The sequence below is a fragment of the Triticum urartu genome, chromosome 4A (assembly GCF_056163025.1).
Source record: "Triticum urartu cultivar PI428250 chromosome 4A, HENAU_Tu73, whole genome shotgun sequence".
Classification (NCBI taxonomy): domain Eukaryota; kingdom Viridiplantae; phylum Streptophyta; class Magnoliopsida; order Poales; family Poaceae; genus Triticum; species Triticum urartu.
In genome coordinates, this window is record NC_141876.1 from 522133497 (window position 1) to 522205585 (window position 72089).

A 72089-nucleotide genomic window follows, 5' to 3' on the forward strand; every position below is an offset into this window, starting at 1 on the left:
AAAGTTGCCGTGTGTGTTTGAAATCTGACCGTTGGAACACGTGTCAGTTCCTTAGTGACCCAGGGTCATTCCGGACAAATCAGGTCGGGTTGCCTAGTGGCTATAAATAGCCCACCCCCTACAACCATAAATGGTTGGCTGCTCTGAATTAAAGTACGGCTTTTGTCGTTTGAGAGCAACCCACCTCGAAGCCTTTGAGAGAGAATTCCTTGAGAGGATAAAGCCCTAACCACCCAAAGCCAAAGAGTGTTAGGCATCACTTAAGTCTTCTTGTCTGTGTGATCTGAAGACTTATTACACTTGAGGACTTTGAATCCTCCAGCCGGTTAGGCGTCGCGTTCTGAGCATCCAAGAGTCATTGTGGATCGCCGGTGAACGAAGTCTGTGAAGGTTTGGAAGTCTACCTTGAAGACTTACCAGAGTAATTGGGCGAGGACTGGGTGTCCTTAGCTCAAGGGGAATAAGGTGAAGACGAGGTCTTCTGAGTTGAATCTCAGCCTCCCTAACCAGACGTACAGTTGTCACAGCAACTGGAACTGGTCCATTGTCTTCAACGAGTCACTGGTTTCGTCCTTCCCTTCCCTTATTTACTGTTGGTTCTTCTAAAGTCATTGTACGATAGCATCACCATTTGACTTCACTAAGTGATTACATGTACTGATTGGCTTCTTAACATCTTCCTACCTGATCCTTACTGCCTGGCTGCTATTTGTCATTGTGCTTTCACTTCATTGAATACATGACTATGGTTTGCCTAGTGTAGTCTACCTTCCGCTGCATGATAATAGCTTTATTTCTATCGTTTGTCTTCGAAACTCACGTGTTTTGAAGATTTTCATAAAAATCGCCTATTCACCCCCCCCCTCTAGTCAATCACTAGCACTTTCACTTCTTCTCGAAAATTATTACAAAGTCCGAATGCATATTTGCTCAAGTTGAATACTATGGAGTTTGTTGCCATCAATCACCTTGGTGGTGCATCAACTTACACAGATTTATACATGAATGTTTAGTTTGATAATAAAAAGACCCGGTTCATCTTGAATAGATAAACCGGTCCTTAGGGGCTACACAGGGAAAGTTGAAGTCTCTTCTACAAAGTCCCGGTTATTATTAGTATTATAAACCGGCCCTTGGGGACTACTGGCACTAGTAGCCTAAACTGGTTTTAAGAGAAGAGTAACTATGCAGAAATAAGCAGTGTTTACCTCATATCGCTCCTTCATCATGTTCAATAACCCGGCTTCATAATCACGGCTGGTGTATAGCCGGTTTAAAACCCAAAATGGATATCTTGGGCACTGAGATGGGCATAACTCTCTAGATCCACCTTACACTTGCCCTTATCTATAGAAGTAAATTCTTCCTTGGCACTATGTCTTCAATTTTGGTGGTGAGGGTCGCGATTACCGCGGTCAAATCAGCGATTGCCTTGGTGTGCTCCTACATCATCGTGGCCTTGCCTTTCCGCGTCTGGATGATTTATGGGAATTTCCCAGACAGATTGGGGAGGGTGGAGAAATTTTTTTGGGTGGATCGTACGGGCTTTGATACCAATTGTTATGCTCCCAATCGAATCTTGGCAACACACAGAGGAATTAAGGATACAAGTCTCGATCGATCTAGGGTTCTAGGAAGGAGGAAAGGGGGATCGAGGGAGAAGAGTGCCACCGCCATCCTATTACTTTCTCCACCCTCACGCAGGAGGCCTCGAGACCTACTTAACTCTACCCCACGTTTCCCAAGTGTGGGCTGGGAACTTGCTGTTGGGCTTCACTTCGCGTCACGGCCGTTCCGGGCCATCGGGTGGTGCAGTAGCCTGGCCCGTAGTAGTTGCTGCAGGTGGGGCCAGGGTGGCAGGGACCGTAACATGCTACTGCTGCACAGCCTAGGGGATTGGAAGAAGACCATGGGAGGAGGAAAAGGGCCGCAGGAGCTCACCGAGCTCGCGCATGAGGTCGCCGAGGACGGAGGTGGCCGGGACGGAGTGGTGGTAGAGGAAGAAGTCTCCTTCCCGAATAAGAAGACAAAGGCGAGTTCGTGGACGTTGTGCAAGAAGGACTTGTGCAAGCGCTGCTGGCGGTGGAGGTCTCCAGGAGGCCGCCGAACTTGGGGACGAGTAGAGGAGGTCCGGCGGTGTCGTGCAGTGGCGAATCGGGTCGTGGACGACGACAGATAGTGGCAGGAACCGTAGAGGCATGCGGCCGTCTTCAGCGGCCTCCGTCAACATACTCATGCGGATCGGGCGAGCTGGGACAGGGGAGGCTACTGGACGTGCCTGTGTGCTTGGAGGAAGGAGATGACCCTGCAACGATGGTGGTGCCCTCACGGTGGTTCCATACTCCTCTGTTTCTTGAGGAAGGAGTAACAGGGGGAAAAGGGGAGGTTGTGGCAGAGTTCAAGGGAGGAGGAGAAGCTAGGGTTGCAGGGGCGGCCTTGGGGTGGTTTTGATGAGGAGGGGAAGGCGGGAAGCTGTACGGCAGCAATCGGTGCAGTGCCATGGTGATCAGACGGTTGCTCGCATGGGGAGACTGAGGTGGATGACAATCCATAGCGTCCCAGCTGGGCTGGGCCTAAACCGACCGAGAGGTAAGTGGTCAGGTGGGCTGGATCATGGCTTGGCTGAGGCGCTGGGCTCTCTCTCTCTCCCTCCACATTACTTTTCTCTTTCTTATTTCTTTAGACGGAAAAACAAAGAGAAAAACACAGAGAGTCTGGCAAAGAAGTATGATGTTATAAAATATATCTGAGATCCTGGATTTATGCATGAGTAGAATAAATTGACTTGGCAATTTTTAGAGGTAGAAAAATAATGCAAGTTTGAATTAAGTTCAAACTTGAGCCATTTTTGAACCCAACCAATACAAATCCAAATGAGATCAGATTTGGCAGAGAGGTTGAAGGCGTGGTGTAGGATTTATAGGGAAAAGGTGAACATTATTTGAGGTAGGAAAAATTTCACTTGGCATGAAAGCCAAAATTTGAAAGAAAAGCGATATGGTTTGGACGTGGAGAAAGGTCTTGATGAAATGATGAAGATGCAAACAACCATAGGAGGGGAAAAGGCCACATGCCAAAAAAGAAAGAAAGAATAAGGAATGAGGTGATGATGCATGGGTCAAATGCATAGGCAAGCAACAATATCTAACATGGTGCAAGCATAACAAGATGAGTACCACAAGGCATATGATGAGCATGGAGAATGCATAAAGACAAGAGGTACGATGCAACAAAATGAAATGGCACAATGCAGTGTAATAAAAGATGAACATGATGCAATAAACAAAATATGGCAACAGCACTCATCATGATAATGGCATAAGCACATCGGAATGAAATATGCAAAACAATTATGATAATGCAACAAACAAAATAAACACACAACAACAACTAAAATAAAGGAAGGCTTCTAGAGCGTCGGTCTTGGGGCGTCACACGACGATACCTCTAGCGACGTGGCGAGCTTGGGGAGTAGCCCGACGAGACCCTCCTCTGGACTAGCCAGCGGTTCCTCGTACCCTTCCCCTTAAATGGTCTGCACTGCCATGCGGGACCTTAGCTCGAGGGAGATGAAGGCATCGCGTCCCGCGGTGGCCACCTTCTCAACCGCGGCGAGGAACTTCTCCCTGGCCTCCAGCCGGGCCTTCTCCACGGAGACAAGCTTGGCATGGGATGCCTGGGCCGTCTCCGTCTCCTCCTTCAGCTTCCACAAGTGGCTCCGCTCCGCGGCCTATTTTTGGGCTGCCTACTCCAGCTCAGCGTCACGGTCGGAGAGCGCAGTCTCCCAGGCCTTGAGCTCCTCCTCCTGCTCCTTGAGCCGACGGGTGCGGGCGGCCTGCTCGTCACGGAGGGCCTTCAGCTCGACCTCCACCGTGCGACAGCGCTCCTTGGTAGATGTTGCGTCGATCAGCTATGTCGTGAGCTGCTGTGGCCTCGCCGGCCTCCCTCCCGCCCTCTGCGACGGCAGCCTCGGCCTAGCCCCAAGCTGCCATGACGGACGAGTCAGCCTGGAGCCACCCCGAGATTAGCCCAGACACCCTGTCACCATGCGTCGGTCAGCGCCCTAAAGATCAGTCCGGATCCGAGCCAGCGCGATGAAGGCCTCCTCCAAAGCGTCGGGCATAGCAGAGGAGCCATGGTCCGCCAGCGTGATGACTTGGGGAGGAGGTGGCACCGGCCCCTAGACCGGCGCCGCTACAGCAGCAAGGGCGGCAGGGGGCTCCGGAGCCCTCGAGTCCCCCGCGGTTGCGTCAGGGACCGGCGCCCCTGGAGTTTGTTGAGCATCAGAAGAAGCCTCCTCCTAAGGCCCCGCTCCCGAGCTTCGAGGGGCTCGTTCCATCACAGGCGAGCGCGAGGCGGCCTCTTCCGCCAGCGCCGGGGTCGCCACGGCCATGGTAGGTCACGTGGCCTCGGAGGCACTGGCCTCCTCATTGGTCCTCTTCACCACCGGCTTCAGCCTGGCCACCACGAGGAGAACATCGTGAGCATGACATCAAGGATGGGAAGCAAAAACAAGGTAAAGTACTTGCTCATCATCAGTAATGTATGCCCTCTTCTAGGCCAGGAGCTCGGCGCCCCTGGCTTCCTGAGCACGGGCTTCGCCGCGCCCTCAGGATCGGTCGGGTGCATGAAGGCTGGCTCTGGAATGGTAGCGACGGGTGCCATGGTGGGGGCGTCGCCCCGAGGAAGCGACACCGGTTCGCCCTTCTTTGGGGTCCCTCACCTCAGCCTCCACAGAGGGGTTCCCCTGAACCTCGTGATGACCCCGGTGGAGCGCGAGGAACCCTCAGCCAGATATTCTTTGGCGTCGTCATCATCGGAGAGACCGCGGAGGACATCGCTCTGTAGTGGAGGAGAGGTCTCCCCCACCTCCTCCATGGTCGCCTTCGAGTCCTCCTCCCCCTCCTCCCTGGAGCTCTCGCCGCAGGACACCGTCACCGGGGAGTTGGGGAGCTTGGGCGGCTGATACGTCTCCAACGTATCTATAATTTTTGATTGCTCCATGCTATATTATCTACTGTTTTGGACATTACTGGGCTTTATTATCCACTTTTATATTATTTTTGGCACTAACCTATTAACCGGAAGCCCAGCCCAGAATTGTTGTTTTTTGCCTGTTTTAGGGTTTCGGAGAAAAGGAATATCAAACGGAGTCCAAACGGAATGAAACCATCGAGAACGTGATTTTCTCAACAAATAAGACCAGAGAGACTTGGACCCTATGTCAAGAAAAGAAACAGGAGGCCACGAGGTAGGGGGTGCACCTGCCTACCCTAGGCGCGCCCTCCACCCTCGTGGCCCCCCTGTTGCTCCACCAACGTACTCCTTCCTCCTATATATATCCACGTACCCCCAAACGATCAGATACGGAGCCAAAACCCTAATTCCACCGCTGTAACTTTCTGTATCCACGAGATCCCATCTTGGGGCCTGTTTTGGAGCTCCGCCGGAGGGGTCATCGATCACGCAGGGCTTCTACATCAACACCATAGCCTCTCCGATGAAGTGTGAGTAGTTTATATCAGACCTACGGGTCCATGGTTAGTAGCGAGATGGCTTCTTCTCTCTTTTTGGATCTCAATACAATGTTCTCCCTCTCTCTTGTGTATAACTATTCGATGAAATCTTCTTTTTGCGGTGTGTTTGTTGAGACCGATGAATTGTGGGTTTATGATCAAGTCTATCTATGAATAATATTTGAATCTTCTCTGAATTCTTTTATGTATGATTGGCTATCTTTGCAAGTCTCTTTGAATTATCAGTTTGATTTGGCCTACTAGATTGATCATTCTTGCAATGGGAGAAGTGCTTAGCTTTAGGTTCAATCTTGCGGTGTCCTTTCCCGGTGAAAGCAAGGGCAGCAAGGCACGTATTGTATTGGTGCCATCGAGGATAACAATATGGGGTTTTCTTCATATTGCATGAGTCTATCCCTCTACATCCTGTCATCTTGCTTAAGGCGTTACTCTGTTTTTAACTTAATACTCTAGATGCATGCTGGATAGTGGTCGATGAGTGGAGTAATAGTAGTAGATGCAGGCAGGAGTCGGACTACTTGTCTCGAACGTGATGCCTATATACATGATCATACCTAGATATTCTCATAACTATGCTCAATTCTGTCAATTGCTCAACAGTAATTTGTTCACCCACCGTAGAATACTTATGCTCTCGAGAGAAGCCACTAGTGAAACATATGGCCCCCGGGTCTATCTTTATCATATTGATCTCCTACTACTTAGTTATTTACTTTGCATTTATTTTACTTTGCATCTTTACCATAAAATACCAAAAATATTAGCTTATCATATCTATCAGATCTCACTCTCGTAAGTGGCCTTATAGGGATTGACAACCCTATTTCCGTTGGTTGCGAGGATTTATTTGTTTTGTGCAGGTGCGAGGGACTCGCGCGTAGCCTCCTACTAGATTGATACCTTGGTTCTCAAAAACTGAGGGAAATACTTACACTACTTTGCTGCAACATGGCTTCCTCTTTGGAGAAAACCAACACAGTGCTCAAGAGGTAGCAAGAAGGATTTCTGGCGCCGTTGCCAGGGAGGTCTACGCAAAAGTCAACATACCAAGTACCCATCATATACCCTTATCTCCTGCATTACATTATTTGCCATTTGCCTCTCGTTTTCCTCTCCCCCCACTTCACCATTGCGGTTTTATTCGCCCTCTCTCTCTCTATCCTCCCTCTCTATTTGCCTCTTTTTGCCCGCTTGCTTTCTGTTTGCTTGTGTGTTAGTTTGCTTGCTTGTCACGATGGCTCAAGATAATACTAAATTGTGTGACTTTACCAATACCAACAATAATGATTTTATTAGCACTCCGATTGCTCCTCTTACCGATGCTGAATCTTGTGAAATTAATACTGCTTTGCTGAATCTTGTCATGAAAGATCCATTTTCCGGCCTTCCTAGTGAAGATGCCGCTACCCATCTAAATAGCTTCGTTGATTTGTGTGACATGCAAAATAAGAAAGATGTGGATAATGATATTGTTAAATTGAAGATATTTCCTTTTTCTCTTAGAGATCGTGCTAAAGCTTGGTTTTCGTCTTTGCCTAAAAATAGTATTGATTCATGGAACAAGTGCAAAGATGATTTTATCTCTAAGTATTTTCCTCCCGCTAAGATCATCTCTCTTAGAAATGATATTATGAATTTTAAGCAACTTGATCATGAACATGTTGCACAAGCTTGGGAGAGAATGAAATTAATGATACGTAATTGCCCTACTCATGGTTTAAATTTGTTGATGATTATACAAAAAATTTATGCCGGATTGAATTTTGCTTCTAGAAACCTTTTAGATTCGGCCGCGGGAGGCACTTTTATGGAAATCACTTTAGGAGAAGCTACTAAACTCCTAGATAATATTATGGTTAATTATTCTCAATGGCATACTGAAAGATCTACTAATAAAAATGTGCATGCGATAGAAGAAATTATTGTTTTGAGTGGGAAGATGGATGAACTTATGAAATTATTTGCTAATAAGAGTGTTTCTTCTGATCCTAATGATATGCCCTTGTCTACTTTGATTGAGAATAATAATGAATCTATGGATGTGAATTTTGTTGGTAGGAACAATTTTGGTAACAACGCGTATAGAGGAAATTTCAACTCTAGGCCTTATCCTAGTAATCCCTCTAATAATTATGGTAATTCCTACAACAATTCTTATGGAAATTATAATAAGATGCCCTCTGATTTTGAATCTAATATTAAAGAATTTATTACTTCGCAAAAGAATTTTAATGCTATGATTGAACAAAAATTGCTTAATATTGAACTTTGATAGAATTGCTCTTGATGTTGATTCTTTGAAACTTAGATCTATTCCACCTAAGCATGATATCAATGAGTCTCTCAAAGCTATGAGAATTTCCATTGATGAGTGCAAAGAAATAAACGTTAGGGTGCGTGCTAAGAAAGATGCCTTTATAAGAGCGTGTTCTTCTAGTTCCTATGAAAATAAAGTTGAAGATCTAAAAGTTATTGATGTGTCCCCTATTAAATATTTGTTTTGCAATATGAATCTTGATAATGATGGGACTGAATATGGTCCACCTTTACCTAGAAGGCGTTCTAAGAATTCGGAATTTGTTGATCTTGATGCTAAATTTGATAAAAGTGGGATTGAAGAAATTAAAACCCTAGATGTCGCTAAACCCACTGTTATGGATTTCAAGGAATTTAACTATGAAAATTTCTCTTTGATTGATTGTATTTCCTTGTTGCAATCCGTGCTAAATTCTCCTCACGCTTATAGTCAAAATAAAGCGTTTACTAAACATATCGTTGATGCCTTGATGTAATCTTATGAAGAAAAACTTGAATTGGAAGTTTCTATCCCTAGAAAACTTTATGATGAGTTGGAACCAACTATTAAAATTAAAATTAAAGATCATGAATGCTATGCTTTATGTGATTTGGGTGCTAGTATTTCCACGATTCCAAAGACTTTGTGTGATTTGTTAGGTTTTCGTGATTTTGATGATTGCTCTCTAAACTTGCACCTTGCGGATTCCACTATTAAGAAACCTATGGGATGTTCTTATTGTTGCAAATAGGAATTATGTGCCCATAGATTTTATTGTTCTTTACATAGATTGCAATCCTTCATGTCCTATTATTCTTGGTAGACCTTTCCTTATAACGATTGGTGCAATTATTGATATGAAGGAAGGAAATATTAGATTCCAATTTACATTAAGGAAAGGCATGGAACACTTTCCTAGAAAGAAAAATAAATTACCTTATGAATCTATTATGAGAGCCACTTATGGATTGCCTACCAGAGATGGCAATACCTAGATCTATTCTTGCTTGTTATGCCTAGCTAGGGGCGTTAAACGATAGCGCTTGTTGGGAGGCAACCCAATTTTATTTTTATTCCTTGCTTTTTGATCCTGATTAGTAATAAATAATTTATCCAGCCACTATTTTGGTTGTGTTTCTTGTGTTTAATTAGTGTTTGTGCCAAGTAGAACCGTTGGGAAGACTTGGGGAAAGTCCTGTTGAACTTGCTGTAAAAAACAGAAACTTTGGCGCTCACGAGAACTACTGTCATTTTTATTTGGAGAGCGCTATTTAGTTAATTATTTTTGAGGATGATTCATAGATAAATTACTCACGTTCAGCAATTTATTTTAGAATTTTTTGGGTTCCAGATCTTGCGCTAGCTAGAGATTACTACAGACTGTTCTGTTTTTGACAGATTCTGTTTTTCGTGTGTTGTTTGCTTATTTTGATGAATCTATTGCTAGTAAAATAGTTTATAAACCATGGATAAGTTGGAATAAGTAGGTATAACACCAGTATAAATAAAGAATGAGTTCATTACAGTACCTTGAAGTGGTCTTTTATTTTCTTTTGCTAACGGAGCTCACGAGATTTTCTACTTTAAGTTTTGTGTTGTGAAGTTCTCAAGTTTTGGGTAAAGATTTGATGGGTTATGGAACAAGGAGTGGCAAGAGCCTAAGCTTGGGGATGCCCATGGCACCCCCAAGAAAATCTAAGGACACCTAAAAGCCAAAGCTTGGGAATACCCCGGAAGGCATCCCCCCTTTCGTCTACTTCTATCGGTAACTTTACTTGGAGCTATATTTTTATTCACCACATGATATGTGTTTTTCTTGGAGCGTATTGTATTATCTGAGTCCTTGCTTTTTAGTTTACCACAATCATCCTTGCTGTACACACCTTTTGAGAGAGCCATACATGATTTAGAATTTGTTAGAATACTCTATGTGCTTCGCTTATATCTTTTGAGTTATATAATTTTGCTCTAGTACTTCACTTATATCTTTTAGAGCACGGTGGTGGATTTGTTTTATAGAAACTATTGATCTCTCATGCTTCACTTAGATTATTTTGAGAGTCTTAAATAGCAATGGTAATTTTCTTAAAATCCTAATATGCTTGGTATACAAGATTAATAATAAAAACTTTCTTATGAGTGTGTTGAATACTATGATAAGTTTGATACTTGATAATTGTTTTGAGATATAAAGATGGTGATATTAAAGTCATGATAGTTGAGTAGTTGTGGATTTGATAAATACTTGTGTTGAAGCTTGTGAATCCCGTAGCATGCACGTATGGTGAACCGTTATGTGATGAAGTCGGAGCATGATTTATTTTTTTATTGCCTTCCTTATGAGTGGCGGTCGGGGACGAGCGGTGGTATTTTACTACCAATCTATCCCCCTAGGAGCATGCGCGTAATACTTTGCTTTGATAACTTGTAGATTTTTTCAATAAGTATATGAGTTCTTTATGACTAATGTTGAGTCCATGGATTATACGCACTCTCACCCTTCCACCTTTGCTAGCCTCTCTAATACCGCGCACCTTTCGCCGGTATCATACACCCACCATATACCTTCCTCAAAACAGCCACCATACCTACCTATTATGGCATTTCCATAGTCATTCCGAGATGTATTGCCATGCAACTTTCCACCATTCCGTTTATTATGACACACTCCATCATTGTCCTATTGCTTAGCATGATCATGTAGTTGACATCGTATTTGTGGCAAAGCCACCATTCATAATTCTTTCATACATGTCACTCATAAGTCATTGCATATCCCGGTACACCGCCGGAGGCATTCATATAGAGTCATATCTTGTTCTAAGTATCGAGTTGTAATTCTTGAGTTGTAAGAAAAATAAAAGTGTGATGATCATCATCATTAGAGCATTGTCCCAGTGAGGAAAGGATGATGGAGACTATGATTCCCCCACAAGTCAGGATGAGACTCCGGACGAAAAAAGGAGAAAGAAAAGAGGCCATAAAAAAGAGAAAAGGCCCAAAAAAGAAGAAATAAAATGAGAGAAAAAGAGAGAAGGGACAATGTTACTATCCTTTTACCACACTTGTGCTTCAAAGTAGCACCATGATCTTCATAGTAGAGAGTCTCTCATGTTATCACTTTCATATACTAGTGGGAATCTTTCATTATTGAACTTGGCTTGTATATTCCAATGATGGGCTTCCTCAAAATGCCCTTGGTCTTCGTGAGCAAGCAAGTTGTATGCACACCCACTTAGTTTCTTTTTGAGCTTTCATATACTTATAGCTCTAGTGCATCCGTTGCATGGCAATCCCTACTCACTCACATTGATATCTATTGATGGGCATCTCCATAGCCCGTTGATACTCCTAGTTGATGTGAGACTATCTTCTCCCTTTTTGTCTTCTCCACAACCACCACTCTATTCCACCTATAGTGCTATATCCATGGCTCATGCTCATGTATTGCGTGAAGATTGAAAAAGTTTTGAGAATGTCAAAAGTATGAAACAATTGCTTGGCTTGTCATCAGGGTTGTGCATGATTTAAATATTTTGTGTGGTGAAGATACAGCATAGCCAGACTATATGATTTTGTAGGGATAACTTTCTTTAGCCATGTTATTTTGAGAAGACATAATTGCTTTGTTAGTATGCTAGAAGTATTATTATTTTTATGTCAATATGAACTTTTGTGTTGAATCTTTCGGATCATAATATTCATACCACAATTAAGAAGAATTACATTAAAATTATGCCATGTAGCACTCCGCATCAAAAATTCTGTTTTTATCATTTACCTACTCGAGGACGAGCAGGAATTAAGCTTGAGGATGCTTGACACGTCTCCAACATATCTATAATTTTGGATTGCTCCATGCTATATTATCTACTGTTTTGGACATTATTGGGCTTTATTATCCACTTTTATATTATTTTTGGGACTAACCTATTAACCGGAGGCCCATACTAGAATTGTTGTTTTTTGCCTGGTTTAGGGTTTCGAAGAAAAGGAATATCAAATGGAGTCCAAACGGAATGAAACCTTCGGGAACATTATTTTCTCAACGAATAAAACCAGAGAGACTTGGACCCTACATCAAGAAAAGAAACAGGAGGCCACGAGGTAGGGGGCGCGCCTGCCTACCCTAGGAGCGCCCTCCACCCTCGTGGGCCCCTTGTTGCTCCACCGACATACTCCTTCCTCCTATATATATCCACGTACCCCCAAATGATCAGATACGGAGCCAAAACCCTAATTTCATCGTCGTAACTTTCTGTATGCATGAGATCCCATCTTGGGGCCTATTCCGGAGCTCCGCCGGAGGGGGCATCGATCACGGAGGGCTTCTACATCAACACCATAGCCTCTCCGATGAAGTGTGAGTAGCTTACCTCAGACCTACGAGGCCTGTCATGGATTTGTCATGGCAGGTGTCCTTAGTGTCAGGACTTAGCCATGAGGCCAACGCATCTATGTGGTAGCTTGACAGGGGTTGAGCGGAACCGAGAGACGCAACACAAGACAAGGATTTAGACAGCTTCAGGCCCTGGGAAAGATCATCCAGTAATAGCCCTACATGTTGTTTGTGGCTAGGTCTCATTATGCTCATGAGGGAGTCGCCGCATAAGCCGGCTCCCCTTTAGTTGTGTCTAGCCCTAGAGATTGTTTCTTGTTGCTTCCCCCTCTTTGGGGAGCCCTGTCCCTCCTTATATATGTTGAAGGGGCGGCTTACATGACTAGTCCTAGTAGGATTAGGATTAGTCTATTACAAGTGGAATCCTAGTCTGCCCCCTTGAGGGAAAACTCCTTATGCCTTTCCTCATAAACCGGCCCACCATACCATGAGCCGGCCTTCTGGTCCTTGGGCCTAATCTTCTATCTGACCCTCCGCTAGGGCCATCCGTGAGTCGCTAGGCTCGTGAGTGGCCACTCCTGCGGGTTACCAATGAAAACGCCAAGCCTGGACGGGTCATACTTCCGGCCGGGTCATACCGCGGGGTATATCCCCGACATTAGCCCCTAGTTTAATTTGGATTTATCCATGTTAAACTGATCCTGTAAAATAAACACAAGAACAAACTTGATAGGTTGTGCTTCGGGTTCAATTTTTTCCTGAACCGGCATCCGATCATCTTTAAGTCCTTGTCATTTCCTCCTGGATGCATACTCAGGATCTTATAACAAATCTCTTTTAACAGATATGTCCAAACCTCGCCAACGCAAAAATGCAGGCACTTCTTCTAAAAAATCCGAGTCAATAGGCTAGCTTCATAACCAATTTGCTGACATTGGCTCTTGTAGAGAAATATTATAAGAAATAATCCATTTGAGTCGGCCTTCAATGCTCTGACTTGACAAAAATATTGGTCTTGAAATATTCAACTCATATTCAGCCGGCTTAAAGATGTATATCTTGCCGATTTATGATTGCCAAAACTGTCGGGTTATAAATAAATGATGCCGGGTCATGATCGTTGCAGACACCGGGTTAATCTGGTCTACTCCAAACTGAGAATTTTAAGATTTTTTTCCTCCCTTATATGCATATCACCTGTAGCCCCCAAGTGTCGGGTTGTCCTGCTTGCAGCAACCTAGGACTTGTAATTGCCTTATGCTCATGAAAACTTCAACCAGTGTAGCCCCCAAGGGCCGGGTCATTATGCAATAATGAGCAGGGACTTTGTCGATATAACCATGTAAACTTGAATTTTTTACAGGAGCAATTGGTAGCCCACAAGGGTCGGCTCATTACAATGTGATGAGTCGGGTCTTCAATAAATTGAACAAAAAGTGACTTTACATTAGCCCCCGAGTGCCATGGTGCATGGTGGCAGTGACATGGGACTTGCATATTTGGTGTAATCTCAATTTAAATAATGTAGCCCCCAAGTGTCGGGTCGTAAGCCTGCAGCGACTCGGGACTATTCCTTCGATTGTAGAATAAACCATATCCATTGATAAAATAACAGCCATTGCGCCAAAGCGACTTTGAATACCTTATCTGTTGACAAGTAAACCCGGAGTTTAAATACCCGGCGGCTCTTGACCGATGGCGATTTAATATGCCTCCATTGTAAACCGGAATTTTTATAACCCGGCGGTTTATAGCCTTTGAGAAAATCAAGAATTGATAACCCTTTTGACACACCAATTTCAATCTTTGATGATGGGCTGGAACATAATCATTTATGTAAGTCATAGCTCTGCAAATCCTGCATAGAGTTTCAACAACATATGCCCTGCGACTTAACGTCAAAAGCCAGGGCGGGTAACCACCCAAATACAGTCTTATCCTGTACACAATTAGATCACAAGATCTCTTGGCGGTTTACCGCAAGGCAGTTCAGAATATCCCACATATAACCATTGTGATATTGAATTTGTACTGCCGGTTTATATGACCTGTGCAGTAAGGGTGATAACCCAATCCTTAGAAGCCAATACTTCCAAATATATGATGATTGTCACATGCTCGCGACTTTATCGTCTAAAGCCAAGCTGGGTTTAAACAAAACCACACTTATATGCTTCAGATATGAGCAAAAAGTATCAAAACCCAAAAGATTGTTTGCAAAAACTTAAACCAAATAAAAATGGAGGTTTCTGATTCGAATATGATCAGTAAACCATTCCAAAGGGGTTAAGCTAGGATTCGAATACGATCATGTAGCCCCCAGTGGCTTTGGCATTGTGCCGATCAAGAGGGTACCGACAGCTATGTTCTCTTTGGTTTGCATACGACCTATGTTTGAACAGGAAGCCCCAAAATGACCTTGAGAGGTTTTTAACAACCCTGATTCGAATAGGATCCAAGTCGGACCCAAAAGAGGTTAAGCTATGATTCGGATACGATCAAGAAGCCCCCTAGTGAGTTTGGCTTTGCTCCGATCAAAAGGGTTACGGCAGCTATGTTCTCTTTGGTTCGAATACGACCTATGTTTGAACAGGAAGCCCCCAAATGACCTGTAATTGTGGCTATGAGCCGGATCAAAGGGTAATCATAGCTTAGATCAATAAGCCGGAAGCCCCCAAGTGATATATTTCTCAGCTGTGCTCGCCGGGTGCCTATGTTTGAGTTGTGCTGTGCAACAAACTCTCTTGGGTCCCTGTATTTTTTCTGAAAACTCAAGCTTTGCGAGAGATAAATTCTTCTTGAACCGGCATTTTGTACCGGGTATAGAGATTCAACTGTCGTGGAATACAGGTTTACCTTAAGCCAGATTTTAAACCGGCATTCTTCATTTTGAACCAGAATTTTTCTAATGGCCTTTAATTATCAATATAGCAGTAGTCTGCGGGGCCAGGTTATTTTTTCCCTCCAATGACCCAGAGTTCCTGAGTCATGTCATTCTAGCCCCCGAGTCTTAAGATTACTTGAGGAGTTGGCTTGAGACCCTCCATATTTGACCGTGATATAAACCGGTATGGGTCCTTCAACAGTGCAATGTTATAATAACCACGTCCTGCATTGGAGAACTTACAGGACAGAATAATTGCTCTTTTTAAAGAAAACAATATAAAATATATGCTGGATAGATTGCACCTGATATGTTAGGCCGGAAACTATTCATCGCGGAGTTGATGATCACTAAAATCCATCACGGGTGAATCGACCGTAGGAGCAGAAAGATGAGCCGGTCACGGCGTAGTAAGCCGGTGCGGGAGTTCGTTGAGTAACGACGACCAACTATGTATCCATCGAGCATCACGGCATGAACAAGTACTTCTGCAAATGTGACATTGGCGCACACCCCTTATGCGACACCTGATGTATTTGGACTATATGATCCCTGCCGGTGTCCGTTAGTCAACCCGGCACGTTGAATAAGCCAGACCGCAGAGCGGACAGTAAAACAACCGCTGCATCAGAGACGGCTCAGACAGATGAGTCGGCTATGGCGTTGTAAGCAAGTGCTGGCGGGGAGAGCCGGCAACAGCATTGGAAACGGTTTGGCCGCGGTTGCGGATGAGTCAATCGTGGGCGTGGTGTCACATCCTAGCTTCTGGTAATGCTCTAGGCTAGCTTCATGTGTGCATCATGTCTATATTCCGAAAGTTGAAATGAGGAAATTGAAAGCCTCAGAAATCATTTTAATAAAAGGGCAAGAAACCCTAAAATTGCAATCAGTAAATCCAAAATGCCCTAGAAATAGCTCTGACAATTTTGGAAAGAGTTATAAATCAAACCAAAATTTTGGAACATTTATAAGGGATTATTTGGGCTCTGATTTTAAATCAATATTCTATTTGAATTTGGAGTTATATTCATAATATATAATGAATATATTTTCAAATGCCCTGAGACATTTTGTGTATATGAGGAGTAGACCTTAAGTGACATAAAATAATCCAGGGGAGTTTTGGCACTGTTTTCAAATTTGTTTGAATTTGAATTCAGTGGCAATTAAACAAAACAAAACAGAAACAAAAGAAAACGGAAGCCCATCGGGCCTCTTACCCGCACCTACCTGGTCCAGCCCACCTACCCCCACCGCGTCGTCTTCCTCCTGCCAGTAGGAGCAGGTGCGTGTCGACGCATGCGCAGCTACGGCCACCTCCTGCTTTGTGCTGGATGCCCGTCCTTCTCCCTGATCCCGCATTATGAGACGCCCAGAGACCTCCTGACCTCTCTCTCTCCCTCACCCGCAACCTCTCCCCTCCCCTGGCTCTCTCTCTCTCACCGGCCAAGTGCCACCATCGCTGCCCCTCGCTGCCCTCGCGGCCACAGGCCACCCCTTGCCTCCCTAGCCGTTCAACCGCTCCGCCAAGACGTTGCGGGCCTATCCATCGAAGCAAGTGAGCTCGGGACACGCTGCTCCGTCGCCATCATCTTCGTCTACAATGTCGGCCACCGGAGGGAGCCGCCATCGAACTGTCGCCAACCGGTTGTCCCTGAGCTCTTCGAGCCCCAGTTCTACTCCTTGTGAGGCCGCCGTCGTTTCCCCTCTATCCTCTCTGTTAATTTCGTCCCCTAGACCCAATCCCCATCGATGCCATACTCCAGCCGCCGCCCAACTCGCCGTCCCCGCCGTTGCACGCCACCCCAGCACCGCCCGAGGCCACTAACGGACACGCCTCGTTGCGCCGCTTCCTATGCGCCCGGCCGCGCGACCTCTTGTTGCTGGAGTTGGCCGGACGAGCAACCTCGCCATGCTCTGTTTACGCCGGTGGTTATAACACCGGCGATGATGACGTGGACGCATCATTAGCGGCTAATTGAACCACAAACTAACCCTCCGGGCTCGCTGACATGCGGGCCCCGCTACCTAACTAACCAGCTAACAAAAATAGATTAAGCTTAATCTAAACGCAGTGGCCCCACGCGTCATCGTTGACCTCACTGACGTGGCCGTTGACCGGACCCACCTGTCTGTGACAATAAATGTCACTGGGTCACTGACCAGTGGGTCCCACTGGTCAGGTTTGACCTGGACCGTGACCCGTTGACCTGCTGACGTCATGACGATGTCATGCTGACGCAGTAATTAATTTCTGTTTTAAAACAATTCAGGAAATTCCAGAAAATGACTTAAACTTCAAAAAAATCATAGAAATTAAACCGTAACTCCAAATGAAATAATTTATATATGAAAAATTATCAGAAAAATTAAAATCTGTTTATGGCATTTTCATGCATGTTAGAACAACTTATGGCTGCTATTTAGGCCAATTCACATAATTGGAATTTAAACTCTCACATATGGAGTTTGAATTTGAACCTAGGGTTCAAACCAACTCCATTTAACATGTTGCTAGTTGCATTAGCTCCAACCACAGCATATTGACATGTCATGATCATGCATCATATTGTGCATTGCATTGATTGTGTTTCTTTCTCTGTTGCCGGTATTTGTCCCCTCTCGATAGACGTTGTTTCGACATTGTGATCGTTGACACTGATGAAGACTCAATGCTATCTTCAGAAGTGCCAGGCAAGCAAAACCCCCTTGTTCATTCCGATACAATCCCACTCTCTCGCTCCTGCTCTCTTTTACTGCTTTAGGACAACAACGATTCAACTGTTACATGCTGCGGTAGTTGAACCCCTTTCCTCTGCATGACCTGTCATTGCCACAGTAAATAGATGAAACCCACTAGCATGAGTAGGAGTTGTTTGAGCCCTGATGTGCCTACTCATTCATGTTTGTTTGTCATGCCTGCTACTACTTAGAGTTGAGTCAGGTCTGATTCATCAGGGATGAATCGGAGGTGTGTAAACATGTCCTACTGTTGAGAGCTAAGTGTGTGAACACGATTTGGTAAAGGTAGCGGTGAGAGGCCATGTAGGAGTACATGGCTAATGAATAAATACTTGAGTTGTAGAGTTATGTTGTGATGCCATGTTGTATTACACAGATCGATCATATTGTGTGTATGATTGAAATGCTTGGTATGTGTGGGATCCGACAATATAGTTGTTTATCCTTGGCAGCCTCTCTTATGGGGAAATGTAGTCTAGTGCTTCCATGTGCCATAGTAGTCCGCTACAGCTCGGTTCACCGGAGTCCTGCTAGCCCAGCACTACTGCTCAGGACACTTGACTAGCCGGCATGTGTTTCACTTCGTTCATGTGTCTGTCCCTTCGGGGAAATGTCACGCGGTGACATCCGGAGTCCTGCCTAGCCTGCTACAGCCCGGGTTCCCGGAGTCCTGTTAGCCCAGTGCTACAGCCCGAATTCACATGCTGCTGACCGACATGCTCGATGTGATTCATGTATGCCTGTCCCCATAGGTTAGTGCCACTTTGGGTTAGCGACTAGCCATGTCGGCCCGGGTTCTCTGTCATATGGATGCTAGCGACACTATCATATACGTGAGCCAAAAGGCGCAAACGGTCCCAGGCCATGGTAAGGTGACACCCGTGGGAATACCGTCCATGAGGCCACAAAGTGATATGAGGTGTTACCGGCTAGATCGATGTGACTTGGAATCGGGGTCCTGACACGTGGTAAGCCACACGGATGGCCAATTAATTGCGGGCGCGATCCTAGCAAGTTGATGTACATCGAATTGCACGGGCGGCGGCTTGCGCACACCCATCCAACAACAAACAATGAATCATTGTCCTGCATATATCAAAATACACCAACAATGTAATTGTTCTTTGACAAAAAACAATGTGTACTGGAAATAGATTTAGATGGATATCACTTGATGTATTCTGTGGTTGAAGAGGCCTGCGGCGATCCGAAGCCTGCTCCTGCGGCTCGGAGACAGTGTGAGTCTGTGCCCCATACCAACTCTCCCTCTGGGTCGTGGCTGGTTCGACCATTTTTTTAAACGCGCTAGCAATCTGGCTTAGATCAGTGTACTGTGTTGTGTACCAACTTTTTGCAACTAATGATATGCCTTGGCGGCCGTGACATCTTGTTTTTGGTCTTCCTGAGAGGAGTCAATGACCGGCCAAATCTGGAGTTGCTTGTTTGGCCTCCTAAGTTGATGCCTCTGTACGTTGCTGTTTTGCCGCAGCATGATGAGGCTATAGCGGCAAAAGGCGGGCCGGCTCATCGCAGCGGCAGGCGATGACACTCGCCACCCATGGTGGGAACCGAGTCGGTTCAGTAGCGGCCACAAGAACGGCCAGGCCCAAGGCAGCAGCTGAAGCAGTGCGAGGTGGTGCCTCGTTCGAGGCAAGCGGAGATGACGCCGGCTCAGGCTGCATCAGCGAGCGTGACGAAACCGAAACAAAAAACATGCGAGATGTCTCCGTTTCCTTCCATGACACACCAAAAAGATCGATCCGACTTCTCATTGGTGATCTTCCCGCTGTCTGAATCGGAATAACTTATTGATTTGCTCAATATAGTAACCTGAGAAAAGTCCGATTCGTATCATACTAGTACCTTCATATGGTAGATTCACTGAACTTGCTTGAAATTCGTGCTAAGGTAAATAATTCCCTTGTGGTTGGCTGCCATCGACCCCACAGTTCTGTACATGGACATATCCCATTGACTTTGTTTTGGCTATTCTTTGCGTCATGTCTGTATTTCATTGATACGGTGATCAGGCATGGGTCCAACCCTCGGTTTTGCTGCAAATCGGATTGAACCGATGACTTGTATTTTCCTTCAGCATATACGCATCTGGTCTCATGCGCTGGCGCATAAACGCTACCCTAATTTTCTTGATCTGAAATCTTATATATCTCGCTTTGACTAATCATTGATGATTTTATTTTCTATGCCGGTTCTTTTTCATCCTACTTATCGTGAGATGCTCAATGCCATGAAGAAATCCCTCCAAGAACTCAACACCACCGTGCGCAGGCCCCACGGTGGGCGCCAACTATCGTGGATTTGTCACGGCAGATGTCCTTAGTGTCAGGACTTAGTCGCGAGGCCAACACATCTATGTGGTAGCTTGAGAGGGGTTGAGCGGAACCGAGAGACGCAATACAGGACAAGGATTTAGACAGCTTCAGGCCCCGGGAAACATCATCCGGTAATAGCCCTACATGTTGTTTGTGGCTAGGTCTCATTATGCTCATAAGGGAGTCGCCGCATAAGCCGGCTCCCCTTTAGTTGTGTCTAGCCCTAGAGATTGTTTCTTGTTGCTTCCTTCTCTTTGGGGAGCCCTACCCCTCCTTGTATATGTTGAAGGGGCAGGTTACATGACTAGTCGTAGTAGGATTAGGATTAGTCTATTACAAGTGGAATCCTAGTATGCCCCCTTGAGGGAAAACTCCTCATGCCTTTCCTCGTAAACCGGCCCACCATAACATGAGCCGGCCTACTGGGCCATGGGCCTAATCTTCTATCTGACCCGCCGTTAGGGCTATCCGTGAGTCGCCAGGCTCGTGATTCGCCACTCCGGCGGGTTACCAATGAAAACGCCAAGCCAGGACGGGTCATACTTTCGGCCAGGTCATACCGCGGGGTATATCCCCGACAGGTCCATAGTTAGTAGCTAGATGGTTTCTTATCTCTTTTTGGATCTCAATACAATGTTCTCCCCCTCTCTTGTGGAGAACTATTCGATGTAATCTTGTTTTTGCGGTGTGTTTGTTGAGACCGATGAATTGTGCGTTTATGATCATGTCTATCTATGAATAATATTTGAATCTTCTCTGAATTCTTTTATTTATGATTGGTTATCTTTGCAAGTCTCTTCGAATTATCAGTTTGGTTTGGCCTACTAGATTGATCTTTCTTGCAATGGGAAAAGTGCTTAGCTTTGGGTTCAATCTTGCGGTGTCCTTTCCCGGTGACAGTAAGGGCAGCAAGGCACGTATTGTATTGTTGCCATCGAGGATAACAAGATGGGGTTTTCTTCATATTGCATGAGTCTATCCCTCTACATCATGTCATCTTGCTTAAGGCGTTACTCTGTTTTTAACTTAATACGCTAGATGCATGCTGGATAGCGGTCGATGAGTGGAGTAGTAGTAGTAGATGTAGGCAAGAGTCGGTCTACTTGTCTCGTACGTGATGCCAATATACATGATCATACCTAGATATAATCATAACTATGCTCAATTCTGTCAATTGCTCAACAGTAATTTGTTCACCCACCGTAGAATACTTATGCTCTCGAGAGAAGCCACTAGTGAAACCTATGGCCCCCAGGTCTATCTTTATCATATTGATCTCCTACTACTTAGTTATTTACTATGCCTTTATTTTACTTTGCATCTTTACCATAAAAATACCAAAAATATTATCTTATCATATCTAACAGATCTCACTCTCTTAAGTGGCCTTATAGGGATTGACAACCCCTATTTGCGTTGGTTGTGAGGATTTATTTGTTTTGTGCAAGTGCGAGGGACTCGCGTGTAGCCTCCTACTGGATAGATACCTTGGTTCTCAAAAACTAAGGGAAATACTTATGCTACTTCGCTGCATCATCCCTTCCTCTTCGGGGAAAACCAACGCAGTGCTCAAGAGGTAGCAGTGGCACAAGCCCTTGCTCATTGCAGATAGGCATGGCAGCGGCCACCTCCGCCCCGTCATCACAGCGGTACAGCGGGTGGTAGGCCTCCGGGAGTCTGCCCGGGTCCTTCTCAAGCAAGGTGTGTAAGGCCTTCCTCAGCTCCTTGTCCGTCAAGCTTTCCAGGCGCAGCCGGAGGTCGTCGTTCGTGGCCTTGAGGCCCCACAAGGGGCGCGAGTGTGCCTGGATCGGAGACAGGCGCTGCGTCAGGAACACCTTGATGAGTGTGGGCCTCGTCAGCTTCTCCGCCTCCAGATCCGTCGTCATCTTCTCCAGGACTGACGCCGCCCAGGGTCGGTGAGCTTCTCGTGAGCCCACCGGTCCAGCTTCGCCGGCATCCCGGTCGGCAGCTCCAGCCGACCATGGAGGCACTTGGCCTCCATGAAGATTCACTTGCACCAGAAGTCGTCCACCTTCTTCCCGACCCTCGAGAGCGCATTGTTACCATGGGACGCAAGGAAGCAGACACACCCAGAAGCACTGGGTCGTGCTACAAATCCGGAGGTAGAAGAAGTGGAGGAGCAGGGCAACAGAGGGCGCCACCCCCATGAACGCCTCATTGTAAAAGACGAAGATCGACGGGAGGAGGATGGAGTTGGGATGGAGATGAAAGGCGCGGATCTGGTATTGGTCGAGGACGGCGAAGAAGAAATTGGAGAAAGAAGGGACAAGCCCCGCGAAGACACTATGCACGAAGAAGGGGAAGAAGGTCCTCGCCAAGGTACCCTTCTTGGTGGAGCCGACCGGAAGCGCTATCTCCCTCCCCTCATTTTCATTACTCGCCGTTAGTGGGAGCACGGTGGCGAGCTAGGTTCTTCTCCTCTCGGTGATGGTGGACACACTGAGGGCCGGCTCGGGCGAGGAGGCTGGACATGCGGAAGAAGCGGCGGGCTTCGCCTTCTCAGTTACCATCGGAGGCAAGCTCGGGGAAAGGTTTGACAGATCTGGAGGCGCTCTGAGTAGGGAGGCAAGGGGATCTAGAGCAAGACGAAGGGAGGCAATGAAGGCTCAGCGACAAGAGCTAGCCATTTTGTCTGCCCAGGACGGTTGATGATGCAACATGGGCAAGCGGAGAAGCCCCCATCCCATCAAGCACCACGCCTCGACCGAGATCCATGGGCGGTTGGGGCCCGCAGCACTTCTCCCTTGCTCATTGGTTTCGCCTTAAAGCCAAGTCCGAGCGCGCCTTGCACCCGGGGGCTACTGTCGGTGTTCTGTGAAGTAGGGTACCCAGACTTGCCTTCCTGCGTCCCACGGCATGGCTCCGTCAATGTCCTGGTATGGCCTATCTTCAGCATCGACAACACAAGACCCTCGCGAGGGGCCAAGCCTCGCAAGAGAACGACGCCAATACCTCTAGAGGGAGTGGCCTCCCTAGGCTGGCTCCTGAGGAGCGGAGACTCCTATGCAAGTGCCCACCTCATGTGGTCTGGATGACGCAAGCCATGACGACCAAGGCTAGGCGGGCGCCAGCGGGTGCAATACAATGATAACCCACAAGTATAGGGGATCGCAACAGTTTTCGAGGGTAAAGTATTCCACCCAAATTTATTGATTCGACACAAGGGGGGCCAAAGAATATTCTCAAGTATTAGGAGCTGAGTTGTTAATTCAACCACACCTGGAAACTTAGTATTTGCAGCAAAGTATTTAGTAGCAAAGTAATATGATAGTAGTGGTAACAGTAGCAAAAGGTAACAGTAGTAAAAGTAATGTTTTTGGTATTTTGTAGTGATGATAGCAATAGCAATGGGAAAGTAAATAAGCGAAGAACAATATATGGAAAGCTCGTAGGCAATGGATCGGTGATGGAAAATTATGCCAGATGCGGTTCATCATGTAACAGTCATAACCTAGGGTGACACAAAACTAGCTCCAGTTCATCAATGTAATGTAGGCATGTATTCCGAATATAGTCATACGTGCTTATGGAAAAGAACTTGCATGACATCTTTTGTCCTACCCTCCCGTGCCAGCGGGGTCCTTATGGAAACTAAGGGTTATTAAGGCCTCCTTTTAATAGAGTACCGGAACAAAGCATTAACACATAGTGAATACATGAACTCCTCAAACTACGGTCATCACCGGTAAGTATCCCGATTATTGTCACTTCGGGGTTAATGGATCATAACACATAATAGGTGACTATAGACTTGCAAGATAGGATCAAGAACTCTCATATATTGATGAAAACATAATAGGTTCAGATCTGAAATCATGGCACTCGGGCCCTAGTGACAAGCATTAAGCATAGCAAAGTCATAGCAACATCAATCTCAGAACATAGTGGATACTAGGGATCAAACCCTAACAAAACTAACTCGGTTACATGATAGATCTCATCCAACCCATCACCGTCCAGCAAGCCTACGATGGAATTACTCACGCATGGTGGTGAGCATCATGAAATTGGTGATGGAGGATGGTTGATGATGACGATGGCGACGGATTCCCCTCTCTGGAGCCTCGAACGGACTCCAGATCAGCCCTCCCGAGAGGTTTTAGGGCTTGGCGGCGGCTCCATATCATAAAACGTGATAAATCCTTCTCTCTAATTTTTTTCTCCCCGAAACACAATATATAGAGTTGGAGTTGGAGTCGGAGGACTCCAGGGGGCCCACGAGGTAGGGGGCGCCCTAGCGGGGCAGGCGCGCCCCCTCCCTCGTGGACAGGTGGTGGGCCCCCTAGCCTCCAAAAATTTGCTCCGTGAAGTTTCGGGTCATTCCGAGAACGTTTGTTTCTGCACATAAATAACACCATGGTGATTCTGTTGAAAACAGCGTCAGTCCGGGTTAGTTCCATTCAAATCATGCAAGTTAGAGTCCAAATCAAGGGCAAAAGTGTTTGGAAAAGTAGATACGACAGAGACGTATCATATAGCAGGTTTCCTCTTTTGCGCTAAGGAGGCAAGCGCAGGCGCGGAGTCCCGAGGAATTCGCCAAAGGTTTCCATTTACATGCTACAAGACTAAGACCGCCAGGACGGAGGTCATCACCGAGCCCACCACAACGTCACGTCCAGAAGTTTTGTAGGCGAAGACCAACTTTCGTCCGGATAAGATGTACTATTTGTCTCCCTTCAAACTTGGCCATTGTGGGATCCCTTCCCACCTTCATTATGGGGGAATAGGACCAAAGCCACTATAAATATAGCTTAGCCACCACCATAGAAGGGGATCGGACCATCCGAACCCTCACCAGCTCACACCGACACAAGAACTGACCTCCGGAGGTTGTTCTTCCTCTATACTAGTTCATCCTCTGCCCACCGCGAGGCTAATCCACCACAAAGCAGGAGTAGGGTATTAAACCGCAAGGTGGCCCGAACCTGGATAAACCGATGTGTCTCTTTCCTTTCCTATTCCTCGAGCTAGGCTGTGAGAGCATCGAGTTGGTAGGTCGGGGAGAGTGAGTTCTTCAAATGCAACCCAGAGTTCATATCTTTCTTGGGTCTGTGGAGCCCCAAATCTGACACTTGTAACACCCCACGGATCATGTTACAATAATCTCCCCTCTAATCTTGCCAAGTCATCATGTTTTTCAAGCTTAAGTGTCACTTGCTCAAAATCAAACTCAAATTCAAATTCAAATTTAAAGTCAAATTTCTATTTCCTCAAACTTTCGAACAAAAATGTTCATTGGGTTGCAAACAATCACTAAGTAATTGTCATGTAGAAACCAATATTATTTGAAATATTAAAATGCCCCTAACGTATTTAAAATAGTGCCCAAAACAGCCTATTTAATCCTTCTATATTTAAGTAAAATTCAAATGAAATCATCTTGCCTCCAAACATTTTGTGGCAATGCTAAATATTGCAAGTTAATTATGTGACAAGTTTCATCTGTAACTAAAATCGCGCCGCTGTGCTGCTAGCGTGTGCGCCCGCCATGCCCTGGCCTCCCCCCATTCGCGACCGCCACTCCCGGGTCTTGCCCCTGTTGCGGCTGCATCGCCTGCGCGCGCCTGCCTTGGCCTCGCCTCCAGCATGCACGCGCCCGCGCCGCTGCTGCCGCCACTCCGCCCATGCTGCTCCCTGGCCTCACCTGCTCGCGCCCTCGCTCGCTAATACGTCCATTTTCCATCATGATTTTATATTGATATTTATTGCATTATGGTGTTTTATTACACATTATGTCACAATACTTATGCCTATTCTTTCTTATTTAACAAGGTTTACATGAAGAGGGAGAATGCCGGCAGCTGGAAGTCTGGGCTAGAAAAGGAGCAAATATTAGAGACCTAATCTGCACAACTCCAAAAGTCCTGAAACTTCGCGGGTGCAAGTTTCAGAATATATAAAAAATATTGGCTGTAGAAGTACCAGAGTGGGGCCACCCACCATCCACGAGGGTGGGGGCGCGCCCTACCCCCCTGGGCGCGCCCCCTGCCACGTGGGCCCCCTGGCAGCCCTCTGATGCCCATTTTTGGCTATATGGAGTCTTTCGTCAAGGAAAAAATGATAAGCTAGCTCACGGGACGAAACTACGTCGCCACGAAGCAGAACCTTGGCGGAACCAATCTAGGGCTCCGGCGGAGCTGTTCTACCGAGGAAACTTCCCTCCGGGAGGGGGAAATCATCACCATCGTCATCACCATCGATCCTCTCATCGGGAGGGGTCAATATCCATCAACATCTTCACTAGCAGCATCTCATCTCAAACCCTAGTTCATCTCTTGTGTCCAATCTTTGTCTCAAAACTTCAGATTACTACATGTGGGTTGCTAGTAGTGTTGATTACTCCTTGTAGTTGATGCTAGTTGGTTTATTCGGTGGAAAATCATATGTTCATATCCTTTATGCGTAGTAATACCCCTATGATTATGAACATGAATATGATTTGTGAGTTGTTACGTTTGTTCCTGAGGACATGGGAGAAGTCTTGCTATAAGTAGTCATGTGAATATGGTATTCGTTCGATATTTTGATTAGATGTATGTTGTCTTTCCTCTAGTGGTGTCATGTGAACGTCGACTACATGACACTTCACCATTCTTTGGGCCTAGAGGAGGGAATTGGGAAGTAATAAGTAGATGATGGGTTGTTAGAGTGATAGAAGCTTAAACACTAGTTTATGCGTTGCTTCATAAGGGGCTGATTTGGATCCATATGTTTCATGCTATGGTTAGGTTTACCTTAATACTTCTGTTGTAGTTGCGGATGCTTGCAATAGGGGTTAACCATAAGTGGGATGCTTGTCCTAGGAAGGGCAGTACCCAAGCACTGGTCCACCCACATATCAAATTATCAAAGTACCGAACGTGAATCATATGAATGTGATGAAAACTAGCTTGATGATAGTTCCCATGTGTCCTCGGGAGCACTTTCCTTTATATAATAGTTTTTCCAGGCTTGTCCTTTGCTACAAAAAGGATTGGGACATCTTTCTGCAGCTTATTTACTTTTATTACTTGTTACCCGTTACAAATTACCTTATCACAAAACTATCTATTACCGATAATTTCAGTGCTTGGAGAGAATACCTTACTGAAAATTGCTTATCATTTCCTTCTTCTCCTCGTTGGGTTCGACACTCTTACTTATCGAAAGGACTACGATATATTCCCTATACTTGTGGGTCATCAACTCTTTTCTGGCACCGTTGCCGGGGAGTGAAGCGCCTTTGGTAGGTGGAATTTGGTAAGGAAAAATTTATATAGTGTGCTGCAATTTACTGTCACTTGTTACTATGGAACATAATCCTTTGAGGGGCTTGTTCGGGGTATCTTCACCCCGATCAGTAGAGCAAAGAGCTGATCCTCAACCTATTGAACCTATTGAAAAAGTTTACTTTGAAATTCCTTTGGGTATGATAGAGAAACTGCTAGCTAATCCTTTTCAAAGGTGATGGAACATTACATCCCGATTTGCACCTAATCTATGAGGATGAAGTTTGTGGATTATTTAAGCTTGCAGGTAGGCCTGAGGATGTTATCAAGAAGAAGGTATTCCCTTTATCTTTTAAGGGAAAGGCATTGACATGGTTTAGGCTATGTGATGATATGGGATCATGGAACTACAACCAATTGAAATTGGAATTTCATCAGAAGTTTTATCCTATGCATCTTGTTCATCGTGATCGTAATTATATATATAATTTTTGGCCTCACGAAGGATAAAGCATCGCTAAAGTTTGGGGGAGGCTTAAGTCAATGTTACATTCATGCCCCAATCATGAGCTTTCAAGAGAAATTATTATTCAAAAATTTTATGCTCGGCTTTCTCTCGATAATCGCTCCATGCTCGATACTTCTTGTACTGTCTCTTTTATGATGAAGACTATTGAATTCAAATGGGATTTATTGGAAAGAATTAAACACAACTCCGAAGATTGGGATCCCGACGAAGGTAAGGAGTCAGGTATAACACCTATGTTTGATTGTGTTAAATCTTTTATGGATACCTATGCTTTCTGTGAACTTAGCACCAAATATGGACTTGACTCTGAGAATGTAGCTTCTTTCTATGAATCCTTTGCTACTCATGTTGATCTCCCTAAGGAGAAGAAGTTTAAATATAATCCTCCCATTGAAGTAAAATTAGTTGCACCTATTAAAGTTGAAGAAAAGACTATCACTTATAATGATCCTGTTGTTCCTACTGCTTATATTTAGAAACCACCTTTCCCAGTTAGAATAAAGGATCATGCTAAAGCTACAACTGTGATCCGTAAGAGAAATACTAGAACACCTACTCCTTCTGAGCAAATTAAAGTTGAACCTAATGTTGCTATGGTTAAAGATCTCATGGCTGTTAATATTGATGGGCATGTTATTTACTTCTGTGATGAAGCTGCTAGAATTTCTAGGCCCGATACTAAAAATGAACATAGACCTGTTGTAGGCATGCCTGTTATTTCTGTTAAAATAGGAGATCATTGCTATAATGGCTTATGTGATATGAGTGCTAGTGCAAGTGCAATACATCATTCCTTATATAAATAAATTATGCATGATATTGCACCTGCTGAGATAGAGGAAATTGATGTTACAGTTAAGCTTGCCAATAGAGACACTATTACACCAGTTGGGATTGTTAGAGATGTTGAAGTCTTCTGTGGGAAAGTTAAATAACCTGCTAATTTTATTGTTCTTGGTTCCCCATAAAATAACTTTTGTCCCATTATGTTTGGTAGACCCTTCTTGAATACTGTTAATGCTAGGATCGATTGCAAAAAGGATGTTGTTACTATTGGTTTGGGGGATATGTCTGATGAGTTTAATTTTGCTAAATTTCATAGACAACCCCATGATAAAGAATTGCCTAGTAAATATTAAATTATTGGTCTTGCTTCTATTGCCGTGCCTCCTAATGATCCTTTAGAACAATATTTACTCGACCATGAAAATGATAAGTTCATGAATGAAAGAAGGGAAATAGATGAAGTATTCTTTAAACAGGGACCTATTTTGAAACACAACTTGCCTGTTGAAATTCTAGGGGATCCTCCTCCACCCAAGGGTGACCCCGTGTTTGAGCTTAAACCTTTACCTGATACTCTTAAATATGCTTATCTTGATGAGAAAGAGATATATCATGTTATTATTAGTGCTAACCTTTCAGAGCATGAAGAAAAGAAATTATTGAAAACTCTGAAGAAGCACCATGCTGCTATTGGATATACTCTTGATGATCTTAAGGGCATTAGTCCCACTCTATGCCAGCACAAAATAAAATTGGAAAAGACGTGAAACGGTTGTGGATCACCAACGACGGTTAAATCCTAACATGAAAGAAGTGGTAAGAAAAGAAATACTAAAGCTTCTGGAGGCAGGTATAATTTATCTCGTTGCTGATAGTTAGTGGGTAAGTCATGTCCATTGTGTCTCTAAGAAGGGATATTACTGTTGTCCCTAATGATAAAGATGAATTGATCCCACAAAGAATAGTTACAGGTTATAGAATGGTAATTGATTTCCGCAAATTAAATAAAGCTACTAAAAAGGATCATTGCCCTTTACCTTTAATTGATCAAATGCTAGAAAGATTATCAAAACATACACATTTTTGCTTTCTAGATGGTTATTCTGGTTTCTCTCAAATACCTGTGTCAAAAGAGGATCAAGAAAAGACAACTTTTTCTTGCCCTTTCGATACCTTTGCTTATAAACGTATGCCTTTTGCTTTATTCAATGCACCTGCCACTTTTCAAAGATGTATGACTACTATATTCTCTGACTTTTGTGAAAAGGTTGTTGAGGTATTCATGGATGATTTTTCTGTATATGGAACTTCTTTTGATGATTTCTTAAGCAACCTTGATCGAGTTTTGCAGAGATGTGAAGAAACTCATCTTGTCTGGAATTGGGAGAAGTGCCACTTTAAGGTTAATGAAGGTATTGTCTTGGGGCATAAAATTTCTGAAAGAGGTATTGAAGTTGGTAAAGCTAAAGTTGATGCTATTGAAAAGATGCCGTGTCCTAAGGACATTAAAGGTATACAAAGTTTCCTTGGTCATGCCGGTTTTATAGGAGGTTAATTAAGGACTTCTCTAAAATTTCTATGCCTTTGACTAATCTCTTACAAAAAGATGTTCCTTATGTCTTTGATGATGGTTGTGTAGAAGCATTTGAAATACTTAAGAAAGCTTTGATTTCTGCACCTATTGTTCAGCCTCCTGATTGGAATTTACCATTTGAAATTATGTCTGATGCTAGTGATTATGCTGTAGGGGTTGTTCTAGGAAAAAGAGTTGATAAGAAATTAAATGTTATCCAATATGCTAGTAAAACTCTAGACAGTGCACAAAGAAATTATGCTACTACTGAAAAGGTTTTTTTAGCAGTTGTATTTGCTTGTGATAAGTTCAGACCCTATATTGTTGATTCTAAAGTAACTGTTCACACTGATCATGCTGCTATTAAATATCTTATGGAAAACCAAGATGCTGAACCTAGAATTATTAGATGGGTTCTCTTGCTACAAGAATTTGATTTACATATTATTGATAGAAAGGGAGCTGAGCACCCCGTTGCAGATAACTTGTCTAGGTTAGAGAATGTTCTTGATGACCCACTACCTATTGATGATAGCTTCCTTGATGAACAACTAGCTGTCATAAATGCTTCTTGTACTACTCCATGGTATGTTGATTATGCTAATAATATGGTTGCTAAATTTATACCACCTAGTTTCACTTACCAACAAAACAAAAAGTTTTTCTATGATTTAAGACATTACTTTTGGGATGACCCACAACTTTATAAAGAAAGAGTAGATGGTGTTATTAGACATTGTGTACCTGAGCATGAACAAGAACATATCCTACGCAAGTGTCACTCTGAGGCTTATGGAGGCCACCATGCTGGAGATAGAACTGCACACAAGGTATTGCAATCCGGTTTTTATTGGCCTACTCTCTTGAAAGATGCCCGTAAGTTTGTCCTGTCTTGTGATGAATGTCCAAGAATTGGTAATATTAGTAGACGTCAAGAAATGCCTATGAATTATTCACTTTTTATTGAACCATTTGATGTTTGGGGCTTTGATTATATGGGATTGTTTCCTTCCTCTAATGGGTATACACATATTTTATTTGTTGTTGATTACGTTACTAAGTGGGTAGAAGCTATTCCAACTAGTAGTGCTGATCATAACACCTCTATTAAGATGCTTAAAGAAGTTATTTTTTCTAAGGTTTGGAGTCCCTAGATACTTAATGACTGATGGTGGTTCACATTTTATTCATGGTGCCTTTCGTAAAATGCTTGCTAAGTATGATGTTAATCGTAGAATTGTATCTCCTTATCACCCACAGTCTAGTGGTCAAGTAGAATTGAGCAATAGAGAGCTTAAATTAATTTTGCAAAAGACTATTAATAGATCTAGAAAGAATTGGTCCAAGAAACTTGATGATGCATTATGGGCATATAGGACTGCATATAAAAATCCTATGGGTATGTCTCCGTATAAGATGGTTCATGGAAAAGCATGTCACTTACCTCTCGAACTAGAACATAAGGCATATTGGGCCATTAAAGAGCTCAATTATGACTTCAAACTTACCGATGAGAAGAGGCTTTTTTACATTAGCTCACTTGATGAATGGAGAACCCAGGCCTATGAGAATGCCAAACTATTTAAAGAAAAAGTTAAAACATGGCATGAAAAAAGGATACAAAATGGTGAGTTTAATGTAGGTGATTATGTACTGCTATACAACTCTCGTTTAAGATTTTTTGCAGGCAAACTCCTCTCTAAGTGGGAAGGTCCTTACGCCATCGTGGAGGTCTATCGTTCCGGTGCCATAAAAATTAACAACTTCGAAGGCACAAATCCGAGGGTGGTGAACGGTCAAAGAATCAAACATTATATGTCAGGTAATCCTATGAATGTTGAAACTAATGTCATCGAAACCGTAACCCCGGAGGAATACGTAAGGGACACTTTCCAGAACGTTTAAGACTCCAAAAAGGAATAGGTATGAGGTACGGTAAGTAAACCGACTCCAAAACAATTCTAATAGCAATTTTTCTCCATTTTGGAATATTTAAGAAAATAGGAAAATAAGATGCAGCCCGGGAAGGACACGAGGCTTCCACGAGGGTGGAGGGCGCGCCCTACCCCCTTGGGCGCGCCCCCTGCCTCGTGGGCACCTCGTGTGCTCTCCGGACTCCGTTTTCTTGCATGATACTTATTTTGGTCGGTAAAAATTCATTATATAATCTCCCGAAGGTTTTGACTACCGTATCATGCAAATATCCTCTGTCTTTGTTTCGAGCTGTTTTTCTGACAGGTCTAGATCACCATGACGTCTCCACGTGCCCCCAAGGACAAGTTCTTCGAGAAGGTCATCAACCCCTACCTTGCGGAAGTGTTGCAACACCCTCAAACCATTGAGATGCGTGAGGGGTTGCTACACATCCGCGATGTTGAGGGACCAAGGAGGACCGGAAGCGTGGAGACAATACTCGAAGCAATGGAGCAACAAGTTTTCAAGTGCCAGGAGATGGTGGAACTTGGACTCGACATCAACCACATAATGATCATGGAGTTCACCAACACCGCCAAGCTAGATGCCAGAAACATCGGGGAGACCATCTTCAAGCTTCACGAGAAAATCGAGCATCTCCAATCCCAAATCTATGACCTGCAAAACCAAAAGTGTGAGTATGAATATAGATTCAAGAGGATGAGTTTGGCTGCAGATTCAAGGATCCCGGAGACTCGGTCATCCTTCTATGATTGTGAGCCTATGCCTTGGAAGATGGACGACAAGCCTACATCATCAGCAACTCCATCATCACTACCTCCGAGGAAGGCGACATAAACACATGGGTATGGGCACTCCCCTTGGCAACTGCCAAGCTTGGGGGAGTGCCCCGGTATCGTATCACTATAACACTTTTATCTTTACCGTTTTTCTTAGTTCGATCCTTTTGGTTATATTTTGATCTAGTAGAATAAAGTTTTAGTATGATCTAGTTTTGAGTTTTGCTTTATGATCCTTCTATGTAATCGAGTCCTTGAGCTATATATAATAAAGATTAGTGTTGAGTCAAGGGCTTGATTATCTTGCTATGATCTTGAGGGTATAAAAATAAAAGAGAAGAGAAAGAACAAAAAGAAATAAAGAGGTCATATGGATCTTATAGAGAGTAATGACTTCACATATAAAAAGAATGATGAATAAAAGTTGTTGAGAGTTGACAAACATAGTTTTGGTCATCGTTGCAATTAATAGGAAGTAATAAAGAAAGAGAGGTTTTCACACATAAATATACTGTCTTGGACATCTTTTATGATTGTGAGCACTCATTAAAATATGACATGCTAAAGAGTTGACGTAGGACAAGGAAGATAATGTAATGTGTTATGTTTTCTTATATCTAAAATAAATTATATTGTCATGGATCATCCAACATGTTGAGCTTGCCTTTCCCTCTCATGCTAGCCAAATTATTTGCATCAAGTAGAGATACTACTTGTTGTCGGTGTACTAGAGTAGGGGTACCCTAGTATCCCGAACTTGTGCACGGGCAGTCGCAGCATCCCACGGCAAGGCTTGCCGGGTGGCCGCCAAGACCCTCTGCGGCTACTTTGAAGACCATTCAAGAACAAAGTACTCAAAACAAGGCCCCGGCAAGAGGAGCTTGCCGGGAAGGCCAACCAAGGCCCCGGCAAGAGAAGCTGGCCGGGAAGGAAACAAGACCCCGACAAGAGGAGCTTGCCGGGAAGGCCACTCAAGGCATACCAAGAAAACTTACCGCGACGCGCCACGCGTCCCGGCAAGGCTCGGTGAGCGACGATCTCCCGGACACGCCAAGACGACGACCGCGGCAAGGAGCCTGCCGCGGGAAACCCCCACTTCGTGCCCGCGCTCCAGCAGACCTGCCAACGTGTCGCTCTAGGGCCCTCCGGAGCACACGTGGCAGGGGGGCGTGTAGCTAGGGGTGCGAGGTGGCAAGCAGGCGCTGACAAGATAACCACCATGGCAAATGGTGGCGTCCCTAGCGGTCCCTTTCGGTACTGTCTAGGCGACACAAACGGGCAATTAATGCCCTTGTCCCCTGCCGCCAGGGTTAGGTATGATAACACTGTAGCAGGTAGCTGTACCTACCACAAGCACCTTTCCATTTTTGCCCTTTACCTCCATTCCTATGTCGGTAACCCCTTGAGCATATAAAAGGAGGCCCAAGTGCAACGAGAGGGGGGTGAGCCACTTCAAACACTCACGCAGGGGGGGAGCCACTTCGAACACTCACGCAGGGGGGGAGCCACTTCGAACACTCACGCAGGGGGTGAGCCACTTCGAACACGCACGCAGGGGGTTAGCCACTTCGAACACTCACGCTCGGTCTTGCTAGCTGCTGGAGTATACTGTAGCACTCTGCGCTCCCGAGCTAGAAATCAATACAAACCACAAAGCAGGAGTAGGGTTTTACGCATCCGTGCGGCCCGAACCTGGGTAAATTGCCCGCGTGCCTCACCTCGATCTGCTCTTTGCGCGACCTCCGCCCCCCGCCGAACCGAAAGGGACCAGGCCCCGCCGGTCCCATAGGTGCCCGTGGATCTAGCGGCCCCGGCATCTCTGGCGCGCCAGGTAGGGGGCGTCGAAATTGTGTGAACCAGATCCGGCGCTCTCGCGAGCTAGATCTTCATCATCTTCATCGACATGCCGCCGAAGAAGAAAGTTTCGGAGGCAGCTGCTCCGTCCGCGCCGAGCCAGCCACCGCCGGAGCAAACGGTTGGTGGGGCAGGCATCGGCGGAAGGACACGCGCCGACGAGGGAACTCACGGTGCTGCCAGGTCCCAGGACAAGGCTGCGCCGCCCATCGACGGCGTAGCCGGCTCCCACAATGACCGGGCACACTCCAAGACCTCGGCGTCCGTGCATGCACCGCGCCCATCTCAGGAGGCGCGGGACCGGCAATGTCATGGTACTCACGGTACCATGCGTTCGCTAGATTAAGATCAAGCTGGTGGATCTCGGAGCGCTCAGGACCACCATGCACGTCAACCTGCCGATGCATAAGGGAGATAAGTTGCCAAAGTTTGAGCAATCAAATTTTTTAAATTTTAAGTTATCTCCCTTGAACGACCACACTTTGTATGGGAAACCTGTGCGCGGAGGAACCAACTCGTAGCTAGCTGCGCCCTTGCGTTGTTTCGAGCTCGCTCAACAACATTAAGTGAGCTGCGGCTAGTTGCTTAACTAGCCGCGCCCTTGCATTGTTTCGAGCTTGCTCAACAACGTAAGTGAGCTGTGACTAGTTGCTTAACTAGCCGCGCCCTTACTTTGCTTCGAGCTCGCTCAGCAACCTAAGTGAGCTGCAGCTAGTTGCGACAAGGTTTCTTGTTGGCAGCGGCACCGCCAACGGGCTGCTGACGTCCCGTACTCAGCACTCACGGCAAGCATGCCTGCGCCGGCAGGTTCCCTAAAAGCGTAGGGCAAAAACATACAAGGGAAGGAATCAAGTAAAGGGAGTAACATGAGGAAGGCGACCTTGTTCTTCGGCGCGTTCATTCCGCCAAGAATTCCAACAAGTTGGCGCCGAAGTGGGAAGGCCCTTACCGGGTGAAACGAGTCGCTAGGCCTGGCGCTGTCCGCCTTGAGACCGAAGATGGCATTCCAGTGAGCAACTCCTGGAACATCGAGCATCTTCGTAAGTTTTACCCGTAAGGCGCGGTTGCCGGACCCTGTCCGGCAACCACCCTTCTGTACAAGTCTTGCCGCTGTTGCATGTAATCCTTTGTACAGAGCCGGGCGCAGACCCCGTGCATAAGTAAAGCCCGTGTGCTCCGCACATTTTGTCAATTTTATGCTTTCTATTCTCTGGCATATATATGATCTGACACTTTGTGTAGCACCTACTCCACGGTAAGCAATAACGAGCCATAAGGCCCCATATCTGTATTTTCTCTTCTTTATTTTTCACAAGGAAAGGAAGGCTTCCTCGCGCACAAGTTTTCCGCGGGGGAAGGGAGAAGAAAAGGGTATGGACCAGGCGTCGTTCAAGAATTTCGCCTTGCCGGGAAGAAAACAACAGAAAAGCTAAGTTGCCAAAGTTTGAGCAGTCAAAATTTTAAAATTTTGAGTTATCTCCCTTGAACGACCACACTTTGTATGGGAAACCTGTGCGCGGAGGAACCAACTCGTAGCTAGCTGCGCCCTTGCGTTGTTTCGAGCTCGCTCAACAACATTAAGTGAGCTGCGGCTAGTTGCTTAACTAGCCGCGCCCTTGCATTGTTTCGAGCCTGCTCAACAACGTAAGTGAGCTGCGACTAGTTGCTTAACTAGCCGCGCCCTTACTTTGCTTCGAGCCCGCTCAGCAACCTAAGTGAGCTGCAGCTAGTTGCGACAAGGTTTCTTGTCGGCAGCGGCACCGCCAGCAGGCTGCTGACGTTCCGCACTCAGCGCTCGCGGCTCAGGTGCCTGCACCGGCAAGTTCCCTAAAAGCGTAGGGTAAAAGCATACAAAGCAAAGAGTCAAGTAGAGGGAATAACACTGCAATGGCTACCCAGAATCAAGTTATATTACAAAGATAGCTTGTCGCAGCTCTAACGGATCGTTTTCATGACATAATGGGCAGCGACAAAAAAATAAGAAATGAGCGGCCTAATCTGCGCGATCGCCTTCGACCCGCTTGATCCCGCTCACCTTGTCCACAATGGGTGCGACAAGGGCCTTGAGCTCCTCCATATCAGCTTCGGGCGGCAAGGACCTGAGGATGTTGGTGAGGCGGAGGCCCGGATTGCGGAAGGCCACCTTCATCAACACTTTCTCCAGGGCTCCTGCGCAGATCTCGCACGACTCGTCAGCTAGTTGCTTGGGGATCCTCTCTCAGAGTCGCTGAAGGGCCGTCGCCACACCCTTGAAGAACAGGACGAGCTTGGCGCTGGGTTGGAGGTTGTCGTTGGTGGAATACGCGAGATCCTCTATCCCTAGTTGCGCCAGCTCCTTGTCGATGTCCGTGGCGGTGTTCACAAGGCTCTCCGTCCAGAGCGCCACAGTCTCCCTGAAGGTGTTCTGGGTGGTGGCAGCGCTCTCCAGCAGCGCCTTGTCGGCCTTGATCTCCTCCTTCAAGGCCGCCTCCCGCTTCTTGGCGCTGTCCAGAGTCTTGGTCAAAGTAGTTAGCTTCAACTCAAGATCCACGTTGGAGGCCTTGGCGACGCTTAGCTCCTTGCCCTTCTCGGAGAGATCGGCCTCCAGCCGCGCCACCTTTGTCTTCAACTCCTCCTTGGCGGCCTCGGCGGCGGCGGCAGCGTCCTCCGCTTGCTTGAGGGCTCCACCAAGCTTCTCCTCGCGCGAGGCAAGCTCCTCCTCGTGCGCGTCGAGATTGACCTTCCGCTGCGCCAGCTCGCCCTTTTCCGCGGCTAGCTTCACAGCGGCAAGTCGCTGGCGCTCTTCGGCTTCAGCCTTCTCGAGGAGAAAGGCCTTCTGCGCTTCAACGAGCCGCTCCCGCTCCTCCGCCAGGGATCGGAGGGCTTCCCGGTGGAAACCCCCGAGCTCTTCCGCGCGCTTTTCGATGTCTGCCCCCGCCTTCGTGACAAGTGCCTCGCGGGACTCCAGCTTGGCCTGTCACGCGCGGTAGAGCGACATCAACCTGCACAACAGCCTCTCTTCTTCGGGCTCGTTGCTGCTGCTGCTTGGCGCATCGACCAGCTTCAGCCCCGTGGAGGCGAGCACTTCTCCGTCGAAGACCTCCCCCTCGACCGGCGCTCTGGAGCTTGATGCCCAGGGAAGATTGATGAAGACGTCGTCGCCGGCCTTCAGGTAGATGCCTGGCTGGGGCTCTCCGGAGCCTGGCGCTGGGGCAGCGGCGGACGGGTCGGAGGTCGGTGTAGCGCCTGGCGCTCCTGCGGCCTCAGGGCCGTCAGTACGATCGCCGGGCCCCTCGCCGGTTGCCGCGGCGTCTGCCTTGGCGGCCTCTGCGCCGGCGGCGTCGCCACCACCGGTTGCCTCATCAGCGGCGACCTCGGCTTCCATCTGCTCCGCAGCGGGTGGATCTGTCAGCCGGAAAAAGGGGGAAGAGTCAAGAAAAATCCAGCAAAAACTCAAGAAGATCAAGAGAAGAACCCAAGGGAAGTTTCGAAGCAAGAGGAGTACCTGTAGTCGTGGTCTCCGCCGTCGGGGGGCTACTGGCGTTGTCCCTCGCCGGAGAACCCTCCCTTGCCGGAGACTTCTCCCTTGCCGGAGATCCCTCCCTTGCCGGAGACCTCTCCCTTGACGGAGAGCCTTCCCTTGTCGGAGAATTCTCCCTTGTCGGGGGATTCTCCCCTGGCTCCTGGTGGGGCTGCTCGGATCCTACACAAGTCAACAAGCAGATATCAGCAAAGATAAGTACCCATGCGCGCCTCGCCGCGGAAAATAATTCACACACTTACGCTGGGGGCTGCCATGGAGGAAAGTCGCTAGGTCCGGCAAGCTTGTCTCAGGCGCGCCACCTGCTGTCGCAGTGGGCTGGTCCTCGACAACGATCACCGGGGCCTTGGCTCTCTTTGCCGCTCTCTGGGCCAGAGTCCTAAGAAGGAACAAATTCAGAGCAAAGCAAATGAGATACAAGACCAACAGCAAGAGTTGAAGAAATGCAAGTACAACAAGAGAAGCTTACTCTTCTTCCTCTTCCTCGTCGGAGCTTAACGCGGAGAAGTTGAAGCCCGGCATGTGCCCGGCGCAAGGAGGCGGAGGAGAAGCTTCCCTTGGCCGCTTGGAGGGAGCAGTGGCGGCGGCCTGAGACGACCCCGCTCTGGCTGTTGGCACAGCGCGAGTAGCGGCAGGGACTGAAGCGGTGGTCCCGCTAGACTCCGCTCCAGTTGCCGTCGTAGCACGAGGCGCTCCCGCGGCAGCGGTGTCTGCCGTGGTCGAGCGTGTCACGCGGCGTGGCGACTGTCGGCCCGCTTGCCGCTCCGCCACATCACAAGCCTTGCGGAGACGCCTTCTTGGCGGGGGTGGAGGCCCTGCTTGCGGCAAGCTGCCTGAAGGCGAGGAGGAAGAAGAGTTGATTTCGAACGAGCCGCTCGTGTCCCCGGCGGGCTCGCTCGGCTCAGTGTCATGCCTGACAAGCTCCTTCTTGCCGGCGGCGTCCCCTCGCTCGGCATGGCTTGCCGCTTCCACTGCATCAGCCTCCTCCACAGTAAAACCGAACTCGCCCACGGCTGCGGCTACCGCTGCCTCCTCCATCCTGGTGGCGATGAGCGCCAACTCCGCATCCGTGGTGTCGCGGGTGAGGCCGTCCTTCTCGTCGAGACGAATTGGCACTTCCACCAAGTCGTCGAAGAACTGCTGCACGACCTCGTCGGTGGGTTCCTGCCAAGTTGGCACAATTCCATGCGAGTCGCACTCCGGCATCATTGCGCGGATGCGGTCGAGCTCGGAATTGTTGCACAAAGGCACGACGCCCCCCAGCAACCTGAATACCTCGGGATGCTGGGAATCATATCTGAACAGCTCCTGCAGCATCGCATCGAGTTCCAGGACTGTGAAGTTGTAATTGAGGCCTGGCCGCAGCCTCATGATGTCTGCCGCGTTCTTGAACTCCCAAGTGGGCCTCCCCCGTTCCTACAGGGGGGCGATGTGGCGGCGAAGGAAGTCTGCGCCAACAGTGCCAACAGTAAGCCCGGCAAACCTCAGGCGCAAGATCCTGGTGACGGCGATCTTCAGCCTGGCGTCCTCCGGAGCCATGTCACTCCAATCGCCGCCGCATGCTACTGGGGCTTTGCGCTGGGAGGTGAATGGCTGCGGATCCTCCTCGTCAATCCAGCACCAATCCGCTCTCCACTCCTCCCACTTGCCGCAGAACTCTCCATCCAGATAGGTCTCCTTCATGCCAGACCTTGAGATCCAGGCAATCCCGCCGGATAGAGGCTCTCCTCTTTCAACTCGGGGTATGAAGAAGTGGCGGAAGAGGGCTACGTTGGGAAGGACCCCGATAAAGTTTTCGCAAAGGTGTGCAAAAACTGCCATTGTCAGGACGGCGTTGGGAGTGAAGTCAAGGAGATGGAACCCGTACGTATTCATGATATCGCAGAAGAAATCTGAGAAGGGCGGACAGAGCCCGCAGTAGAAGAACAGAGCAAAAAAGGGGTATCCGTTCGGAGCCTTCTTCCAAGCGATGGCGGGGAGTACCTTTGTGCGCAGATGCGCGCGCGTCTCCGCCGACCAGAAGAGGTAGTACTTCTCCTTCAGCTCCTTCGCGGAAAGCCTGGGGGGGAAGACTGCCCGCTCCTTCCGCAGCGTCGCGAGCCGTTGCGCCTCGGTCGACTTCACGGCCTTCCCGTTGTCGGCTTTCGGAGCCATGGCGGAAGCAGTGGAGGAGGCCGACGGCGTTGGTGATGCTGGCGGTGATGGGGAGCGGGGCGCTGCTCTCTCTCTCTGCTCTGGGAAGGCGAGGGAGCGGTGGAGGTTTCTGAGATTGGAAACAGCAACGGGCGAATGTGCGAACTGCCCCCATTTCCTCTGCTTATAAAAGGGGAGGGGGGCGGACGTTCCGCATTTCCGAATAAAATAACCACCCACGATCTCGCCCGCGACGCCGCATTCAACGCGTGCCGTTCCGAGCGTGCGCGGTGGAAGCGGAGAGATGTGCGGCGTGACCTAGGCCGCGCGTGCCCGTGCACTGTTTTGGGCCTGGCCCAACAGCGCTCGGCACCGTGTCTGGCCCAGGCCCGGGGGCTCCTGTCGGTGTACTAGAGTAGGGGTACCCTAGTATCCCGAACTTGTGCACGGGCAGTCGCAGCATCCCGCGGCAAGGCTTGCCGGGTGGCCGCCAAGACCCTCCGCGGCTACTTTGAAGACCATTCAAGAACAAAGTACTCAAAACAAGGCCCCGGCAAGAGGAGCTTGCCGGGAAGGCCAACCAAGGCCCCGGCAAGAGAAGCTGGCCGGGAAGGAAACAAGACCCCGGCAAGAGGAGCTTGCCGGGAAGGCCACTCAAGGCATACCAAGAAAACTTACCCGACGCGCCACGCTTCCCGGCAAGGCCCGGTGAGCGACAAGCTCCCGGACACGCCAAGACGACGACCGCGGCAGGCTCCCACTTCATGCCCGCGCTCCAGCACACCTGCCAACGTGTCGCTCTAGGGCCCTCCGGAGCACACGTGGCAGGGGGCCGTGCAGCTAGGGGTGCGAGGTGGCAAGCAGGCGCTGACAAGATAACCACCGTGGCAAACGGTGGCGTCCCTAGCGGTCCCTTTCGGTACTGTCTAGGCAACACAGACGGGCAATTAATGCCCTTGTCCCCTGCCGCCAGGGTTAGGTATGATAACACTGTAGCAGGTAGCTGTACCTACCACAAGCACCTTTCCATTTTTGCCCTTTACCTCCGTTGCTATGTCGGTAACCCCTTGAGCATATAAAAGGAGGCCCGAGTGCAATGAGAGGGGGGGTGAGCCACTTCGAACACTCACGCAGGGGGGGGAGCCACTTCGAACACTCACGCAGGGGGTGAGCCACTTCGAACACTCACGCAGGGGGTTAGCCACTTCGAACACTCACGCTCGGTCTTGCTAGCTGCTGGAGTATACTGTAGCACTCCGCGCTCCCGAGCTAGAAATCAATACAAACCACAAAGCAGGAGTAGGGTTTTACGCATCCGTGTGGCCCGAACCTGGGTAAATCGCCCGCGTGCCTCGCCTCGATCTGCTCTTTGCGCAACCTCCGCCCCCCGCCGAACCAAAAGGGACCAGGCCCCGCCGGTCCCATAGGTGCCCGTGGATCTAGCGGCCCCGGCACTTGTGCTTCCAAATATCCTTAAACCCAGTTTTGCCATGAGAGTCCACCATATCTACCTATGGATTGAGTAAGATCCTTCAAGTAAGTTGTCATTGCTGCAAGTAATAAAAATTGCTCTCTAAATGTGTAAGATTTATTAGTGTGGAGAAAATAAGCTTTATACGATCTTGTGATGTGGAAGAAATAAAAGCGACGGACTGCATAATAAAGGTACATATCACAAGTGGCAATATAAAGTGACTGCTCTTTCGCATTAAGATTTCGTGCATCCAACCATAAAAGCACATGACAGCCTCTGCTTCCCTCTGCGAAGGGCCTATCTTTTATTCTTGTCTTATACTTCATACAAGAGTCATGGTGATCTTCACCTTTCCTTTTTACATTTTATCTTTCGGCAAGCACAATGTGTTGGAAAGATCCTGATATACATAGCTAATTGGATGTGAGTTTTCATGAACTATTATTGTTGACATTACCCTTGAGGTAAAGGGATGGGAGGCAAAACTATAAGCCCCTGTCTTTCTCTGTGTACGATTAAAACTTCATACCATAAGTATTGCGTGAGTGTTAGCAATTGTGAAAGACTAAATGATAGTTCAGTACGTGGACTTGCTGAAAAGCTCTTATATTAACTCTTTCCGATGTTATGATAAATTGCAATTGCTTCAATGACTGAGATAATAGTTTGTTAGTTTTCAATGAAGTTGCTGATTCATACTTGAAATTGTCATTGAATTGTTACTTTAGCATAAGAAATCACATGGTAATATATATATATATATATATATATACAGCCGGTCTATTCTGATAATATTATCAGAATAACTATTCTGATAACACTTCCGCACTGCACGCTCAACGCAAGTGCACGTCATTGTTGAACCAAGTGTGCTGCAATACTGAGGCGAGTGAACTTCCCGTTGCAAAAAACTGCACCCAGTGTTTTTTCGGTACTGTTTTCTCTCTAGTTTTTTAACCGTTTGTCGGAACGAGGCGTGTAATATATCGTTGAAAAGCTATGGATTAGGCGCAACTTCTCCATGTTGAACACTTTTCGGGATTTCTCACAGTTTAGGAGAAGTTTTGAAAATGGTGCGGCGGATGACGAGTGGCAGCGAGCGTTTTTTTACATTTTTTCTACACCGTTCGTCGGAATGAAGCAAATGATACACCATTGGATAGATATCGTCGAGACGCATCTTTTACATATCTATTTCTTTCTCTAATTCTTTACGGTTTAAAATCAGTTTCAAATTTACTAAATCGTGGAATTCTGTTTTTCAATTTTTTTCAAATTTTTGGTACTGTTTTCGCTCTAGTTTTTTAACCGTTTCTCGGAACGAGGCGTGTAATATGTCGTTGGAAAGCTATGGACGAGGCTCAACTTTCATATGTTGAAATGTTTTTTAGATTCCTTACGGTTTTAAGTTAATTTTGAAAATCGTGTGGAGGACGACAAGTGGCAGCTGCCGTTTTTCGCAAAATTTTTACAAACCGTTTGTCGAAATGATTCAAATGATATGCCGTTGGAAAGATATCGACAAGACGCAACTTTTTCAAGTAGAACACTCTCTCTAATTTCTTACGGTTTAAGAGCAGTTTTAAATTTACCGAAATGCGGACACTGTTTTTCACGACACCCAAATCGACGCGGGTACGTCATCCGACTGAAAACCGCACTGCATCAGAAGAACAACCGCACTTCATTGGACAAATGAGTGCACTGCATGATTTCTTTTTTGTGGGACGTAATTTTTCCTAAACGAGGTGGAGTGCACTTCATGTCGAGTGTTGGTGAACCATAATACTGTGAAAAGTGAACCTCGAGACTACTGTAAACGAGCCGTACTGCATCAGACAGAAAACTGCACTTATTTAGACTAAAAAACGCACTTCATTGGACAGACAAGTGCACTGCATGATTTCTTTTTTGTGGGACATAAATTTCTTTTTTTGTGGGACGTAAATTTTCGCAAACGAGGTGGAGTGCACTTCATGTCGAGCGTTGGTAAACCGTAATACTATGAAAAGTGAACCTCAAGACTACCGTAAAAGGGCCGTACTGCATCAGACGGAAAACCGTACTTATTTAGACTAAAAGCCGCACTTCATTGGACAGACATGTGCACTGCATGATTTTTTTGTCGGACATAAATTTTCCCAAACGAGATGGAGTACACTGCTTCAGACTAAAAAACGCATTTCATCGGACAGACAAGTGCACTGCATGATTTCTTTTTTATGGGATGTAATTTTTTCCAAACAAGGTGGAGTGCACTTCATGTCGAGTGTTGGTGAACCGCAATACTACGAAAAGTGAACCTTGAGACTACTGTAATGATCGAGAAAAATGAACCGCAACACAATGTTGGATGAACTGCTTTTAAACAAAATAATATACATGTGCCTGAAAAACAGCACAAATAAACACTGAAAAAATGCCTCCTTTTCTCTTGTCCTCTTCAAAGTGTGTGCAATGCACTTTTTTCTCATTTTTTCTGTCCAAATCTTCCCCTGCAATAAACAGTAATAGCACAACCAAACTGCATCATGTATTTTCTTAAGAGTGTGTGCGGTGCACTTTTTTTATTTTGTGTTCCTAGTTTTTTCCTCCAATAAAAAGTACAACGAACCACAAGGGCAGCAAATAGTGAACCACACTGCACTTTGATTCTCCCCCAATAAAGGTAAAAAAAGGTTTTCTGCGACGAACACACAAAAAAAACTCCAGTGTGCCATGGATAGCGCCTCGTCCCCCAATCCGGTGGCACCCACGCACTGCAAATTCCTGAACTAACTACAGGATGCGGCTTGCCGCATAGAGCGCGCAAGCAAACCACACAGAAACTATGAAGCACCTCGCTGATTTTTTTGTTGGGGAATGAGGAAGATCAGTTGCCTGACCTCTCCCCGCGCTTCTTGTTCTGGTCGTGTTACCGCCGCGATGAATCACCCGCAGGAATTCAGAGAACCCGAGGGGATTAAGGTACTGCTGAACCGCACGGCACGCCCAGCACGGTGGCACATCGCAGCGAGCCATGGCCTGTGCAGGGGAGGGGAGGCAGTGCAGGGAGGGGAGGGCCATGGTGGTCGTGAACAAACCATAGGAGGGCGCGATGCGCACTGCTCACTGGATCCGGCTGCACTGCCGTTGACCCAATTGGGCTCGAGCAAGAGGGGGAGGAAGGCAGAAGGTCGCCGCCGTTGGCCCGGTTGCACTCGTGCGCCGCGACAGCCAAGAGAGGACGAGAACCTGCAGCATATGCGAGCACCATCCGTGACCACCACTCTCCATGGCGGCGCGGTCATGTGGAGGTGGGTGTTGCTCATCGGGGGTGGACTGAACCGCACTGCCAGTGGGAAGGCAGGGAGCGCCCCTTCTGCGTTGCATGCCTCGTGGAGCCGGACTGCAGCTCTGCCCGACGTTTGTTCATCGTCAGGGAGTCGATGGTGGCCGGCGCACGGGGCGTGGGAGCTCGGCGAGGAAGATGGTGAGGGTGCGGGGGGCTTCAAAGAAGAAGGTGGGCTCTGGGTGGCCGGCGGGGGCCTGGGGACCACGGTGCGGCGGAGATCGGGCGCTACAGGGCGGTGGCTCGCACCATGAGGTCGCGGCGGAGGTGGGGTGCGGGATGGTGGGGTGATGCGTTCGGGAACGAGAGGCGCTGTGGGTGGGCATGAGAGGAGGCACGCATGGTGGCCGATGGGCTTGGGTGCGGTGGGTGGAGCGCCGGCCGGGGTTAGAGGAGGCGCGGCTGCCGGGGGCAGAGGAGTCATGGAGGCGCTGTCGGCGGCGGTGGAAGGAGGTAGGTGGTGGAGCCGCTAGGGGAGGTAGGAGGAGGAGTCCCCGAGCTGCGAGTCGAGGTACGGGCGGCCAGCGGCGTGGCGCTTCGGGCTGCCGGCGGCGCAAGGCGGGGCGGCGGAGGGGGAGTTGCTTGGGGAGAGAGAGAGAGGAGGTCGCGGGATGCGGTGGGATCTGACGAATGGATAAGTGGGATGGGTGGGTGAGTGTGAGTTTTTCTATAGTGAATGTGCGGTCCAGTTCATGGAATGGAGTGTTATCAGAATAAGCCGGGTGTTATTAGAATAAGACTCTTAAGGGGTGTTATCATAATAGACCCACCCTATATATATGTGTATATATGTATATATATATTGCTGTTATAAGAACGATCATGATGCCCTCATGTCCGTATTTTATTTTATCAACACCTCTATCTCTAAACATGTGGACAAATCTTTCGATATCGGCTTTCGCTTGAGGACAAGTGAGGTCTAAGCTTGGGGGAGTTGATACGTCCATTTTGCATCATGCTTTTATATTGAAATTTATTGCATTATGGGCTGTTATTACACATTATGTCACAATACTTATGCCTATTCTCTCTTATTTTACAAGGTTTACATGAAGAGGGAGAATGCCGGCAGCTGGAATTCTGGGCTGGAAAAGGAGCAAATATTAGAGACCTAATCTGCACAACTCCAAAAGTCCTAAAACTTCACGGGAGCAAGTTTCGGAATATATAAAAAATATTGGGCGAAAGAAGTACCAGAGGGGGACCACCCACCATCCACGAGGGTGGGGGCGCGCCCTACCGCCCTGGGCATGCCCCCTGGCCTCATGGGCCCCCTGGCAGCCCTCTGATGCCCATCTTTGGCTATATGGAGTGTTTCGTCAAGGAAAACATCATAAGCTAGATCACGGGACGAAACTCCACCGCCACGAGGCGGAACCTTGGCGGAACCAATCTAGGGCTCCGGCGGAGCTATTCTACCGGGGAAACTTCCCTCTGGGAGGGGGAAATCAACACCATCGTCATCACCATCGATCCTCTCATCGGGAGGGGGTCAATCTCCATCAACATATTCACCAGCACCATCTCATCTCAAACCCTAGTTCATCTCTTGTATCCAGTCTTTGTCTCAAAATCTCAGATTGGTACCTATGGGTTGCTAGTAGTGTTGATTACTCCTTATAGTTGATGCTAGTTGGTTTATTCGGTGGAAGATCATATGTTCAGATCCTTTATGCATATTAATACCACTCTGATTATGAACATGAATATGATTTGTGAGTCTTTACGTTTGGTCCTGAGGGCATGGGAGAAGTCTTGCTATAAGTAGTCATATGAATTTTGTATTCGTTCGATATTTTGATGAGATGTATGTTGTCTTTCCTCTAGTGGTGTCATGTGAACGTCGACTACATGACACTTCACCATTGTTTGGGACTAGAGGAGGGTATTGGGAAGTAATAAGTAGATGATGGGTTGCTAGAGTGACAGAAGCTTAAACCCTAGTTTATGCATTGCTTCGTAAGGGGCTGATTTGGATCCATATGTTTCATGCTATGGTTACGTTTACCTTAATACTTCTGTTGTAGTTGTGGATGCTTGCAATAGGGGTTAATCATAAGTGGGATGCTTGTCCTAGGAAGGTCAGTACCCAAGCACTGGTCCACCCACATATCAAATTATCAAAGTACCGAACGCGAATCATATGAATATGATAAAAACTAGCTAGACGATAATTCCCATGTGTCCTCAGGAGCGCTTTCCTTTATATAAGAGTTTGTCCAGGCTTGTCCTTTGCTACAAAAAGGATTGGGCCATCTTGCTGCACCTTATTTACTTTTCTTAGTTGTAACCCGTTACAAATTACCTTATCTCAAAACTATCTGTTACCTATAATTTCTGTGCTTGCAGAGAATACCTTACTGAAAAAATGCTTATCATTTCCTTCTGCTCCTCGTTGGGTTCGACAGTCTTACTTATCTAAAGGACTACGATAGATCCCCTATACTTGTAGGTCATCACCCGCCTGCTACCGCCTGTGCGTGTGCTCCCCGGCTGCCGCCGCCCGAGTGCACCCGCAGCTCCCAGCGCTTGCTACCCCTGCAGCCCGACCCCTGCCACCACCGCTGCCGGCCACCATCACACCTGCACTCACCTGGGATTGACGTGCATGGTCATGGTTGTTCTATAGAGCCTAAGCCCGGTCCAAATGGACACCAGAATCGGATGGACAGCCATCACCGGCGCACGACCTCGCCGCTGGTGACGGTGTTGATGTGGCCATCATTAGTGACTAACCCCCCTGTTAACACTCGCTCACACCTCGGGCCTGCCCTACTAACTAAAGAATTTAACTAAATTAATTTATCGGCAATGTATGACATGTGGGCCCTTTCGTTTAATTAAATAGTTAAAATAAATCTAATCTAATCTGTGACACTTAGAGGAGGGCCCCACTAGACCATTTGACTAGACAATGCTGACCAGTCAACTGTTGACTGGGCAGTTGACTGGCCCCACATGTCAGCCTCTGGTGCACTCTGCTGTGCATACACTCTGTGTGCCTTTAGGAATTTCCTATTTATTTTCGAATTAATAGTATTTCAGAAAAAATAAACTTTGAATATCATATAAAATAAACCGTAACTCAGATGAAAATAATTTATATATGAAAAATGATTAGGAAAAGAAGAAAAAACTGAATATGTCATCCACATAGCTATCACACCCCTCCAACACTACAAACATGGAACCTTCCCCTCCGGTTCATCTGTCTGATAATTGCCTGGAGCCGGGAAAATATTACTGGATATTTCCTCACTCCACTTATAACACTTAGCACTACGTTAGGTCACCCCTAGTATAGCATACTATCTTGTCATGCTTTCTATTGCATTGTATGCCTATTATTTATTTTTTTTCTTCCCTCTCCTTCTCTGTTAGACCCCGAGACCGTTGCTGATACCCCTATGATCGACTACATCGATGATGACTCCTCCTTCTCGATAGAGCAACCAGGAAAGCAAAACCCCCTTGATCATTCCTATATCTCCTATTATTTCTCATGCTTGCATTAGATTTTTCTACTGTTGTTCGATAGCACCTATTCTGATGCATAGCCTGCTCTTGTAACCTGCTATTTTTACTTTACCTCTTGTCCTATATGCTTAGTATAGGTTGGTTGGTAATCCATCAGTGGCCCCTCACCCTTGTCCTTGTTGCCCCGCTTTGTTATCGGAAGACTCGATCAATGTGATCGATGTGTAGAGACAGACACATTACCGCATCCCCCCTTTAGTTGTATGACTCTGCAGAGCTACTATCGAGTGCCAAGGGTGATACCCCCTACCTCACTCCTAATGATACCTCTGTAGCATAGCTAGTCGGTTGGGAATTACCGAGGGTGATTCCTCTTTCACGAACTCCGATGATGCCTCTGTCGTGCAGCCCCTCAAGTGTGAACCTATAGAGGGTGATCCCTCCAAGTTCACCTCGACGGTTACATTGAGTTGTAATCCATCGAGTGTGACTCGTCGGATTCCCCCCATTGATGACATGGACACATTGTTACCTTTACCTGTTGCCCCTTTTACTTGTGTTGTGGGACTGAAGGGACAGGCGGTACCACCCCGCTAGAGGTGGACCTGAGTTCCCGATAGTCTCTTGTGATTCGGGTTGACCTAGAGATTACTCGAGAGATAATTAGGAGGCACGGCTGGGCAGGCAGACTGCCCTAGAGAGGGATGGGCCTGACCCTTGTCGTAAGTCCTCAAGACGGGACGACATGATCACTGACCGTCTTTGCGCACTCAGAAGACCCTAACGGGTTTGGATATGTGATCTGAGTAGGCCTCTCGACTTTTTGCAGTAACCACCACATAGGAATAAGTATGGGCACTCGGCGTTGTACGATTGTCTGAAAGCTCTTCGGACATCAGCGATTGAGCAGCACGCGCCCGGTTGGACGGTAACCACCTTCACTTGTATAATGGGGTGGGTATGCTCCAGGCCATGTACGCAACACACAGGAGTGCAAACTGTTGGGGAACGCAGTAATTTCAAAAAAATTCCTACGCACACACAAGATCATGGTGATTCATAGCAACGAGAGGGGAGAGTATTGTTTACGTACCCTCATAGACCGTAAGCGGAAGTGTTATGACAACGTGTTTGATGTAGTCGTACGTCTTCATGATCGACCGATACTAGTACCGAAAGTATAGCACCTCTGCGATCTTCACACGTTCAGCTCGGTTATGTCCCATGAACTCACGATTCAGCAGAGTGTCGAGGGAGAGCTTCGTCAGCACGACGGCGTGATGACGGTGATGATGATGCTACCGGAACAGGGCTTCCGCTAAGCACCGCTACGATATGACCGGGGTGGATTATGGTGGAGGGGGGCACCGCACACAGCTAAGAGATCAATGATCAACTCGTGTGTCTATGGGGAGCCCCTGGCCATGTATATAAAGGATGGAGGGAGGAGGAGGCCAGCCCTCATGAGGCGCTCCCAAAGTGTGAGTCCTACTAGAACTCCCTAGTCCTAGTAGGATTCCACCTCCCACATGGAATAGGAAAAAGGAAAGGGAGAAGGAGAAGGAAGGAAGGGGGCGCCCCACTTTCCCTAGTCCAATTCAGACCAGTCCATGGGGAAGAGGCGCGGCCACCCTTGAGGCCTTTCTCTCCTTTCCCGTATGGCCCATTAAGGCCCAATACGAATCCCGTAACTCTCCGATACTCCAAAAAATACCAGAATCACTCAGAAACTTTCCGATGTCCGAATATAGCCTTCCAATATATCGATATTTACGTCTCGACCATTTCGAGACTCCTCGTCATGTCCCTGATCTCATCCGGGACTCCGAACAAACTTCGGTCATCAAATCACATAACTCATAATACAAATCGTCACAGAACGTTAAACGTGCAGACCGTACGGGTTCGAGAACTATGTAGACATGACCGAGACACGTCTCCAGTCAATAACCAATAGCGGAACCTGGATGTCCATATAGGATCCCACATTTTCTACTAAGATATTTATCGGTCAAACCGCATAACGATATACGTTGTTCCCTTTGTCATCCGTATGTTACTTGCCCGAGATTCGATCGTCTGTATCCTCATACCTAGTTCAATCTCATTACCGGTGATGACCCACAAGTATAGGGATCTATCGTAGTCCTTTTGATAAGTAAGAGTGTCGAACCCAACGAGGAGCATAAGGAAATGATAAGCGGTTTCCGGCAAGGTATTCTCTATAAGTACTAAAACAAGTGGTAACAGATAGTTTTGTGATAGGATAATTTGTAACGAACAACAAGTAACAAAAGTAAATAAAGGGCAGCAAGGTGGCCCAATCCTTTTTGTATCAAAGCTCATGCCTCGACAAACTCTTATATAGAGAAAAGCGCTCTCGAGGATACATGGGAATATCGTCAAGCTAGTTTTCATCACGCTCATATGATTCGCGTTCGGTACTTTGATAATTTTTTATGTGGGAGGACCAGTACTTGGGTACAGCCCTTACTTGGACAAGCATCCCACTTATGATTAACCTCTATTGCATGCATCCGCAACTACAACAAAAGTATTAAGGTAAACCTAACCATAGCATGAAACATATGGATCCAAATCAGCCCCTTACGAAGCAACGCATAAACAAGAGTTTAAGCTTCTGTCACTCTAGCAACCCAGCATCTACTTATTACTTCCCAATTCCTTCCTCTAGGCCCAAATTATTGTGAAGTCTCATGTAGTCGACATTCACATAACACCAGTAGAGGAGAGACAACATACATCTCATCAAAATATCAAACGAATACCAAATTCACATGACTACTAATAGCAAGACTTCCCCCATGTCTTCAAGAACAAAAGTAACTACTCACAAAGCATAAACATGTTCATAATCAGAGGGGTATTAATGTGCATATAGGATCTGAACATATGATCTTCCACAATTAAACCAACTAACATCAACTACAAGGAGTAATTAACACACTAGCAACCTACTAGCACCAATCCCGGACTTGGAGACAAGAATTGGATAGAAGAGATGAACTAGGGTTTTGAGAGGAGATGATGCTGATGAAGATGTTGATGGAGATTGCCCTCTCCCGATGAGAGGAGCGTTGGTGATGATGATGGTGATGATTTCCCCCTCCGGGAGGGAAGTTTCCCCGGCAGAACAGCTCCGCCAGAGCCCTAGAATGGTTCCGCCAAGGTTCCGCCTCGTGGCGGCGGAGTTTCGTCCGAGAAGATGGCTTGTTATTTTTTCCCATCGAAAGATTTCATATAGCAGAAGATGGCCACTAGAGGGCCACCCGGGGGCCCACGAGGTAGGGGGTGCGCCCAGGGGGGTAGGGCGCCCCACCCCCACCCTCGTGGGCAGGGTGTGGCCCCCTGGTGAATCTCTTCCGCTGAGTATTTTTTATATATTTGGAAAACGTCTTCCGTGAAGTTTCAGGACTTTTGGAGCTGTGGATAATTGGTCTCTAATATCTGCTCCTTTTCCAGCCCAGAATCCCAGCTGCCGACATTCTCCCTCTTCATGTAAACCTTATAAAATAAGAGAGAATATGCATAAGTATTGTTTCATTATGTGTAATAACAGCCCATAATGCAATAAATATTGATATAAAAGCATGATGCAAAATGGACGTATCAACTACCCCAAACTTAGACCTCGCTTGTCCTCAAGCAAAAAGCCGAAATCGAAAAATATGTCCACATTTTTAGAGATAGGGGTGTCGATAAAAATAAAATACGGACATGAGGGCATCATGATCATTCTTAGAACAACAACATATATAATTCTTGTCATATAATTTCTTGTGCTAGAGTAATAATTCGATCACAATTTCAAGTATGAATAGTAAGCTTCATTGAAAACTAACAAACTATAATCTCAGTCATTGGAGAAATTGCAATTTATCATAACATAGGAAAGAGTCAATGTATAAGAGCTTTTCAGCAAGTCCACATACTCAACTATCATATAGTCTTTCACAATTGATGACACTCATGCAATAATTTTGGGTATGGAGTTTTAATCGGACACAGAGAAAGATAGGGGCTTATAGATTTGCCTCCCAACGTTTTACCTCAAGGGTAATGTCAACCATAATAGTTCATGAAAACTCACACCCAATTAACCATATATACCAGGATCTTTCCAACATACCGTTCTTGCCAAAGGATAAAATGTAAAAAGGAAGGGTTAAGATCACCATGACTCTTATGCAATGTAGGAGATAAAAGTAAAAGATAAGCCCTTCGCAGAGGGATGCAGAGGTTGTCATGCGCTTTTATGGTTGGATGCACAAAATCTTAATGCGAAAGAACGTCACTTTATATTGCCACTTGTGATATGGACCTTTATTATGCCGTCTGTCGCTTTTATTTCTTCCATATCACACGATCGTATAAAGCTTATTTCTCCCACACTAATAAGTCATACATATTTAGAGAGCAATTTTTATTTCATGCACCGATGACAACTTACTTGGAGGATCTTACTCAATCCATAGGTAGGTATGGTGGACTCTGATGGCAAAATTGGTTTAAGGGTATTTGGAAGCACAAGTAGTATCTCTACTTGGTGCGATGAATTTTGCTAGCATGAGGGGGAAAGGCAAGCTCAACCATGTTGGATGGTCCATGACAATATAATTTATCTCAGATGTAAGAAAACATACCCCATTACATTGTCTTCCTTGTCCAACGTCAACTCTTTAGCATGTCATATTTTAATGAGTGCTCACAATCATAAAAGATGTCCAAGATAGTATATCTATATGTGAAGACCTCTCTTTCTTTATTACTTCCTATTAATTGCAACGATGACCAAAACTATGTTTGTCAACCCTCAACAACTTTTATTCATCATACTTTTTCTATGTGAGCTCATTACTCTCCATAAGATCCACATGATCTCTTTGTTTCTTTTTATTTCTTTCTCTTTTCTTTTGCTCACTTAGGATCATGGAAAAATAATAAAGCCCTTGACTCAACACTAATCTTTATTATATATAGCTCACGTACTCGATTACATAGAGGGATCATAAAGAAAAACTCACAAATAGATCATACTAAAATCTTTTATTCTACTAGATCAAGATATTACCAAAAGGATCGAAATAAGGAAAACGGTAAAGATAAAATTGATGGTGATACGATACTGGGGCACTCCCCCAAACTTGGCTTTTGCCAAGGGGAGTGCCCATACCATATACTCAATTCTTCTTTGTTGGTGGAGACGGTGGTGATTTTGTTGATGGCGTAGGCTTGTCGTCCTTCTTCCAAGGCATAGGCTCACCATCATAGAAGGATGACCGAGTCTCCTGAAACCTCAAATCTGCAGCCAAATTCATCCTCTTGAATCTATACTCATACTCATAGTTTTGATTTTGCAGGTCATAGATCTGGGCTTGGAGGTGCTCGTTTTTATCATGAAGCTTGAAGATGGCCTCCCCAATGTCCTTGACGTCCAGCTTGTGGTTGTTGGTGAACTCCGTGATCATAATGTGATTGGAATCGAGTCCACGCTCCACCATCTCCTGACACTTGAAAACTTCTTGCTCCAATGCCTCGAGCCTTGCCTCCGTGCTTCCGGTCTTCCTTGGTCCCTCAGCATCGCGGATGTGCAACAACCCCTCACGCATCTCAATGGTTTGAGGGTGTTGCAGCACTTCTGCGAGGTAGAGGTTGATGACCTTCTCGAAGAACTGGTCCTTGGGGCCGCTTGAAGACGACATGATCACCTGGATCTATCAGAAAAACAGCTCGAAACAAAAACAGGGGATTTTTGCGTGATACGGGAGTCAAAACCTCCGGGAGATTATATGATGAATTTTTACCGACCAAAATATGTGTCGTGTACGAAAACAAAGTCTGGAGAGCACACGAGGAGCCCACGAGGTAGGGGGGCACGCCCAGTAGGGTAGGGCGCGCCCTCCACCCTCGCGGAGCCCTCGTGTCCTTCCCGGACTGCTACTTATTTTTCTATTTTTCTAAATATTCCAAAACGGAGAAATATTGCCTTAAAAACTTTTTTGGAGTCAGTTTACTTACCGTACCACATACCTCTTCCTTTTCGAAGTCTAAAACGTTCCGGAAAGAGTCCCTTATGTATTCCTCCGGGTTACGGTTTCAATAACATTGGATTCAACCTTTATGGGATTACCTGAGATATAATGTTTGATTCTTTGAACGTTCACCACCTTCGGATTTGTGCCTTTGAAGTTGTTGATTTTTATTGCACCGGAACGATAGACCTCCTCGATAACGTAAGGACCTTCCCATTTAGAGAGAAATTTTCCTGCAAAATATCTTAAACAAGAGTTGTATAGCAATACATAATCACGTACATTAAACTCACGCTTTTGTATTCTTTTGTCATGCCATCTTTTAACCTTTTCTTTAAACAACATGGCATTTTCATAGGCTTGGGTTCTCCATTCATCAAGTGAGCTAATATCAAATAACCTCTTCTCACCAGCAAGTTTAAAATCATAATTGAGTTCTTTAATAGCCCAATATGCATTGTGTTCTAGTTCGAGAGGTAAGTGACATGCTTTTCCATACATTTTATACGGAGACATACCCATAGGATTTTTATATGCAGTTCTATAGGCCCATAATGCATCATCAAGTTTCTTGGACCAATTCTTTCTAGACCTATTGACAGTCTTTTGCAAAATTAATTTGAGTTCTCTATTACTCAATTCTACTTGACCACTAGACTGAAGGTGATAAGGGGATGCAATTCTATGATTAACATCATATTTAGCAAGTATTTTACGGAAAGCACCATGAATAAAATGTGAACCACCATTAGCCATTAAATATCTAGGGACTCCAAATCTTGGAAAAATAACTTCTTTAAGCATTTTAATAGAAGTGTTATGATCAGCACTACTAGTTGGAATAGCTTCCACCCACTTAGTAACGTAATCAACAACAACTAAAATATGTGTGTATCAATTAGAGGAAGGAAAGGGTCCCATATAGTCAAATCCCCAAACATCAAATGGTTCAATAACAAGTGAATAATTCATAGGAATTTCTTGACGTCTACTAATATTACCAATTCTTTGACATTCATCACAAGATAAGACAAACTTACGGGCATCCTTGAAGAGAGTAGGCCAATAAAAACTAGATTGCAGTACCTTATGTGCAGTTCTATCTCCAGCATGGTGTCCTCCATAAGCTTCGGAGTGACACTTGCGTAGGATCTGTTCCTGTTCATGCTCAGGTACACAACATCTAATAACACCATCTACTCCTTCTTTATAAAGATGTGGGTCATCCCAAAAGTAATGCCTCAAATCATTGAAGAACTTTTTCTTTTGCTAGTATGTGAAACTAGGTGGTATAAACTTAGCAACAATGTAATTAGCATAATCAGCATACCATGGAGTAGTATGAGAAGCATTTATGACATTTAATTGCTCATCAGGAAAGCTATCATCAATAGGAAGTGGGTCATCAACCACATTTTCTAACCTAGACAAGTTGTCTGCAACGGGGTTCTCAGCTCCCTTTCTATCAACAATATGCAAATCAAATTCTTGTAGCAAGAGAACCCATCTAATAAGTCTAGGTTTGGCATCTTTCTTTTCCATAAGATATTTAATAGCAGCATGATCAATGTGAATAGTTACTTTAGAATCAACAATAGCAGGTCTGAATTTATCACAAGCAAATACAGCCGCTAGGAATTCATTTTCAGTTGTAGCATAATTTCTTTGAGCATTGTCTAGGGTTTTACTAGCATATTGAATAACATTTAATTTCTTATCAACTCTTTGTCCTAGAACAGCGCCTATAGCATAATCACTAGCATCACACATAATTTCAAACGGTAAATTCCAACAAGGTGGCTGAACAATAGGTTCAGAGATCAATGCTTTCTTAAGTATTTCAAATGCTTCTACACAATCATCATCAAAGAGAAATGGTATATCTTTTTGTAATAAATTAGTTAGAGGGCAAGAAATTTTTGACAAGACCTTAATGAACCTCCTATAAAATCCGGCATGGCCAAGGAAACTTCTTATACCTTTGATGTCCTTGGGACATGGCATCTTCTCCATAGCATCAACTTTGGCTTTATCAACTTCAATACCTCTTTCAGAAACTTTGTGCCCCAAGACAATACCTTCATTAACCATAAAGTGGCACTTTTCACAATTCAAGACAAGATTAGTTTCTTCACATCTCTGCAAAACTCGATCAAGGTTGCTCAAGCAATCATCAAAAGAAGATCCATAGATGGAAAAGTCGTCCATGTAAACCTCACAAATCTTTTCACAAAAGTCAGAGAATATAGCCATCACGCATCTTTGAAAGGTAGCAGGTGCATTACATAAACCAAAACGCATACGACTATAAGAAAAAGTACCAAAAGGGCATGTAAAAGTAGTTTTTGATTGATCTTTGGCTCACACGGGTATTTGAGACAAACCAGAATAACCATCTTGAAAGCAAAAATGTGTATGTTTAGATAATATTTCTAGCATTTGATCAATAAAAGGTAAGGGGTAATGATCCTTTTTAGTAGCCTTATTTAATTTGCGGAAATCAATTACCATCCTATAACCTGTATTAATTCTTTGAGGGATCAATTCATCTTTATCATTAGGAACAACAGTAATACCTCCCTTCTTAGGGACACACTGGATAGGCTTACCCACTGACTATCAGCAACGGGATAGATTATACCTGCCTCAAGGAGCTTTAGTATTTATTTTCTTACCACTTCTTTCATTTTAGGATTCAGCCGTCGTTGATGATCACGGACTAGTTTAGCATCTTCTTCCAAATTAATTTTATGTTGACATAGAGTGGGACTAATGCCCTTAAGATCATCAAGAGTATACCCAATAGCAGCACGGTGCTTCTTCAGAGTTTTCAATAATCTCTCTTCCTCATGCTCTGAAAGGTTAGCACTAATAATAACAGGATATATATTTTTCTCATCAAGATAAGCATATTTAAGAGTATCAGGTAACGGTTTAAGCTCAAACACGGGATTACCCTTGGGTGGAGGAGGATCCCCTAGGATTTCAATAGGTATATTGTTTTTCAGAATAGGTTCATGTTTAAATAATACTACATCTAATTCCCTTCTTTCATTCATAAACATGTCATTTTCATGGTCTAGCAAATATTGTTCTAAAGGATCACTAGGAGGTACGGCAATAGAAGCAAGAACAAAAATTTCATCCTTACTAGGTAATTCTTCCTCACGGTGTTGTCTACTAAATTTAGAGAAATTAAATTCATGAGTCATATCATCTAAACCGATAGTAACAACATCTCTTTTGCAATCTATGGTAGCATTAACAGTGTTCAAGAAGGGTCTACCAAATATAATGGGACAAAAGCTATCTTGTGGGGAACCAAGAACAAGAAAATCAGCAGGATATTTAGTTTTCCCACACAAGACTTCAACATCTCTAACAATTCCCATTGGTGAAATAGTATCTCTATTGGCAAGTTTAATTGTGACTTCAATATCTTCTAATTCAACAGGTGCAATATCATGCATGATTTCTCTATATAAGGAATGAGGTATTGCGCTAGCACTAGCACCCATATCACATAAGACATGATAACAATGATCTCCTATTTTAACAGAAATAACAGGCATGCCTACCACATGTCTAGGTTTATCTTTAGCACAAGGTTTAGCAATTCTAGCAGTTTCATCATAGAAATAGATAACATGCCCATCAATATTATCAGACAAGATATCTTTAAGAATAGCAATATTAGGTTCAACTTTAACTTGCTCAGGAGGTGTATATGTTTTAATATTGCTTTTACGAACCACAGTTGAGACTTTAGCATGATCCTTTATCCTAACAGGGAAAGGTGGTTTCTCAACATAAGTAGTAGGAACAATAGGATCATTATAAGTGAGAATCTTTTCTTCAACGTTAATTGGTGCAGCTACTTTTACTTCTATGGGAGGATGATATTTAAACCACTTCTCCTTGGGGAGATCAACATAGGTAGCAAAAGATTCACAGAAAGAAGCTACTATCTCAGAGTCAAGTCCATATTTAGTGCTAAATTTATGAAAAATATCGGTATCCATAAAAGATTTAACACAATCAAAACTAGGTGTCATACCTGACTCCTTACCTTTGTCGAGGTCCCAATCTTCAGAGTTGCGTTTAATTCTTTCCAATAAATCCCATTTGAATTCAATAGTCTTCATCATAAAAGAGCCAGCACAAGAAGTATCAATCATGGTCCAATTGTTATTAGAAAGCCGAGCATAAAATTTTTGAATAATCATTTCTCTTGAGAGCTCATGATTAGGGAATTAATATAACATTGATTTAAGCCTCCCCCAAGCTTGAGCGATGCTTTCCCCTTCATGAGGACAAAAATTATATATGTAATTGCGATCACGATGAACAAGATGCATAGGATAAAACTTCTGATGAAATTCCAATTTCAATCGTTTGTAATTCCAAGACCCCATATCATCACATAGCCTATACCATGTCGATGCATCTCCCTTCAAAGATAAAAGAAAGACCTTCTTCTTAACAACATCTCCGGGTACACCTGCAAGCTTAAATAATCCACAAACTTCATCCACATATATTAGATGCTCATCAGGATGTTTTGTTCCATCTCCTAAAAAAGGATTAGCCAGCAGATTTTCTATCATACCCGAAGGAATTTCAAAGAAGACATTTTCATTTTCATTTTCAGTAGGTTCAGTAGGTTGAGGAGCAACTCTTTGCTCTACTGGTCGGGGTGAAGATACCCCTAACAAGCCCCTCAGAGGATTACTTTCCATAGTAACAAGTGACAGTAAATTTCAGCACACTATATAAATTTTTCCTTACCAAATTCCACCTACCAAAGGTGCTTCACTCCCCGGCAACGGTGCTAGAAAAGAGTATTGATGACCCACAAGTATAGGGGATCTATCGTAGTCCTTTAGATAAGTAAGAGTGTCGAACCCAACGAGGAGCAGAAGGAAATGATAAGCAGTTTCCAGCAAGGTATTCTCTGCAAGTACTGAAACAAGTGGTAACAGATAGTTTTGTGATAGGATAATTTGTAACGAGCAACAAGTAACAAAAGTAAATAAAGGGCAGCAAGGTGGCCCAATCCTTTTTGTAGAAAAGGACAAGCCTATACAAACTCTTATTTAGATAAAAGCGCTGCCGAGGACACATGGGAATATCGTCAAGCTAGTTTTCATCACGCTCATATGATTCGCGTTCGGTACTTTGATAATTTGGTATGTGGGTGGACCGGTGCTTGGGTACTGCCCTTACTTGGACAAGCATCCCACATATGATTAACTTCTATTGCAAGCATCCGCAACTACAACAAAAGTATTAAGGTAAACCTAACCATAGCATGAAACATATGGATCCAAATCAGCCCCTTACGAAGCATCCCATCATCTACTTATTACTTCCCAATGCCTTCCTCTAGGCCCAAATAATGGTGAAGTGTCATGTAGTCGACATTCACATAACACCACTAGAGGAGAGACAACATACATCTCATCAAAATATCGAACGAATACCAAATTCACATGACTACTAATACCAAGACTTCTCCCATGTCCTCGGGAACAAAAGTAACTACTCACAAAGCATAAACATGTTCATATATAATCAGAGGGCTATTAATGTGCATATAGGATCTGAACATATGATCTTCCACTAATTAAACCAGCTGACATCAACTACAATGAGTAATTAACACTATAGCAACCTACTAGCACCAATCCCGGACATGGAGACAAGAATTGGATATAAGAGATGAACTAGGGTTTTGAGAGGATGTGGTGCTGATGAAGATGTTGATGGAGATTGCCCTCTCCCGATCAGAGGAGCATTGGTGATGAATATGGTGATGATTTCCCCCTCCGGGAGGGAAGTTTCCCCGGCAGAACAGCTCGGCCAGAGCCCTATATTGGTTGCGCCAAGGTTCCGCCTCATGGCAGAGGAGTTTCGTCCGAGAAGATGGCTTGTTATTTTTTCCCATCGAAAGACTTCATATAGCAGAAGATGGCCACCGGAGGGCCACCAGGGGGCCCACGGGTAGGGGGCGCGCCTAGGGGGGTAGGGCACGCCCCCCACCCTCGTGGGCAGGGTGTGGCCCCCCTGGTGAATCTCTTTCGTTGAGTATTTTTTATATATTTGGAAAACGTCTTCCGTCAAGTTTCAGGACTTTTGGGGTTGTGCAGAATATGTCTCTAATATTTTCTCCTTTTCCAGCCCAGAATCCCAGCTGTCGGCATTCTCCCTCTTCATGTAAACCTTATATAATAAGAGAGAATAGGCATAAGTATTGTGACATAATGTGTAATAACAGCCCATAATGCAATAAATATCAATATAAAAGCATGATGAAAAATGGACGTGTCAACCAGCAAGTCTCTTTACTCGTTTCGTAATGCATCATCCCGCAACTAACTCATTAGTCACAATGCTTGCAAGGCTTAGAGTGTTGTGCATTACCGAGAGGGCCCAGAGATACCTCTCCGATACACGGAGTGACTAATCCTAATCTTGATCTATGCCAACTCAACAAACACCATCAGAGACACCTGTAGAGCATCTTTATAATCACCTAGTTACGTTGTGATGTTTGATAGCACACAAGGTGTTCTTCTGGTATTCAGGAGTTGCATAATCTCATAGGCAGAGGAACATGTATAAGTTATGAAGAAAGCAGTAGCAATAAAACTGAACAATCATTATGCTAAGCTAATGGATGGGTCTTGTCCATCACATCATTCTCTAATGACGTGATCCCGTTCATCAAATGACAACACATGTCGATGGCTAGGAAACTTAACCATCTTTGATTAACGAGCTAGTCAAGTAGAGGCATATTAGAGACACTCTGTTTGTCTATGTATTCACACATGTACTAAGTTTCCGTTTAATACAATTCTAGCATGAATAATAAACATTTATCATGATATAAGGAAATAATACTCTCCCTATCGTTGCTATGCATCTCCTAGATAGATCGTGCATGATCGTACATTTCTTTTTGAAATACTGCCTTCCCCAACAGTGGCATATGAGCCAGGTCTATGCATAGATGTCATATGCACGAGTAGAAAACAAAGGAGTTGTGGGCATGTGTATATACATATTTCTTGCTGTCACTAGTTGATTCTTGATACAATGGTATTGTTGGATGAAGCGGCTCAGACCGACATTACGCTTACGCTTACGCGGGACTGGTTCAACCGACGTGCTTCGCACACATGTGGCTAGTGGGTGTATGTTTCTCCAACTTTAGTTGAATCGGTTTCAATGAACAGGGTTCTTTCTGAAGATCAAAAAGCAATCACTATACTACGTTGTGGTTTTGATGCGTAGGTAAGAACGGTTCTGTCTAGAAGCCCGTAGCAGCCACGTAAACCTTGCAACAACAAAGTAGAGGACGTCTAACTTGTTTTTGCAGGGATGTTGTGATGTGATATGGTCAATACGTGATTATATAAATTGTTGTATAAGATGATCATGTTTTGTAACCTAGTTATCGACAACTGGCAGGAGCGATAAAGTTGTCGCTTTATTGTATGAAATGCAATCGCCATGTAATTGCTTTACTTTATGACTAAGCAGTAGAGATAGTCATAGAAGCAATAGTTGGCGAGACAACAACGATGCTTCGATGGAGATCAATGTGTCAAGCCGGTGCCGATGGTGATCATGACGGTGCTTTGGAGATGGAGATCAAAGGCACAAGATTGTGATGTTAATCCTTTATGCATCTTATTTTGCTTAGTACGGCGGTAGCATTATAAGATGATCTCTCACTAAATTTCAAGGTACAAGTGTTCTCCCTGAGTATGCAGCCTTGCTACAGTTTGTCGTGCCAAGAAACCACGTGATGATCGGGAGCTCAAGTTCACATACAACGGGTGCAAGCCAGTTTTGCACACGTAGAATACTCGGGTTAAACTTGACGAGCCTAGCATATGCAGATATGGCCTCGGAACACTGAGACCGAAAGGTCGAGCATGAATCATATAGTAGATATGATCAACATAGTGATGTTCACCATTGAAAACTACTCCATCTCACGTGATGATCGGACATGGTTTGGTTGATTTGGATCACATGATCACTTAGATGATTGGAGGGATGTCTATCTAAGTGGGAGTTCTTATATAATATGGTTAATTGAACTTTAATTTATCATGAACTTAGTACCTGATAGTATTTTGCCTGTCTATGTTGTTGTAGATAAATGGCTCATGTTGTTGTTCTGTTGAATTTTGATGTGTTCCTAGAGAAAGATAAGTTGAAAGATGATGGTAGAAATTACACAGACTGGGTCCGTAACTTGAGGATTATCCTCATTGCTACACAGAAGAATTACGTCCTGGAAGCACCGCTAGGTGCCAAACCCGCTGCAGGAGCAACACCAGATGTTATGAACATCTGGCAGAGTAAAGCTAATGACTACTCGATAGTTCAGTGTGCCATGCTTTATGGCTTAGAACTGGGACTTCAACGACGATTTGAACGTCATGGAGCATATGAGATGTTCCAGGAGTTGAAGTTAATATTTCAAGCAAATGCCCGGATTGAGAGATAGGAAATCTCCAATAAGTTCTACAGCTACAAAATGGAGGAGAATAGTTCTGACAGTGATCATATACTCAGAATATCTCAGTACCACAATCACTTGACTCAGCTGGGAGTTAATCTTCTACTTGATAGTGTCATTGACAGGGTTCTTCAATCACTGCCACCAAGCTACAAGAGCTTCATGATGAACTATAATATGCAAGGGATGGATAAGACAATTCCTGAGCTCTTCACGATGCTAAAGGCTGCGGAGTTAGAAATCAAGAAGGAGCATCAAGTGTTGATGGTCAACATGACCACCAGTTTCAAGAAAAATGGTAAAGGGAAGAAGGGGTACTTCAAAAAGAACGGCAAGCAAGTTGCTGCTCAAGTTAAGAAGCCCAAGTCTGGACCTAAGCCTGAGATTGAGTGCTTCTACTTCAAAGGGACTGGTCACTGGAAGCAGAACTTCCCCAAGTATTTGGCGGAGAAGAAGGATGGCAAAGTGAAAGGTATATTTGATATACATGTTATTGATGTGTACCTTACTAATGCTAGCAGTAGTGCCTGGGTATTTGGTACTGGTTCCGTTGCTAATATTTGCAACTCGAAACATGGGCTACGGATTAAGAGAAGATTGGCTAAGGACGAGGTGACAATGCACGTGGGAAATGGTTCCAAGGTCGATGTGATTGTCGTCGGCACGCTACCTCTACATATACCTTCGGGATTAGTTTTAGACCTGAATAATTGTTATTTGGTGCTAGTGTTAAGCATGAACATTATATCTGGATCTTGTTTGTGCGACACGGTTATTCATTTAAATCAGAGAATAATGGTTTTCTATTTATATGAATAATATCTTTTATAATCATGCACCCTTGATGAGTGGTCTATTTTTATTAAATCTTGATATTAGTGATACAGATGTTCATAGTATTGAAGCCAAAAGATATAAGTTTAATAATGATAGTGCAACTTATTTATGGCACTGCCACTTAGGTCATATTGGTGTAAAGCGCATGAAGAAACTCCATTATGATGGGCTTTTGGAATCACTTGATTATGAATCACTTGATGCTTGCGAACCATGCCTCACGGGCAAGATCAATAAGACTCCGTTCTCGAGAACAATAGAGCGAGCAACAGACTTGTTGGAAATAATACATACTGATGTATGCGGTCCGATGAGTGTTGATGCTCGCGGTGGGTATCGTTATTTTCTTACCTTCACAGATGATTTAAGAAGATATGGGTATATCTATTTGATGAAACACAAGTCTGAAACATTTGAAAAGTTCAAAGAATTTCAGAGTGAAGTGGAAAATCATTGTAGCAAGAAAATAAAATTTCTATGATCTCATCGTGGAGGAGAATATTTGAGTTACGAGTTTGGTCTTCATTTGAAAAAATGCGGAATAATTTCGCAACTCACGCCACCCGGAACACCACAGCGTAATGGTGTGTTCGAACGTCGTAATCGTACTTTATTAGATATGGTGCGATCTATGATTTCTCTTGCTGATTTACCGCTATCGTTTTGGGGTTATGCTTTAGAGACGGCTGCATTCACGTTAAATAGGGCACCATCTATATCCGTTGAGACGACAACATATGAACTGTGCTTTGGCAAGAAACCCAAGTTGTCGTTTCTTAAAGTTTGGGGTTGTGATGCCTATGTGAAAAAGCTTCAACCTGATAAGCTCGAACCCAAATCAGAGAAATGTGTCTTCATAGGATACCCAAAGGAGATTGTTGGGTACACCTTCTGTCATAGATCCTAAGGCAAGATATTCATTGCTGAGAATGGATCCTTCTAACATTCGTAGTCATGTCCAGTGTAGTAATTTGCAAAGCAAGTACCACCTAGGCTCCTCCTTTTGAGCTGAAAATTTGTGAAGACGGTCTTCTTAGTAACTGATCATCCTCAGCCAAAACTCACGCCCATTAGCCATGTACATTTCCCGTATCGCTAATCAAACACTTGGCTGCTAATTCATCTTTGAGCATCGATCGGTCTCCTCGTGAGAATCTTATGTTGTAATTTTCTTCCTAGCACCTACCTGGGGAGTGCCCAACCCACTAGACATGCCTAGGCCGCCCAGAACACATGGCAACACCACGGTCACGCGGCGGGCATGCGAGTTTACGCGCTCTAGAGTTGGGGCCCTCGGCCACCACCCAAACCTCGACGTATCGCCACCAAACCATGTATTTGTGATTAAATAGGTACTTATGTAACTAGAAATGATTTTTGGAAAAAATAAATAGCAAACTATGAGGCAGCTGCAATTCAAATTTGACCCGCTTCCAGCTGAGTCGGCGGAAATTTGTCTTTTTCACGAGAGGTGGATAAAATTTTTTTGCACCCAATCATCTTGTCAATTGCACATTAAATATGTCCTAGTATCTTAGAAAATTGATTTGGTCAAATTTTGCAACAATTATTTGGTAGGTCCTTCACAAAAAAACCTCCTTTTGGGCACTCAAAAATGGAAAATGGTTTTTTCGTCCAAAGAAAATGAAAACTTCCTTTGGCAACATTGTTTGCCATTCCAATATGCACCCTTGTGCACGATATGAGATCATTTGAACAAACTATGCCATGGATGTGGCCATAAGATTGATCATTTGGCTTGAAAGCCATTGATCTCCACACGTGATAGCTCGTTTCTGAGAACACTTTTTTAAAATAATTGCCGTATTACAAGTTTGTTATTTTTCCTAGGAACTTGGCCACATATAATGACACAATGCGAAGGTTTCCCAATTTTTTGATTTTTTTTGAATTTTTTATGCCCGTTTCAAAATGCGGTCAAAATGGCGGGAATGACCGTTCCCAGCTAGTGGTTGAATCTTGGAACTTTTTTGGTGTTTCTATGATTAAATAGATACTTATGTACCTAGAAATGATTTTTGAAAAAAAATAAAGAGCAAACTACAAGGTAGCTACAGTTGAAATTTGACCCGCTTCCAACTGAATCAGCGGAAATTTGTCTTTTTCATGAGAGGTGGATCAAAACTTTTTACACCCAACCATTTGGTCAATTGTGCATTAAATATGGCCTGGTATTTTAGAAAATTGATTTGGTCCAATTTTTCAACAATTATTTTGGAGGTCCTTCACAAAAAAACCTCCTTTCAGGCACTCGAAAAATGGAAAATGGTTTTTTCGTCCAAAGAAAATGAAAACTTCCTTAGGCAACATTGTTTGCCATTCCAATATGCACGCTTGTGCACAATATGAGATGATTTTAACAAACTATGCCATGAATGTGGCCATAAGATTGATCATTTGGCTTGAAATCCATGAATCTTCACCCATGATAGCTCATTTTGTGAGAACACTTTTTTTAAATAATTGTCGTATTACAAGTTTGTTATTTTTCCTGAAAGCTTGGTCACATATGATAATACAATGCGAAGGTTTCCCAATTTTTTGATTTTTTTTGAATTTTTTATGCCCGTTTCAAAATGCGATCAAAACGGCGGGAATGACCGTTCCTAGCTAGTGGTTGAATATTGGAATTTTTTTGTGTTTCTCTGATAAAATAGGTACTTATGTACCTAGAAATGATTTTTCTTAAAAATAAATAGCAAACTATGAGGCAGCTGTAGTTCAAATTTGACCCGCTTCCAACTGAATCGGCGGGAATTTGCCTTTTTCACGAGAGGTGGAACAAACCTTTTTACAACCAACCATTTTGTCAATTGTGCATTAAATATGTCCTAGTATTTCATAAAATTGAGTTGGTCCAATTTCGCAACAATTATTTGGGAGGTCCTTCACAAAAAAACCTCCTTTCAGGCACTTGAAAAATGGAAAATGGTTTTTTCGTCCAAAGAAAAGGAAAACTTCCTTAGGCAACATTGTTTGACATTCCAATATGCACCCTTGTGCACAATATGAGATCATTTGAACAAACTATGCCATGAATGTGGCCATAAGATTGTTCATTTGGCTTGAAATCCATGAATCTTCACCCATGATAGCTCATTTCTGAGAACACTTTTTTTAAATAATTACCGTATTACAAGTTTGTTATTTTTCCGGAAAACTTGGTCACATATGATGACACAATGTGAAGGTTTCCCAATTTTTTGATTTTTTTTGAATTTTTTATGCCCGTTTCAAAATGCAGTCAAAACGGCGGGAATGACCGTTCCTAGCTAGTGGTTGAATCTTGGAATTTTTTTGGTGTTTCTCTGATTAAATAGGTACTTATGTACCTAGAAATGATTTTTGGAAATAATAAAGAGCAAACTACAAGGCAGCTACAGTTCAAATTTGACCCACTTCCAACTGAATCGGCAGGAATTTGTCTTTTTCACGAGAGGTGGATCAAACCTTTTTACACCCAGCCATTTTGTCAATTGTGCATTAAATATGTCCTAGTATTTTAGAAAATTCATTTGGTCCAATTTTGCAACAATTATTTGGTAGGTTCTTCACAAAAAACTCATTTTGGGCACTCGAAAAATGAAAAATGATTTTTTCGTGCAAAGAAAATGAAAACTTTCTTAGGCAACATTGTTTGCCATTCCATGTTTGTTATTTTCCTGAAAGGTAGTTCACAATTGGTGACACAATGAGAAGGTCTTTTATTTTTTTTGAATTTCTGTGATCATAAAATAGCTTACATGATTTTAACATCTTATTTTTAAATCTATCACAACCAATTTAATTGGTCATAATGTTGTATTGCGTTCTGATTGGTCCGTGGACCAGACACGCGGATCATGCACGAAACACCGTTGGATCCTCTCGGATCCAACGACAGCCCTCACCCCTTGCCTCCCCCACCAACCCCAGGTGAGGCGAACCCTAGCTCTGTTCTCCCCCGTTTTCCATCCACCCCCCCCCCCCGCCTCCTTTCTTTCTTTCTTTCTCTCCCTCCCCCCTCTTCCCCAATGCAGATCCCCCTCGTCGCCGCCACCCACCCCTCAGAACCTCCCCGCCACCCACCTCTGCCGCTGCCCTCACTCTCCCCTCGTCTCCCTCGTCCTCGACCAACCTCGCGGCCCATGGGGCTCTCACATTGCCGCCACTCCACGCCCGCGCACGATAGAAGAGAAGCCCGAGGTCCTCCTCCGATGCTCCTCTGCCTCCCTCGCCCGTGGGGCTCTCTGCTCCACCGCCGCCGCCACATCGGAGCACGCGCGCGCGATGTCGTCCACGCCTCGCTCGGTCCGTCGCACCGTTCGCCTCGCCCCCATTCGCCGTGTTGATCTGATTTTAATTTCGCCGCGGTTTTTTGACAGGCCCAGGAGTTAGGGTGCGATGGCGGTGCCGCCGGCCAGGGCTCGGGCCGACTACGACTACCTCATCAAGCTCCTCCTCATCGGTGACAGCGGTGAGCCCCCCTGTTCCCTTCCCCTCCTTCGTCTCTTGATCCGCGCAGGATCTGGCGGCCTATTCGTTAGGCCTTTGATTTCCATGTGCCAGTTGAGGTCTGGCACCCTAGATCATTTTTTGCGGAGGCTGTTGTGTGCCCGCGTGAAATCTGGAAGGGCGATGGAATCTAGCCTCTTGAGTTAATTGGATGGATGGTGTCTGCTCTGCGAGACGAGTAACTTTTTCCTGCATGGAGATTATACAAGCAATGGTAGCTGTGTAGTCATAGAACTGATGCAAGTGAGGATGTAGTTAGTTAGATTGATCGTCACATGCAGTCAGGAGCAACCTCTTGTTCCTGTAACTGTCTATCCTGGTGTCAAGGAAATCGCATGGTTGGTATGAATTGTACAAGTAGGATAACGAATTTCATTTTCTCTTCCCCCTTAACTGTGTAAGTAACTGAACCAAGATTAAGCAAACCACTAGCTTTGCCCCTATTTCTGTGACCTTACCATACCTGTATGTCTATTGCGTTAATTCTTGTCTTGGATTATTGATTAGCAGGAGGCGTTTCAGATGTAGTGGGGTTGTGTCGTGGGTACCTGGGTAACTAAAATTTCTTCTGTTCTGTAACTGTATGCTTCTAGGAATGTCACATTGCAACATGCAGACTATGGGTCTAGATCTATCAGTTGAAAGTGCTTAATCTTTTTATAAGTTTCAACTGAAGCTATTTGTATACAATAATTTACCGAATAAGCAAACTTATGTGAATATACTACGCTTGATGTTGATCATCTGGTGCATTAGTATGCAATTCTCATTGTCAGTTCTTGTTTTCTTGATTCATTTATACTATATAGGTTTTATACTTTGCCAGTAGGTAGCTCATACTGCCCTCTTGCTTCTGCTTTGAATATTGTGGTTTGCATGCTTTAGTCACTGTGCCCTTAGTTCTTTTTTTGTAGGGAGTTATGCTTATCATCAGAAACTCTTGGTGATGATGTTATTCCTCTTTTGGTTCATGTGTTGCAATTATATACCACATAATTCTACACCATGTGGTGCACTTAAGTATCTTAGTGACTTCATTTGATGTGTGTATTTCTGTTAATTTTAAGCTTCTATTGTTGTGAAAATGTACCTCACTGACCGTCTGTCTATTTATTGTGTACTTCTTGCATGAGGAGGTGACTAGTGATGCAGCGCGCCAAGCAGCAGTAGGGGAAGGGGGTCTCCTGATCAAGGAGGCGGAGGAGTAGGGGCGTGCCCAGCCGGCAGCCCTGTCCTGCTCATGGGGGAGGGGCAGGAGCGGTCTGCTCCTCTGCTTCCATTACGATCGCGGCAGGTAGCTCCTCCATCTCCCTCCCCCTCTTCCCTGATAGCGTACATCACAATCTTGTTAATTGTTATTGTTATTGCGATCACAATCTTGTTAAGATGCATCTGTGGTGGTGGTCTTCTAGCCACCACAATCTTGTTAATTGTTATTGCGATCATCTTTCTTTTCGATGAACTATGCCACAATATGTGTTTTGCAAGGTTCAGTGGCTACTAAGTTTTGATTATTTGCAACTTGTAAGTCCTTGTTGGTTTATTGTACGTTCTAAAAAGTTGTGAATAGTCTTCACTTATATAGCCAACACCTTTATTTTGTTTTATTTTGTTCTATGCTCACTAGTGATACCTGACTAAGGTTCCCTGAATATAGGAGTAGACTGTAGGTGAAGAAAAATTATAACCTGAAAGTAATCATATGTACTACTCCCTCCGTCCCATAATATAATTTTTGGTACATAATTTTCTTTACTTATACACACAGAATAGATAGAGGTGACGTGTGGTTATATTCTGTTGTAAGATTATTCTATTTTTCTCTTAACTAGCTATTCGTTGTGGTTGTTACATGTACATATACTTCAGGATTAAGTCCCTATCTGCTTTGTATATTTGTTTTTATTTTTTTCTAACTCTTTTGGTTTATTGTTAGATGCCTTGGTTCAGCCTCTACAAACATACCCGAAAATGGTGTTTCCTCTCATTTACAAGAGCTCCAGCAAAGTGAACTAGGAAGTATATTTGAAGTTCTAAGCCGTGTAGCAAAGAGTTATATGTTCTGTCTTATGTGTAATAGACTGGAAAGATTTGAATAATATTGTAATAGACTATGTACAGATTGTAGTTGACTTATTTATCCTTCTTTGACGAACTACATTTCTTATGTTCTGTTTGAAATATTCATTATGTGGTTTCAAAGCGTGTGAAATGGAACCTGATTCATGGAGCCCACTTATGAAATCACTTGTGAATTTTCTGTCACGTGGGTCTAATGTGTGAGATTATGACAAGTGGTATCCATCTGATTGGTGGGACCAGCAACAAAATATAATGGCCTAGGCCCAAGCAAATGTTAAAAGGCCACGACCAAGAAATAAATAAAATACTGAATTGTTGGTCTTGGCCCATGAAGTCTGACCAAAAATTGATAGGAAAAAATATATAGAAAGGCTGAATTAATGGGCTAGGCCCATGTAGAAAACCAAATTGGACCGGGCTGAATCTTGTGCCACGTCAGCTTGCCACGCTGGATGCCTACGTGGCCTGGGGAGGTTGCTAGTGACCAAAACAGAACAATAGGCTTATTTTGGTCGTAAACGTCTTCGACCATTCCAGAAGAAAGGTCGCTATAGTCAGTTTATGACCACCAGCTTTTGACCTTCTGTTTTTGGTCGCAAAAAGGTCGCAAATGAAAAACCATGACCTTTCAGTGACCAGTAGTGGTGGTCACAAGTTGACATATTTCTTGTAGTGAGCACCAGATATCCTATGAAGCTCGGCCCACTGGGACATCTACTCATTCAGCAACAGGGGGCGCTTCGATGCGCCGAATTGTGACCAGAAAAGCTTCTCCGTTGTGTACCCCTCTCGTGCCTGATAATACTGCGCCGCATCAGAAGAACTCTTCGGCAAGTCTAAAAACTAGTCCGGAGAACTCCACAATTGGTTCAGCTGGGCATAGTTTGGCTCGCCAAACTTAGCCAGTAATAAAAATGGCTTACCAGCCGTAATCTCCCCAGCTTGTCGGATCTCCTCACGGGCCACTCTGGATTTAGACCGCGCTTCTCTTGCTTCTCGGAAAGCCTTTTCAATTTCCGCCGTTTTGGCTTCTTTCTCCTTCTCAAGGAGCTCACAGTGGCTGGCAGCACATTTTAGCTCAAGCGCCATCATGGATATCTTCTCCCCGTCTTGACGTCGAGCAGCCCGTTCGGCTTCTAACTCAGCTGATGCCTTCTCGGTAGCCGCATTACTACACTGGGACTGCTCTTTGGCCCGGGCTAGCTCCGCCCGAAGAATTTCAATGCTAGCAGCACCATCTGGAGACAGGTACAGTTTTCAGCGTCATGCTTATATCACATAAATGGATGTACACAGACTGCTCCGAATA